Source organism: Coregonus lavaretus (assembly GCF_964263955.1).
Source record: "Coregonus lavaretus genome assembly, chromosome: 1".
In the NCBI taxonomy this organism is placed as follows: domain Eukaryota; kingdom Metazoa; phylum Chordata; class Actinopteri; order Salmoniformes; family Salmonidae; genus Coregonus; species Coregonus lavaretus.
In genome coordinates this window covers 95,296,575-95,368,663 of record NC_139988.1, presented here as the reverse complement: position 1 = coordinate 95,368,663, position 72,089 = coordinate 95,296,575, and the positions used below count along the sequence as shown (strand labels likewise).

General features: G+C 42.0%; 1 protein-coding gene across 1 annotated transcript; it reads right to left on the bottom strand.

Moving 5' to 3' along the window:
• Nucleotides 1-13,267: 13,267 nt before the first annotated feature.
• Nucleotides 13,268-52,839, bottom strand: LOC311134522 (myosin heavy chain, fast skeletal muscle-like; the record flags this gene model as incomplete). The annotated part of the gene is made up of 38 exons (XM_084168225.1): nucleotides 13,268-13,417; nucleotides 14,174-14,269; nucleotides 14,363-14,467; nucleotides 14,763-14,933; nucleotides 23,645-23,770; nucleotides 23,918-24,121; nucleotides 24,342-24,650; nucleotides 24,822-24,946; nucleotides 25,248-25,413; nucleotides 25,548-25,731; nucleotides 28,264-28,460; nucleotides 32,038-32,156; nucleotides 32,368-32,494; nucleotides 32,594-32,983; nucleotides 33,683-33,773; nucleotides 33,964-34,109; nucleotides 34,196-34,372; nucleotides 34,707-34,949; nucleotides 38,863-39,118; nucleotides 39,505-39,641; nucleotides 40,713-40,836; nucleotides 41,423-41,540; nucleotides 41,646-41,733; nucleotides 41,827-41,891; nucleotides 43,361-43,664; nucleotides 43,892-44,062; nucleotides 44,157-44,306; nucleotides 44,495-44,613; nucleotides 44,987-45,125; nucleotides 45,539-45,642; nucleotides 45,962-46,060; nucleotides 46,168-46,228; nucleotides 46,380-46,472; nucleotides 46,640-46,751; nucleotides 47,178-47,205; nucleotides 51,735-51,891; nucleotides 52,103-52,249; nucleotides 52,624-52,839. The coding sequence occupies 38 exons, from the start codon at nucleotides 52,837-52,839 to the stop codon at nucleotides 13,268-13,270; spliced, it is 5,814 nt and encodes a 1,937-aa protein (XP_084024351.1).
• Between the last annotated feature and the right edge of the window lie 19,250 nt (nucleotides 52,840-72,089).

Genomic DNA, 72,089 nt, shown 5'->3' with positions numbered 1-72,089 from the left:
CTCCCTGCCGACCTGGCATCTTTTCACTCCCTCCTCTCTACATTTTCTTCATCTGTTTCTGCTGCTAAGGCCACTTTCTACCACTCTAAATTCCAAGCATCTGCCTCTAACCCTAGGAAGCTCTTTGCCACATTCTCCTCCCTGCTGAATCCCCCCCCCCCCCCCCCCTCCTCTCTCTCTGTGGATGACTTCGTCAACCACTTTGAAAAGAAGGTTGACGACATCCAATCCTCGTTTGTTAAGTCTAATGACACTGCTGGTCCTGCTCACACTGCCCTACCCTATGCTTTGACTTCTTTCTCCCCTCTCTCTCCAGATAAAATCTTGCGACTTGTGACTGCAGGCCGCCCAACAACCTGCCCGCTTGACCCCATCCCCTCCTCTCTTCTCCAGACCATCTCTGGTGACCTTCTCCGCTACCTCACCTCGCTGATCAACTCATCCTTGACCGCTGGCTATGTCCCTTCCGTCTTCAAGAGAGCGAGAGTTGCACCCCTTCTCAAAAAACCAACACTCGATCCCACTGATGTCAACAACTACAGACCAGTATCCCTTCTTTCTTTTCTTTCCAAAACTATTGAGCGTGCCGTCTTTAGCCAACTCTCTTGCTATCTCTCTCAGAATGACCTTCTTGATCCAAACCAGTCAGGTTTCAGGACTGGTCATTCAACTGAGACTGCTCTTCTCTGTGTCACGGAGGCTCTCCGCACTGCTAAAGCTAACTCTCTCTCCTCTGCTCTTGTCCTTCTAGACATGTCTGCTGCCTTTGATACTGTGAACCATCAGAACCTCCTCTCCACCCTCTCCGAGCTGGGCATCTCCGGCGCGGCTCACTCCTGGATCGCGTCCTACCTGACCGGTCGCTCCTACCAAGTGGCGTTGCGAGAAGCTGTCTCCGTACCATGTGCTCTCACCACTGGTGTCCCCCAGGGCTCAGTTCTAGGCCCTCTCCTATTCTCCCTATACACCAAGTCACTTGGCTCTGTCATATCCTCACATGGCCTCTCCTATCATTGCTACGCTGACGATACACAACTAATCTTCTCCTTTCCCCCTTCTGATAACCAGGTGGCGAATCGCATCTCTGCATGTCTGGCAGACATATCAGTATGGATGACGGATCACCACCTCAAGCTGAACCTTGGCAAGACGGAGCTGCTCTTCCTCCCGGGGAAGGACTGCCCGTTCCATGATCTTGCCATCACGGTTGACAACTCCATTGTGTCCTCCTCCCAGAGTGCGAAGAGCCTTGGCGTGACCCTGGACAACACCCTGTCGTTCTCCGCTAACATCAAGGCGGTGACCCGATCCTGCAGGTTCATGCTCTACAACATTCAGAGATTTCGACCCTGCCTTACACAGGAAGCGGCACAGGTCCTAATCCAGGCACTTGTCATCTCCCGTCAGGATTACTGCAACTCGCTGTTGGCTGGGCTCCCTGCCTGTGCCATTAAACCCCTACAACTCATCCAGAATGCCGCAGCCCGTCTGGTGTTCAACCTTCCCAAGTTCTCTCACGTCACCCCGCTCCTCCGCACACTCCACTGGCTTCCAGTTGAAGCTTGCATCTGTTACAAGACCATGGTGCTTGCCTATGGAGCTGTGAGGGGATCGGCACCTCTGTACCTTCAGGCTCTGATCAGTCCCTACATCCAAACGAGGGCATTGCGTTCATCCACCTCTGGCCTGCTGGCTCCCCTTCCTCTGCGGAAGCATAGTTCCCGCTCAGCCCAGTCAAAACTGTTCGCTGCTCTGGCACCCCAATGGTGGAACAAGCTCCCTCACGACGCCAGGACAGCGGAGTCACTCACCACCTTCCGGAGACATTTGAAACCCCACCTCTTTAAGGAATACCTGGGATAGGATAAAGTAATCCTTCTACCCCCCCCCCCCCCCCCCCCTAAAAATAAATAAATAAGATATTGTAAAGTGGTTATCCCACTGGCTATAGGGTGAATGCACCTATTTGTAAGTCGCTCATGACGTAAATGTAAATGTAAATGTATTGTCTCCTCCCACAACATACACCAGCCACATCATGTGGATAAAAAATGAAAGGGTGGGAAATGGTTGCTGAGGTCTTCTCATGTCCTTTACTCTTTTGTCAATTTTTATGCCTTACACAATTTGTCCTCCCTATAGCCTCCCATCAGACAGTAGATTGTGCTGATAATAATAATAATAATAATATGCCATTTAGCAGATGCTTTTATCCAAAGCGACTTACAGTCATGCGTGCATACATTTTTTTTTTGTGTATGGGTGGTCCCGGGGATCGAACCCACTACCTTGGCGTTACAAGCGCCGTGCTCTACCAGCTGAGCTACAGAGGACCACATTCCAATCTGGATTACCCAGAACCCCAGATGTCCTGTCCTCTGCAATGACTTGTGTGCTGACTCTAATCTGGCCCTCTATAACATTGTACTCTGTCAGTGTGTGTGGTGTTTAGGTGGTAGACATGCTTACTCTTTGGCATTATGTAGGCAGCTCAAAGCCTAACAGTGAGAATAATACAGTTTGCTAAGTGTAGTAATGCCCCAATTGGTGAGGGCCAACCCTATTTGAACGGTGACAGGGTGAGGGCCAACCCTATTTGAACGGTGACAGGGCTTGAGGGCCAACCCTATTTGAACGGTGACAGGGTGAGGGCCAACCCTATTTGAACGGTGACAGGGTGAGGGCCAACCCTGTTTGAACGGTGACAGGGTGAGGGCCAACCCTGTTTGAACGGTGACAGGGTGAGGGCCAACCCTATTTGAACAGTGACAGGGTGAGGGCCAACCCTGTTTGAACGGTGACAGGGTGAGGGCCAACCCTATTTGAATGGTGACAGGGTGAGGGCCAACCCTATTTGAACGGTGACAGGGTGAGGATGGAGGCCAACTCAAAAATGTTGTCAGGAGGCCTATATTCCCAAAATGATGGTGCAATTACAGGTTCAATGTGTCCAGGACATGGTCCTTAAGCTTCTGGTGTCCAATTCAATTTAGGTTTTAAAACTGTTTTGCATCTGATCGAAGAAGTGGTCTAGTGTTGATTAAATGTAGCTTGCAGCTTGGCCTAAAAGTGTTAAACGTGGTGTTAATTGGTCATTGGTAATTATTCGATTAGTTGTGCGTAAAGTGTCACTGTAGATGTTTGTCTGTCTCAAAGAGAATGTGGCGTATGAAGCCCTGAATTAAGAGTAATGTTTTTGTTCAAGTGATATAACCTCTAAAGAGTTAACTGCATGTCATAAAAAAGCTGGTTGATTTGAAATTTTGGGCGGGCATCTGGAAGGATGTATTCTTTTAAACTGAAGCCCGCTCATCGGCCAAAGGCAACGTCTTCTCTGTGATCACTGTCACGCCCTGGCTCTGGGGACTCTAGTATGTTGAGCCAGGGTGTGAGTTTTCATTTGTTTTTCGTGTCTAGTTGTTGTATTTCTATGTTGGCCAGAATGGTTCTCAATCAGAGGCAACGAGTGTCAGCTGTGGCTGGTTGTCTCTGATTGGGAACCATATTTAGACAGCCTGTTTTCCCACAGTGGTTGTGGGATCTTGTTCCAGTGTGGTTTGTGTTTGACCGAGGACGGCACGTTATCGTTTGTTGTTTTTGTTCGTGTTTTCATTATTTAATAAATATGTTCACCTTTCATGCTGCGCCTTGGTCCTCTGTACCCGACGATCGTGACAGAAGATCCCACCAACACTGGACCAAGCAGCGTGTCCAGGAGCCAGCGCCAGAGGTATCACTAAAGGACATCAACCTCGGCTGGGCCTGGCCCACGGGGAGGAGAGACCCCCAGAAAATTTTTAGGGGGGGGCTCACGCCGTGGACGACGGGGCAGCAGGAGGCCGCGATGGAGCGGTCCAGCGGGGTTGCAGAGGAGGCCGCCAGGTTAAGGGGGCCACTGGTCACAGAGGAGAGGGAAAGTGTAGAGGCACGGCGAGAGGTACTGGGGTGTGTTACCAGTCCGGTCCGGCCCGTTCCTGATCCCTGCGTAGGGCCAGTGGTGTGTGTCCCCAGTACGGTCCGGCCTGTTCCTGTTCCTCACATCGAGCCTGTGGTGCGCGTCGTCAGCCCGGCCCGGCCTGTTCCTGCTCCACGCACCAAGCCTATGGTGCGCATCGTCAGCCCGGTCCGGCCCGCTCCTGCTCCCCGCACCAAGTCAGTGGTGCGCTTCGTCAGCCCGGTCCGGCCCGCTCCTGCTCCCCGCACCAAGTCAGTGGTGCGCTTCGTCAGCCCGGTCCGGCCCGCTCCTGCTCCCCGCACCAAGTCAGGGGTGCGTTTCGTCAGCCCGGCTCGGCCCGTTCCTGCTCCCCACACCAAGCCAGTGGTGTGCGTCGTCAGTCCGGCACAGCCCGTGCCTGTTCCACCGGTGCCTGGTTCGGCACGGGTCAGCTGCTTCACGCCGGAGCTAGAGCAATCCGCTCCACCAGTGTGCAGTCCAGCTCCGGTCAGCAGGGCCAGACCGGACCAGGGGTACTTTGGGGGGTTAGAGAGGGAGTGGGGATCATGCCCGGAGCCGGATCCGCCGCCAAGGCGGAGTGCCCACCCGGTCCCTCCCCTGTGGTCTTTGGTTGGCGCGGTCGGAGTCCGCGCCTTTGGGGGGGGGGGGTACTGTCACGCCCTGGCTCTGGGGACTCTAGTATGTTGAGCCAGGGTGTGAGTTTTCATTTGTTTTTCGTGTCTAGTTGTTGTATTTCTATGTTGGCCAGAATGGTTCTCAATCAGAGGCAACGAGTGTCAGCTGTGGCTGGTTGTCTCTGATTGGGAACCATATTTAGACAGCCTGTTTTCCCACAGTGGTTGTGGGATCTTGTTCCAGTGTGGTTTGTGTTTGACCGAGGACGTCACGTTATCGTTTGTTGTTTTTGTTCGTGTTTTCATTATTTAATAAATATGTTCACCTTTCATGCTGCGCCTTGGTCCTCTGTACCCGACGATCGTGACAATCACTTTCTCCAAGTGCATGTCCAGTAGTCTACCTCACACACAGGCAGCTGACTTCCCACCAAGGTTTGTACGATTAAGTATATATCATTTAAAGCTACATTGGGGAGCCAATTGTGAGCACGGCAATCTAATGTAGTCTCATTATTTAACTTAGGGAGGAAATATCCAGAGCCTGACGACATAGGTAACGTTAACATTAGATTAAGTCGGTTAACTTTTCAGCAGTTCATGTTAGCCAATTAATTTAAAGAGAAGTGCTGCTGGCTTTCATGACCTAGCTTAGCTATATACAGAATTACCCGAATGGTAAATAATTTTTTCGCATGAGAAAGAGACGGAGATATCGTGGACGTAGGTCTGGGTGCCTTGTAAGGATCCGACGGCGAGTGGGTAATCTGCCTCTACCATCAGTCCTATTAGCCAACGTACAATCATTGGAAAACAAAATAGACTAACTAAGATCACTGATATCCTACCAACGGGACATTAAAAACTGTAACATCTTATATTTCACCGAGTCGTGGCTGAACGATGACATACAGCTGCCGGGATATACGCTGCATCGGCAAGATAGAACAGCTGACTCCGGTAAGACAAGGGGTGGAGGTGTATATTTGTAAACAACAGCTGGTGCACGAAATCTAATATTAAGGAATTCTCAAGGTTTTCCTTGCCTGAGGTAGAGTATCTCATGATAAGCTGTAGACCACACTATCTACCAAGAGAGTTTTCATCTATATTTTTCGTAGCTGTCTATTTACCACCACAAACCGATGCTGACACTATGACTGCCCTCAATGACCTGTATAAGGCCATAAGTAAACTGGAAATTGCTCATCCAGAAGCAGCGCTCCTAGTGGCCGGGGACTTTAATGCAGGGAAACTTAAATCCGTTTTACCCAATTTCTACCAGCATTGTCCCACACCAGGGTTATGCTGCTGCTACTCTCTGTTTATTATCTATGCATAGTCACTTTAACTCTACCCACATGTACATATTACCTCAACTACCTCAACTAGCCGGTGCCCCCGCACATTGACTCTGCACCGGTACCCCCTGTATATAGCCTCTCTACTGTTATTTCCCATTGACTCTGTACCGGTACCCCCCTGTATATAGCCTCTCTACTGTTATTTCCCATTGACTCTGTACCGGTACCCCCCTGTATATAGCCTCCCTACTGTTATTTCCCATTGACTCTGTACCGGTACCCCCTGTATATAGCCTCCCTACTGTTATTACACATTGACTCTGTACCGGTACCCCCTGTATATAGCCTCCCTACTGTTATTACACATTGACTCTGTACCGGTACCCCCTGTATATAGCCTCCCTACTGTTATTTCCCATTGACTCTGTACCGGTACCCCCTGTATATAGCCTCCCTACTGTTATTTCCCATTGACTCTGTACCGGTACACCCTGTATATAGCCTCACTACGGTTATTTCCCATTGACTCTGTACCGGTACCCCCTGTATATAGCCTCACTAATGTTATTTCACATTGACTCTGCACCGGTACCCCCTGTATATAGCCTCCCTACTGTTATTTCACATTGACTCTGTACCGGTACCCCCTGTATATAGCCTCTCTACTGTTATTTCCCATTGACTCTGTACCGGTACCCCCCTGTATATAGCCTCCCTACTGTTATTACACATTGACTCTGTACCGGTACCCCCTGTATATAGCCTCCCTACTGTTATTTTATTTTACTGCTGCTATCTATTTTTGACTTAACACTTATTTTTCTTAACTGCATTGTTGGTTAAGGGCTTGTAAGTCAGCATTTCACTGTAAGGTCTACACCTGTTGTATTCGGCGCTTGTGGCAAATATTTATTTATTTGAATGTGCAACCAGAGGGAAAAAGCTCTAGACAACCTTTAATCCACACACAGAGACGCGTACAAAGCTCTCCCTCGCCCTCTATTTGGCAAATCTGACCATTACTCTATCCTCCTGATCCCTGCTTATAAGCAAAAACTAAAGCAGGAAGCACCAGTGACTTGGTTAATAAGGAAGTGGTCAGATGATGCAGATGCTAAGCTACAGGACTGTTTTGCTAGCACAGACTGGAATATGTTCCGGGATTCTTCCGATGGCATTGAGGAGTACACCACATCAGTCCCTGCCTTCATCAATAAGTGCATCGATGATGTCGTCCCCACAGTGACCGTACGTGCATACCCCAACCAGAAGCAATGGATTACAGACAACATCTGCACTGAGCTAAAGGGTAGAGCTGCCGCTTTCAAGGAGCGGGACTCTAACCCGGACGCTTATAAGAAATCCCGCTATGCCCTCAACCATCAAACAGGCAAAGCGTCAATACAGGACTAAGATTGAATCGTACTACACTGGCTCCGACACTCGTCGGATGTGGAAGGGCTTGCAAACTATTACAGACTACGAAGGGAAGCACAGCCGCAAGCTGCCCAATGACATGAGCCTACAAGATGAGTTAAATTACTTCTATGCTCACTTCGAGGCAAGCAACACTGAAGCATGCATGAGAGCATCAGCTGTTCCGGATGACTGTGTGATCATGCTCTCCTTAGCCAATGTGAGTAAGACCTTTTTTAATAAAAACATTTTTATTAAAACTGCGTTGTTGGTTAAGGGCTTGTCAGTAAGCATTTCCCTGTAAGGTCTACACCTGTTGTATTCGGCGCATGTGCACCAGTGACTTGGTTAATAAGGAAGTGGTCAGATGATGCAGATGCTAAGCTACAGGACTGTTTTGCTAGCACAGACTGGAATATGTTCCGGGATTCTTCCGATGGCATTGAGGAGTACACCACATCAGTCCCTGCCTTCATCAATAAGTGCATCGATGATGTCGTCCCCACAGTGACCGTACGTACATACCCCAACCAGAAGCAATGGATTACAGACAACATCTGCACTGAGCTAAAGGGTAGAGCTGCCGCTTTCAAGGAGCGGGACTCTAACCCGGACGCTTATAAGAAATCCCGCTATGCCCTCAACCATCAAACAGGCAAAGCGTCAATACAGGACTAAGATTGAATCGTACTACACTGGCTCCGACACTCGTCGGATGTGGAAGGGCTTGCAAACTATTACAGACTACGAAGGGAAGCACAGCCGCAAGCTGCCCAATGACATGAGCCTACAAGATGAGTTAAATTACTTCTATGCTCACTTCGAGGCAAGCAACACTGAAGCATGCATGAGAGCATCAGCTGTTCCGGATGACTGTGTGATCATGCTCTCCTTAGCCAATGTGAGTAAGACCTTTTTTAATAAAAACATTTTTATTAAAACTGCGTTGTTGGTTAAGGGCTTGTCAGTAAGCATTTCCCTGTAAGGTCTACACCTGTTGTATTCGGCGCATGTGACAAATACAATTTTAATTTATTTTATTTGGCGGTGACAGAGGTGGAACTGCCTTAGAGCTGTCCAATCCACAAGCAGCTCCTGGCATTATACCTAAAGCGGACATTGCCATTGGCTGCATGGAGTCGCATTAACAGAAATCTCATTCAGCCCTGTTTACAAGTTTGAACACTGGAATTTGAGATGTAATCTACACCTCGATTAGGCTGATAGAAATCCTCATTATTTCATTTATTGATTTTCAATTTCAGCGTCATTATTTCTATATAGCCTACACTTTCTCCAACTTGTAACGTGAGTAGGACGGGTGTAGTTTCGTGACAATAATCAAGAGGGCTCCTGAGTGGCGCAGTGGTCTAAGGCACTGCATCGCAGTGCTAACTGTGCCACTAGAGATCCTGGTTCGAATCCAGGCTCTGTCGCAGCCGGCCGCGACCGGGAGACTCATGGGCGGCGCACAATTGGCCCAGGGTAGGGGAGGGAATGGCCGGCAGGGATGTAGCTCAGTTGATAGAGCATGGCGTTTGCAACGCCAGGGTTGTGTGTTCGATTCCCACGGGGGGCCAGTATAAAAAAATATGTATTCACTAACTGTAAGTCGCTCTGGATAAGAGCGTCTGCTAAATGACTAAAATGTAAAAATGTAAATGTAAGAGCAGCTGCTTACCGATTTGACAGATCCAACGCAGGTACACCTCAGACACCAACAAAACATCAGCTATGTGGGTGTTGGCTATCGTCGGTTAATGCTTGATCTGATTGAATCTAGGCCTTACACTCATTCAGTCTGTTCAGTTGTATGATTGTTGTCAGTTAAGAAAATTGTGCCTCTCTCTTTTAGATCTGCCACCCCCAGCAGTTCAGCTGCAGTCACAGTAGTCCTCTGCTGTGGTATTTAATTTACCGGCTGCACCAGTTCCTACTACACTGGCCGTGAAGGGAGAAACTTTTGAGGATTCCCAGATGGATACAGGTCATTCAGAATTATATTACATACACATATGCTCACTCACACCAACAGATGTGCACACAAACATGTTGATGAGCTGTATACTTACTGTCACTTTGTGCATCTCTCTTTCAGATCTGCCATGCACGCCACCACTGCCCGACAGCCTCACCCAGAAGGGTTAGGGTTGGCCTCATACAGGGTTAGGGTTGGCACTGGGCCTATCAAGACTGACAAAGCCGAGATGGACAAATAAAACACAACATGTACACACACTCCTTCTCTCTGCCTCTGTCACACACACATTATCCCCAATGGAAATACATTGTAATTACTTGTTTATTTTATGTATGCTCCATTTTATTTTAGGTTTGGAGATATTTAGGCCTACAGATTGTGTTGTCCATTTCCCACAATGGACATGTGCAGTTGTGCTTACTCACAGTAGGTTGAGAGGGCATGGTTAGGAGATATGGTGGCTGACAAGGAAAAATAAAATACAACATGCACACACACTCTCTCCCACTCTCTCGCTCTCCCACACACACAACAGTATGTGAATATGTAAATAAATTGTCATGACTTGTTTATTTTATGTATACTCCATTTCATTTTATATATGTATACTTTGTGGGGAAATTCTGTGTGCTTTTGTTTGAGTTACAAAACATGACTCTCTCACACTCACTCACACACCCATATTAGACCCAATGTAAATACATTGGAATAACTTTTTTTATTTATGTATGCTCCATTTTATTTGAGGAAAATGTCTGCAATAAAGTACATTCACAGTTAAAGCAACAGTTTGGTTTATTGGATATTTCTCTGAATAAAATGGGTGCCCAAAAGGAAGTCGGCAGACATGCAACCCTCTGGGAGTGTGTTCAGGTGTTGTCATCTGGAGCTGAAACATGGAGAGATGAGGAGGGAGGGGAGGAAGAGTGCAGCTTAAAGGTTTATCATTAATAATTGACACAATTCTATAATTAATACATATTAGAATAATAATCCATAATAGAGTGACCAATAGTTACTGTATTGGGATTGTTTAGTGTTTTAATTACTCAACAAGTAGTGCCCCAAGGTGGGATCCAACCGGCAGTAGAAAAGGTCAAATAAGGTCACCAAAATGTCCGTTATGACGACCCACGTCTGGCTCCCGCATGAGACCGGGGTTCATTTCCCCAATGGAGAGGGTTGAACATGTTGAAATGATCCTCTCTACTGTGTTGGGTTTCCGGGGGTTTCTCAATTGGTCCTGATTATTAGAGATGTTGAAGATTGGCTGGTCTAGGTCCTATGTGCCCTGTTTGCCCCTCGTGGGTAACATAACTTAGTCCCCTTACCTACCCTCCAGTAACCTCTTCTAGCCTGGGTGTTATAGTGCCCTCTATTGCGGTCTGGGATCATTGTCCACCCAGCACATCAGTATAGGGGGGAAATGCTGGAGGCACCAGTTGAGCAGGAGGCTGGGCTGACCATCTGGATGGACCCCATCAAGGCCTTTTGAATGTCTTGGACTGTGCTCTCGTCTTCACAGCAGGTTTATAGTGTTGGCATATCTGCCAACATTTCCACACAGCTTCATTCTGGCACCAATGCCACTGTTATTAGACAGAAGATATGAAGTTGGTCTGTTTATGGGAACTCCATGCAGACTAAGAGTTTATGACATTCAAGTTACACTGAACAAAAATATAAATGCAACATGTAAAGTGTTACCAGAAATGTTTCATCCATACTCACAAAAAGCTTATTTCTCTCTAATTGTGTGCACAAATTAGTTTTTATCCCTGTTAGTGAGCATTTCTCCTATGCCAAGATGATCCATCCACCTGACAGGTGTGGCATATCAAGAAGCTGATTAAACAGCATGATCATCACACAGGTGCACCTTGTCCTGGGACAATAAAAGGCCAATCTAAAATGTGCAGTTTTGTCACACAATACAATGCCACAGATGTCTCAAGTTTTGAGGGAGCGTGCAATTGGCATGCTGGCTGGAAGAATGTCCACCAGAGCTGTAGCCAGATAATTGAATGTTCATTTCTCTACCATAAGCCACCTCCAAAGTTGTTTTAGAGAATTTGACAGTACGTCCAACCGGCCTCACAACCACATGAATGGCGTTGTGTGGGCGAGCGTTTTGCTGATGTCAACGTTGTGAACAGAGTGCCCCATGGTGGTGTTGGGGTTATGGTATGGGCATGAGGCAAATGGTGGTCACACCAGATACTGACTGGTTTTCTGATCCACGCCCCTACAATTTTTTAAAGGTATCTGTGACCAACAGATGCATATCTGTATTCCCAGTCATGTGAAATCTATAGATTAGGGCCTAATGCATTTATTTCAATTGACTGATTTCCTTATATGAACTTTAACTCAATGAAATCTTAGAAATTGTTGCATGTTGTGTTTATATTTTTGTTCAGTATATTTTAATGTGCAAAGATCTTGCATGATATACGATCTGCATTTTTGTATTTGAGGGACATGTTTCTCTAAGCTCCAAACTTACTCTGGGTGGGGATTGATATACTGATAATTGCCAGATGTTGTTAAGCAGTTGAGTAAACTATCATTATAAAACTTTCATTGCATATATTTGACATATTTTGGCAGGGCCTTGGGAGGATCGGACAGGAACATATAATCCAATACATCTTAAGGCTGCTTTAATGACACTGGCCTCGGTTCATCCAGATCTTATTTTCCAGGTCTCATATCTTGCTGTAGCTCTATTATGGGGCCAATGTCAGCAACGTGAGGACATCCTGGTCCACTAATAAGGTCAAAATGGGTGTCAGAAGAACCTGGGTTTCAGAAATACGTGGCGAAAATATAACTTGGTTCCATTTGAGACGCTTGGTTCCAGCATGTTCCATCTCTCCCATCTCCTCATTGGGTTTACATGAGCCTATAAACCCATGTGGTGCTTGAAAGATGAATGAGGAGAGATTAATCAAAGATGCATGTCAAGTAAAATAACAATCCAATGTTCATCTCCCAGGACAAATTGATTAGAAACAGCTACCAAGCTATATGTTCATGGGGTTGTTTTTGGTACTTGTTTGGTGTTGTTTGGTGTTGTTGGGGGTTGTTGGGGGTTGTTTGGTGTTGTTGGGGGTTGTTTGGTGTTGTTGGGGGTTGTTTGGTGTTGTTTGGTGTTGTTTGGTGTTGTTGGGGGTTGTTTGGTGTTGTTGGGGGTTGTTTGGTGTTGTTTGGTGTTGTTGGGGGTTGTTGGGGGTTGTTGGGGGTTGTTGGGGGTTGTTGGGGGTTGTTTGGTGTTGTTTGGTGTTGTTGGGGGTTGTTTGAAGTTGTTTGGTGTTGTTGGGGAATGTTGGGGGTTGTTGGGGGTTGTTGGGGGTTGTTGGGGGTTGTTGGGGGTTGTTTGGGGTTGTTGGGGGTTGTTGGGGGTTGTTGGGGGTTGTTTGGTGTTGTTGGGGGTTGTTGGGGGTTGTTGGGGGTTGTTGGGGGTGATTAGTAGGACCCTTCTGGCTGAATGCTCTGGCATTGACATGAACAAAGGGCTTGCTCCACTAACTCCAGCCTCATCCCTCAGCGGTTTACCCCAGAAACATGGTTGCTTTGTTGGGGTGAATGCTTTGTTTTTTTTTGGAATCCCAGATTGCTCCTTTAAATAAAGTGAAATATTTTTATGGTATGAAAAAGCTGTTTGCTGAGTAATAAGTCCACAGTCAAAAAATAAGTATATGTTGGCCAACATGTTTTTAATCAATGCTCAAAATGTCATCATAAAAGTCCTATTTTATGCAACACAGTAAGATGTTTCATCTTGTTTATTCAGAAGCTTCTTTGCCCTGTAGGAAGGAAGAAGGAAACGAATGGATCAGTAATAATGAACATGCAAAATATATGAACATCAAAATAATATAATGGATCAAGCAGTGCTCAGATTGGATTTTCTATTTAGAATTTCGAAGTACCAACCTAGTTTGAATTATAGTGAAGCATAGGTGGTGTTGATGTGGTCATATTTGAACATGAGTCAGGTGTAGCTCTGTACCTTTCCAGTGTCGCGGGTCTTGGCTCTGAGCTTGTTGACCTGAGTCTCAGCGATGTCCGCACGCTCCTCAGCCTCCTCCAGCTCATGCTGAACCTTCCTGAACTTAGACATGTGCTGATTGGCTGCTTCCTCCTGGGTGAGGAAAAGCGAGGGAGAGCATAACATCAGTTTCAAAGTTTGAAGATTCAGGTAGCAAATTCAGATATATATATATTTTGTAAGTATTTAAAGTTTTTTTTTATCGTCAGACAGCAATGTACGGTATATAGGGGGCTAGATGATACAGCAGAGAAAGTGTGTTGCTGCAGTGCTACCAGTAGACCAAACCCCAGAACAGCAGATTAATATGAATAATAACCCTATTCTTTAAGTAGGTAACACAGACATAGGAGGTCCTCAGAAATGTGCATAATGTCTTCAGCAATAACTTGCAATATCAACTGACTGTTGTGCAGAAGTACTTTAAAGTTGGAATCCGTTGCAGTGAAGCATCCGTTATTACAACAACAAAGACGCTACTTAAAACAACAAACACTTTTTTTTCTAAATTATATATTTTTTCCTCTTGTTTATTTCTCGTGTTAGGGTTATATATGTATTTATTAGTTATACTATTATTGACTACTGCACTGTTGGGTAGGGCTTGCAAGTTGAGCATTTCACTAACTTGCACACACAATAGATTATATTTTAGCACAAAACTTCATACTCATCTCCTTCGTTTGATAAACAAAACAAAAATGATAACAAATGTGCCTGGGGCAACCAGTGTTGCTGTTTCACCTTTGGCGGATCTCAGCTTTAACTAAACTGTATTGACATGAAGTTAACTAGGGAAAAATATGTTTTCGAAAGCTTTCAGAGTATTTGACTAAGTCTGTGACTCACCGCTTCCTCAGCCTGCCTCTTGTAGGCCTTCATTTTCATCTGCAGCTTATCTACCAGGTCCTGAAGTCTGCCAACGTTCTTCTTATCTTCCTCAGTCTGTGGGACAAAATCAAAGAATCAATGCCTCAGTTTTATACACAAACCTGTCTGTGTTAGTGTCAAGTGTGTGAAGAAGGCACTTCCTCTTACCTGGTAAGTGAGCTCCTTGACTCTGCGCTCATACTTGCGGACTCCCTTGACCGCGTCTACACCTCTTTTCTGCTCGGCCTCCAACTCAGTCTCAAGCTCACGCACCTTTGTAGAAGACATGAACATAGGCATGTGTTTGAGGTGGTGAAATCATGAGTAACAAATCTTTGTAAAACAGAGTCTTCTACTCGGTCAAGGAGGCACAATAGTTGTCTGTTCATATGTACTTTTACAATTTTAATGGAAGGGATCTGTAATGTTAACAACAGCTTTTCCTTATCTAGGTGGGTTATTGAGAGAAAAGTCATTACACAATGCCCCTGTGTATTTTTACATGATCAAATAAATATCCAGAAATCAGTCTTTCAATCCACTCTAATCCACCCTGCTGTTAACTCACCCTGGACTCCAGTTTCTGGAGCTGCTTCTTGCCTCCCTTCATGGCCAGATTCTCAGCCTCATCCAGGCGGTGCTGCAGGTCCTTGACTGTGACCTCCAGGTTCTTCTTCATCCTCTCCAGGTGAGAGCTAGTATCCTGCTCTTTCTTCAGCTCCTCAGCCATCATGGCCGCCTGGAATGGTAGTTTGTTTAATGTGTTTCTCTCTAGACCAGGGATCTCCAACGCTAGAGCAACGCTAGAGCAACGCTAGAGCAACGCTACAGCAACGCTAGAGCAACGCTAGAGCAACGCTACAGCAATGCTAGAGCAACGCTACAGCAACGCTACAGCAACGCTAGAGCAACGCTACAGCAACGCTAGAGCAACGCTACAGCAACGCTAGAGCAACGCTACAGCAACGCTACAGCAACGCTACAGCAACGCTAGAGCAACGCTGTTCCTGGAGAGCTACCCTTCTGTAGGTTTTTGCTCCAACCTTAGTTGTAATTAACTGGATGCAGATAATCAACCAGCTAATTATTAGAATTTTTACCATTTTAGGACCACTATTGTTTTCACTATATATTCTACCTCTTGGTGATGTCATTCGGAAACACAACTTAAACTCTCACTGCTATGCGGACGACACACTAACCCTAACCCTACATTTCAACAAAACATGGTGAAGCTCAAAGATTGCCTACCTTGGAAGCCTGTGTTTCAGACATAAGGCAGTGAATGGCTGCATTTTTAAAACTTTAAAACTCTGACATATATGCTTGTTTTAGGTCCCAAGAAACAAAGAGATCTGCATTTTGATCTGACAATTAATAGTGATGGTTGAATAGTCGTCTCAAATAAAACTGAAGGACCTCAGCGTTACTCTTGACCCTGATCTCTCTCTTGATGAACATATCAATAACTTGTCCCAGACCTGTTGTTTTCATCTCTCTCTCTCACCTGCTGTCTCATCCTCTGAATGCTCGGCTATGAAAAGCCAACTGACAACCACTGTGATTATTATTTGTCCCTGCTGGTCATCTATGAACGTTTGAACATCTTAAAGAATGATCTGGCCTTAAAGGCCATGTACTCTTATAATCTCCACCCGGCACAGCCAGAAGAGGACTGGCCACCCCTCAGAGCCTGGTTCCTCTCTAGGTTTCTTCCTAGGTTCCTGCCTTTCTAAGAGATTTTTCCTAGCCACTGTGCATCTACATCTGCATTGCTTTGGTCTGGAGTCCAAATTGGAGATTTTTGGTTCCAACCGCCGTGGCTTTGTGAGATGCGGTGTGGGTGAACGGATGATCTCTGCATGTGTATTTCCCACCGTAAAGCATGGAGGAGGAGGTGTTATGGTGTGCGGGTGCTTTGTTGGTGACACAGTCTGTGATTTATTTAGAATTCAAGGCACACTTAACCAGCATGGCTACCACAGCATTCTGCAGTGATACGCCATCCCATCTGGTTTGGGCTTAGTGGGACAATGACCCAACACACCTCCAGGCTGTGTAAGAGCTATTTTACTAAGAAGGAGAGTGATGGAGTGCTGCATCAGATGACCTGGCCTCCACAATCCCCCGACCTCAACCCAATTGAGATGGTTTGGGATGAGTCGGACGGCAGAGTGAAGGAAAAGCAGCCAACTCCTTCAAGACTGTTGGAAAAGCATTCCAGTTGAAGCTGGTTGAGAGAATGCCAAGAGTGTGCAAAGCTGTCATCAAGGCAAAGGGTGGCTATTTGAAGAATCTCAAATCTCAAATATATTTTGATTTGTTGAACACTTTTATGGTTACTTATGATTCCAAATGTGTTATTTCATAGTTTTGATATCTTCACTAGTATTCTACAATGTAGAAAATACTAAAAATAAAGAAAAACCCTGGAATGAGTAGGTGTGTCCAAACTTTTGACTGGTACTGTGTATCTGGGGAAGGGTATAAAACAAATGTTGAACGTTTCCAAGACCACAGTGGTCTCCATCATTGGGAAATTGAAAAAATATGGAACTACCAGACTCTGCCTCGAGCTGGCCGTCCGACCAAACTGAGCAACCGGACCACTCTGACAGAACTACAGAGTTCCTTGGCTGAGATGGGAAAACCTGCCACGAGGACGTCTCTACAGCACTTCGCCAATCTGGGCTTTATGGGAGAGTGGCTAGATGGAAGCCACTACTGAGAAAAAGGCACATGACAGCACGCCTGGAGTTTGCAAAAAGGCACATGAACGACTAAGAGCATAAGGCAAAAGATGATGTGGTCTGATGACACAAAAATTGAACTCTTTGGCCTGAATGCAAACTGCTATGTCTGGAGAAAACCAGGCAAAGCTCATCACCCTTCTTCCCTACCGTGAAGCATGGTGGTGGCAGCATCATGCTATGGGGATCCTTTCAGCGGCAGGGAGACTGGTAAGTATAGAGGGAACCATGAATGGAGCAAAATACAGGCACACCTGATTCAGAGTGCAAGCGACCTTAGACTGGGGCAAAAATGTGCGCTCCAACAGGACAGTGACCACAAGCATACAGTCAAAGCAACACTGGAATGGCTTCAGAACAAACATTTGAAAGTCCAGCCAAAGCCCAGACTTGAATCCCATTGAAAATCAATGGAAAAACTTTAAGTTTTCTGTTCACATCCACTCCCCATATAACTTAACAGAGCTTGAGAAAATCTGCAAGGACAATGGGAGAAAATCCCAAAATCCAGATGTGCAAAGCTGATAGAGACATACCTGTCATGAGCCTCTCACTCCACCGGGTTACCACCTTAATTTTCTTCCACTCTGCTCACCACTCTCTCTACTCAGCCTAACTAGCTCCACCTGTCCCTGCTCTGCTCTGCTCTAATTACTCTGCCAGCTGCGCTGCATTACCCTCTACCTCTCCCAGTATTTAAGGCCCTGTCTTTCAGCTCTCCGGTGTCAGATCGTCTGCAAAGCTCACACCCGGAACCTGTTTGCTCGCGCTTCTGGCTCACCCTGGTTTTGTGACCCCGGACCTGCCTGATTTTTGGATACTCTTCTGCCCCAGGAGATCCAGACCTGCTTCTGCCATAACGACTCCTGACTACTCTTCAATCCCGGTAACTCTGACCAGCCTTCTGCCTTGCTACTACGTTTTTTGGATTTCCCTTGAACTGTACTGCTGCCTTGTTTCATTCCGCCCTGTTGTGTCTGTGTCTCCCCCCCCCCAGGACTTCTGGACCACCCACCACCGGCTTCATAGGACGCATCGCTGCCACTGGGGGGGGCACAGACCCAGCACATTGGACGGGATCCCTGTTACCCCTGGAGCCTTCATTCACTCCCTACTTCCCTTTTCCCTTAAGTTTTAATAAACTTTCTGGTGTGACGCAATTGTGGTCCTCTGGTCGTCTGTCTGAACCGTGACAGTACGATCTGACCATTATGGACTCAGCGCACACTTTCCCCGACATGGAAACCGATGAGCATGAGCAGCAGTTCCAGCAGCAGCAACAACAACTCGCCATGATCATTCAACTCCTCACCAACCTTACCCCAGCCAGTCTGCCCACCAGCCCTGCCCCCGAGTTACCTGCCCCGGTCATTGCAGCCGCTGCTCCGGAACCCAAGATTGGAAACCCCGAGCGGTTCAACGGCGATTCAACCCAGGTCCGGCCATTCCTGACTAGCTGCCGACTTCAGTTCTCCTTGCAGCCAAGGACCTTCGCCACGGAGGGGGCTAAAGTTGGGTATGCCATCACTCACCTGACGGGCCGAGCTCGACTCTGGGGAACAGCAGAGTTCGAACGTCAAACCCCCGCATGTGCAACCTTCGACCTGTTTGCTGAGGAGATGCTGAAGGTGTTTGACCTGGATTCACCAACCGCAGAGGCGTCTCGTGAACTGTTCAGTATTCGACAAGGCAGACGTACAGTCGCAGACCATTCCATCGACTTCCGAACCCTGGCTAGACGAAGTTCTTGGAACACACCATCGTTGGTGGACGCGTTCTTCCATAGTTTGGCTGACTATATCAAGGACGAGTTGGTCTCCCATGAACTGCCTTCCACTCTTGATGAAGCCATCGCACTGACTGTCAGGATCGACAGAAGGATACAGACCCGTCGTCGTGAGAGGGGGCGCCAAGGTCCACCTACTACCGGCATTCGGAGAGATCCGACTGGGCTCCTGTCATCTACTGCCACTCACCCAGGTCAGCTTGATCAGTCTGAGCCTATGGAGATTGGGCGAGCCTCTCTCACTCCTGCAGAGCGCCAGCGCCGCTTCACCTCAAACCTCTGCCTCTATTGTGGAGGTGATGGACATCGTGTGGTAACCTGCCCTTTAAAGGGCCGAAGCTCACCGGGCATAGGGGGAGTCCGGTTGAGTTCAATGACCATCCAGTCCTCCGACCGCAAACCCCTGCTGCAAGTTCACCTCCGCCTCTCTGACTCAACTCACACCCTGGCTGCTCTGGTGGATTCTGGCGCCGAAGCCAACATAATGGACATCAAGCTGGCACGCCAACTGGGACTGGAGAACCTCCGTTTGACACCTCCTATTCCTGCCCGGGCACTGGACGGACACTTACTCGGATCGGTCACTCATGTCACGGCCCCGGTCTCGATGGGTCTGTCCGGAAACCATCAAGAAACTATCCAGTTTCACCTGCTCCCCTCTCCAGGCCAACCCCTCATCCTGGGTTACCCATGGCTCCGCCGGCACAACCCTCAGCTCGACTGGGTGACCGGGGTGATCAGGGAGTGGGGAGAGGACTGCCACCGAACCTGCCTGCTTGCTGCCGCACTACCCCCTCGGCCAGTACCTACTAACTCCGCTCCTGACCTCTCCAATGTCCCAGAATGCTACCATGGTCTCAGAGAGGTGTTTAACAAAGCAAGAGCCACATCTCTGCCCCCTCACCGACCGTACGACTGTGCCATCGACCTCCTCCCTGGAACAGCCCCTCCAAAGGGTCGTCTTTATTCGTTGTCTGCTCCTGAAAGAAAGTCCATGGAGGACTACATCAATGGCTCTCTGTCCGCAGGATTAATCCGTTCATCTTCATCTCCTGCTGGTGCTGGCTTCTTCTTTGTGGGGAAGAAGGACGGATCTCTTCGCCCCTGCATCGACTACAGGGGACTCAACGACATCACAGTGAAGAACCGTTACCCTCTGCCTCTGCTCACCTCTGCTTTTGAGTTGCTCCAGGGAGCCACTGTTTTTACCAAGTTGGATCTCAGAAACGCTTACCACCTAGTGCGGATCCGGGAGGGAGATGAATGGAAAACCGCATTCAATACACCAACAGGCCACTACGAGTATCTGGTTATGCCTTTTGGTCTCACCAATGCTCCTGCTGTGTTCCAGGCTCTAGTGAATGATGTACTGCGGGACATGTTAAACAAGTTTGTCTTCGTTTACCTGGATGACATCTTAATCTACTCCAGAAACCTGTCTGAACACACCCGCCATGTCCAGCAAGTCCTTCATCGTCTTCTGGAGAATTCCCTCTACGCCAAGGCAGAGAAATGTGAGTTTCACGTCAAGACAGTGGCCTTCCTGGGGTACATAGTGGCAGAGGGAAGTATCCAAATGGATCCTGCCAAAGTATCAGCAGTCACTTCATGGCCAGTTCCGGAGAACAGAAAGAAGCTGCAACAGTTTCTGGGGTTTGCTAACTTCTATAGAAAGTTTATCCGGAACTACAGTACCGTTGCTGCCCCTCTCACTGCTCTAACCAGCACCAAGCAACCCTTCACCTGGACCCCAGCAGCCGACAAGGCCTTCAGTACCCTCAAGGTGAGGTTCACCTCCGCTCCCATCCTCCAGATGCCTGATGTGGACCGGCAATTCATTGTGGAGGTGGACGCCTCGGATGTGGGAGTTGGTGCTGTGATTTCTCAGTGGGCTGCGGAGGATAGGAAGCTCCATCCCTGTGCCTTTTTCTCACGTCGGTTGTCCCCCTCTGAGTGCAATTACGACATAGGGAACCGTGAGCTGCTGGCTGTGAAGCTTGCCTTGGAGGAGTGGCGTCACTGGCTGGAGGGGTCCACCATTCCATTTCTCGTTTGGACCGATCATAAGAACTTGGAGTACATCCGCACGGCCAAACGGTTGAACTCCAGGCAGTCCCGCTGGGCCCTGTTCTTCACCAGGTTTAATTTCACTCTGTCATACCGGCCTGGATCACGCAACACCAAGCCAGACGCCCTCTCCCGTCAATTCCAGAAGGATGACACCCCCTCCAAGGACCCTGTGTCGATTCTGCCAAGTCCCTGCATCGTTGCAGCTCTGACCTGGGCTGTTGAGGAACAGGTGCTGGAGGCTCTCCGTAACCAGCCAGGTCCCAGCACTTGCCCAGCTGACCGCCTTTTTGTCCCCGAAGACCTGAGGTCCCAGGTCGTTCAGTGGGGACATGACTCCCGCCTAGCTTGTCACCCTGGCTCCACCCGCACTTACAACCTGCTCGCCCAGAGGTTCTGGTGGCCCTCTCTGAGAAAGGATGTACGGGAATTCGTCCAAGCCTGCCCCATCTGCAACCAACACAAGTCGTCCTGCCAGCCCCCAGCCGGATTGCTGCAGCCCCTGCCTGTGCCCAGACGTCCCTGGTCTCACATCGCCCTTGACTTTGTCACGGGGCTGCCCCCTTCAAGTGGCATGACCGTCATTCTTACCATAGTTGACCGTTTCAGCAAGATGGCACACTTCATTTCCCTCCCCAAGCTCCCAACCGCCAAGGAGACCGCCCAGGTGGTCCTGGAACACGTCTTCCGGATCCACGGACTGCCAAGGGATGTAGTTTCTGACCGTGGTCCACAATTCTCCTCCGCTTTTTGGAAGGAGTTCTGTCACCTGCTGGGAGCCACAGTCAGTCTGACTTCCGGATTCCATCCCCAATCCAATGGGCAGTCAGAGCGGGCTAATCAGGAGCTCGAGAAGGCACTGCGATGCATGACTTCACGCAACCCCCACTCCTGGTCGCAGCAATTGACATGGGTGGAGTACGCACACAATTCTCTGACCTGCTCTGCCATCGGTATGTCCCCTTTCCAATGTGTTTATGGATACCAGCCTCCTCTATTTGCCAGCCAGGAAGAGGAGGTTACTTGCCCATCTGCACTTGCTTTTGCCCGTCGATGTCGCCGCACCTGGTCACAAGCCCGAGCCACACTCCTCAGATCCGTTGCCAGCTACACTACCGGGGCCAACCGTCGGAGAATTCCTGCTCCCACCTACCATGTTGGTCAAAGGGTGTGGTTGTCATCAAAGAACCTGCCACTCAGGGTGGAGTCGCAGAAGCTGGCACCTCGGTTCATTGGCCCATTCCCTATTATAAGAGTGATTAGCCCAACTGCTGTCCGGCTCCAACTGCCTAATTCCCTGAGGGTGCACCCCACTTTCCATGTGTCTAAGATTAAGCCCATCCATGAGAGTCCGCTGGTCCCTGCTGCGCCTTGTCCTCCTCCTCCACGGCTCGTCGATGGTGGTCTGGTTTACACCGTCCGCCGCCTGCTTCGGTCCAGACGGAGGGGTAGGGGTCTCCAGTACCTCATTGACTGGGAGGGCTATGGACCTGAGGAAAGGACCTGGGTGCCAGCTAGTCGGATTGTGGATAGGACTCTCATCACCGCTTTCCACCAACGGCATCCTGATCAACCTGCAATCCGTAGGGGCCGCCCCAGAGGGGTCCCTAACCGTCCTGCCCGCTCGGCTTCCTGTCCTGTGCCTGATCCTGTCTCGGGACCTGTCCCATCTCCCGACCACGGCCCTCCGGCTTCCTCCGAGGATGAGGACGTTCACTCGGACCGTTCGGAGGAGTTCTAGCCCTCCTCCGGCTCCCCTCCTCCCGCCCGGCGTGGTGTTGCTCTTGGGACTTCTGGGGCCGTCCCTTGGGGGGGGGGTTCTGTCATGAGCCTCTCACTCCACCGGGTTACCACCTTAATTTTCTTCCACTCTGCTCACCACTCTCTCTACTCAGCCTAACTAGCTCCACCTGTCCCTGCTCTGCTCTGCTCTAATTACTCTGCCAGCTGCGCTGCATTACCCTCTACCTCTCCCAGTATTTAAGGCCCTGTCTTTCAGCTCTCCGGTGTCAGATCGTCTGCAAAGCTCACACCCGGAACCTGTTTGCTCGCGCTTCTGGCTCACCCTGGTTTTGTGACCCCGGACCTGCCTGATTTTTGGATACTCTTCTGCCCCAGGAGATCCAGACCTGCTTCTGCCATAACGACTCCTGACTACTCTTCAATCCCGGTAACTCTGACCAGCCTTCTGCCTTGCTACTACGTTTTTTGGATTTCCCTTGAACTGTACTGCTGCCTTGTTTCATTCCGCCCTGTTGTGTCTGTGTCTCCCCCCCCCCAGGACTTCTGGACCACCCACCACCGGCTTCATAGGACGCATCGCTGCCACTGGGGGGGGCACAGACCCAGCACATTGGACGGGATCCCTGTTACCCCTGGAGCCTTCATTCACTCCCTACTTCCCTTTTCCCTTAAGTTTTAATAAACTTTCTGGTGTGACGCAATTGTGGTCCTCTGGTCGTCTGTCTGAACCGTGACAATACCCAAGACTAATCAAAGCTGTAATCGCTGCCAAAGGTGCTTCTACAAAGTATTGACTGTATTTCATTTATCACATTTCCAAAATTTCCTAAAAACATGTTTTCACTTTGTCATTATGGAGTTTTGTTTGTAGATTGGTGAAAAAATATGTAATCCATTTTGAATTCAGGCTGGAACAACAACATGTGGAATAAGTCAAGGGGTATGAGTACTTTCTGAAGGCAATAAATGTATTTATTAGGCTGTTAGAATCTACATTGGCTCAAACTGGGATGCCTCGAGGCTCAGCCATTCTAGTGTTAACCAGCCCAATTACCATTGGGGACAAATCAAGTTGCTGTAATTGAATAGATCAGAAGGACTCACGTCAGTGATGGCCTTCTTGGCCTTCTCCTCTGCATTCCTGGCTTCCTGGACGATGTCTTCCACCTCTCCCTGCACCTGCAGCAGGTCAGTCTCCAGCTTCTTCTTGGTGTTCAGAAGGCTGGTGTTCTGTGGGAAACAAGACAATTTGTTTGACTCTCAAGAGAACTTACATGTTATAAGGCAGAAGTTATGACATTTAAAAGCAAGCACTGTCGAATATCATGTGTGTAAATGGTATGTTTGGTTTCATAAGAAATAGATTTTGACCTGTACCTGGGAGTGTAGCAGTCCAACACGCTCGCTGGCGTCTACCAGCTCAGTCTCAGCCACTTTGCGGCCTCTCTCTGTCACCTCCAGAGCAACTCTCAGCTCCTCGATTTCAGCCACCATCAGACCGTTCCTGCGCTCCACCATGGCTGCCTGCTCCTTCATGTCCTCTGAGGCGCGGACGGCGTCATCAAGGTGCAATTGGGCATCCTGGGGTTCATAATGACAGGTTCATTAGGACTTGTGGAAGTAGGGGTGATAGGATCGGTGATAGAAATGTTTATTGGTAAGAATTTCCTCAATATCCCTACATTTCTACAGCATATTAGTCCAATCCATTCAATTCCTCTGTTCTATCCTTTTTTAAAGATTCACAAACAAATCCCTCCCCATGTTCAGGTTTTTGAGCCTGATGTCCCATTCCCTTTACCTTGAGCTGTCCCTGGACGTTCCTCAGCTGTTTCTGGGCCTCAGCCGCCTGGCGGTTGGCGTGGCTCAGCTGGACCTCCATCTCGTTCAGGTCTCCCTCCATCTTCTTCTTCACCCTCAGGGCGTCATTCCTGCTCCTGATCTCAGAGTCCAGGGTGCTCTGCATGGAGTCAGTCAACCTCTGGCTGTTCCTCTTGATCTGCTCCATCTCCTCGTCCTTCTCAGCCAGCTTCCTGTCCACCTCACCCTTGACCTGGTTCAGCTCCAGTTGCACACGCAGAATCTTGGATTCCTCGTGCTCCAGTGTGCCCTGGACAAGGAGAAGCAGTCAGGCGAATTGTGTTCAATACATTTGGACGTGAATAACACAAGCAATTAAATATATATGACTACAATAAACACCAATACAGGGAGCATTAGACTGTAGTTGGTATTGGCTCGTGTAACACTGCTTTTCCCATCAAACAGCTGTAGTTTGTACCTCAGCCTCCTCCAGAGCTGTCTGGATCTCAGACTTCTCTGTCTCCACGGTCTTCTTGGCCTTCTCCAGCTCATGGATGCTCTTGCCAGTCTCTCCGATCTGCTCAGTCAGGTCAGAGATCTCCTCTGCACACACAAACACAGGAGCAGTTTAGACTTGGGAGATTTTTTTGTGGATATTACCAATGCACTGAAGTTGACACTGAATCATAATAACAGATAATTCATTAACAGCACTTCATATGGTCTTGCAAATCTAATTGCCCTCCACTTCATTGGGTTGTTCGAAGGAACACCGATTACGAGCCCCAATAATATAATTTTATACTGTACATGAAAATTCAGAGATGGTGTAATAGTAATCTGGATGTCATTTTCAAAACACTAGTCAAACATGAGCAAAATAGATCTGCTGTCAGATCCTCACGTTGCAGGTTCTTGTTCTCTCTCTTCAGAGTCTCCAGATGATCCAGAGCCTCCTCGTAGGAGTTCTTCATTTTGAATAGTTCAGTGCTCATTGAGCGAGCCTCCTTCTGAACTCCTTCCAGCTCAGCCTGGCCCTCCTCATACTTCTGCTTCCACTCTGACAGAACCTAGGGAAATCCATGGGATTTTCATTAGAACTCATTGATGGAGTTTTGAATCAGGAATATTGTACAATTACACTACAACTGATCATATAGCAGACAGAAAATATCCCCCTAGGGTGAGGTTTATTCATTTTCACCTTGTCAAAGTTCCTCTGCTTCTTGTCAAGGTTGGAGGCCATTGCGTTAGCTCGCTCAACATCAATCATGAGGTCCTCCACCTCTCCCTGCAGCCTCTGCTTGGTCTTCTCCAGGGAGGCGCACTTGGCGTTAACTGCCTCGATGGTCTCCTCAGCCTCCTGCAGACGCTGAGCTAGCTTCTTCCTATTGGACAACAGAGGGTGGTTTTATAGGGCTAGCTTCTTCCTATTGGACAACAGAGGGTGGTTTTATAGTGAATAATTTGTTCCAAACAAATGTTACAATACTTATTGACATTTTCTCAGAGCCCCCTACCACTAGTCTCTCTAGACATCCGGGTTGCCTCCAACAATGTTCCAATGTTCCAGGCTAACACCTCTGTACATAATAGAATGGAAGTTTAGAACTATGTCACTGCCTACATCACTACCCACTGGGCACAAACTGGTTAAATCAACATTGTTTCAACATCATTTGTCAATGTATTGTTACATGGAAAATACATTGGATTTGAAAAAAAGTTATTAACAAACAATTTTTTTGAGGGTGACAATTCAACTACAGGATTACATCAACATGGTTATATTTTCAACACTGACAAACCTTTTATAAAATATGTTGAATTTGTACCTTTGAAACAACATCAGATCTTCAACATAATATCCACTATAAGAAAAAAAAACTATAGGCTGGGCAGCACCTCCTACTGGAGAGTTGATCTATCTACAACTACCCTTTGGTCTCCCATCCAGGGTTTTAACCAAGCCCTGCTTGGCTTTCATATTTGTTACAGACTGTTACCAATGTGCTATCGTGAGAATGATTGTTGAGAAATCTCCACTTAATAGATTCACTGTTGCTATCAAAGTCATTCCAAAGGGTAGGTTTAACAGGGCAAATGAAATGTAACCATATTTTATCAGTCATATCATCAATGATGCAATTTAGGCCTTTGAGAAGTCATCAACAGCTATTGTTTAAATTTAACCCAGGATTCAACTAAAAATAGACATATAGGCCTAGGGTTTCAAGCTTTGGTTGCTTTCAAATGGAATCCGCAAGTTAGCAAAATAATATGTTGGATTCATGTCTCCATCTCAAGTCTCTCAACCAAAAATCTAAGTTAAAGAATGACTAAATCAAATCCTTTAAAGTTTGATTTAGACCTATTAATTAACATTGATTTTTGGTTGAAATGGAGACATGAATCCAACATTTCAATTATTAATTTGTAGACAAACTGGAATTCAAGCCAGACACACTTCAATATTACTTTTGTAAGACAGCCTAACATGAAGCTAGTAACTATCTTACAAACTAATGTAACAGTATTTATTCAACCTTACAATGAGTATCACATCCATGGCCACATTTTGAGGTTACTGTAACAATAAATGTCTTCTTATGTAATCACAGAAAGCGTTCAGGGTCGCAGGTCTGTGGAAATCTTCACAATTGCTATAATAATCTGCACAGAATCTCAAACGGCATTGATCACTTTACATTTACATATTAGACATTTAGCAGACGCACTTATCCAGAGCGACTTACAGGTAGTGAGTGCATAATTTAAAAAATATATACTGGCCCCCCGTGGGAATCGAACCCACAACCCTGGCGTTGCAAGCACCATGCTCTACCAACTGAACTACACAGGGATCACGTGCACTATGTACTTCAATGTCATCTCAACTAGCTGAAATCCAGGTAATTTGGTTGTGCAATTTGATCAAGCATATTGATAACGTTAAGGGCTCTATTCAATCAGATCCGACATCCAGATTTAAGCCGACATCCAGATAGCGGTTGTTTTGGCGGTGTCGGAGGTGGAACTGCCTTAGAGCTGTCCAATCCACAAGCATCTCCTGGCATTATACCTAAAGCGGACATTGCCATTGGCTGCATGGAGTCGCATTAATCTCATTCAGCCCTGTTTACAAGTTTGAACACTGGAAATTAGGCTGATAGAAATCCTCATTATTTAGTTTAATGATTTTCAATTTGAGCGTCATTATTTCTATATAGCCCACACTTTCTCGTTCTGAACTTGTATCGCAAGTGGGATGGGTGTGGCTTTGTGACAATGATCAAGAGCAGCTGCTCACCGATTTGACAATTCCAACGCAGTTACACTTTCGACACCGCCAAAAAATCAGCTATGTGGGTGTCGGCTATCACCGGTTAACGCTTGATCTGATTGATTTTATTTATATTTTTTATAAAGAAACAAAATATGACATTGGATTCCCATTTTAACTTTGGTGTACTTTTAAATGATTGAAAGCACAGTGATAACCCATTTAGGTGACAACTAAATAAAACAATCAGACATTGATTTTCAATTGTAATTTGGTTGTGATTTTAGATGGTTGAAAGCATCAAACTCTTAGCTGTCTTTTTGAGTGGGTGAAAATGTGCTGGAATCTCATTGATCAATGTATCTACCAAATATTACCCAAATTCTCCACATTGAAATGACGTGGTCTGCCCAGTGGGTACCTTATCGGTTTGAATAAAATACCAAATAGTAGCTAGCAAGATGGAGATCACAGGGGTTATTTTTAAGAGGACCCACCCCACTTTTATTTTTCTTATTGAAGTTGCCAAGAAACCAGACCACACCGCTGTTGCCTAGGGTGTGGGTTTACGAGACTACCCTACCGCCATCACCATCCACACCCTATATGTGAGTTGTTGCTGTTGCGTGCGACTCACTTGGCCTCCTCCAGCTCCTCTGTGCGCTGAATGGCATCAGTTTCATACTTAGTCCTCCACTGAGCCACCTCGCTGTTGGCCTTGGACATGCCGCGTTGCAGCTCTGCCTTGGCCTCCTGCTCCTCCTCAAACTGCTCCCTCAGGAGGTCACAGTCATGGCGGGCAGACTGGACACCATGGGCCAGTGCGTTTTTAGCCTGTGAGAGAGAAAGGGAAAAACAGAGAGATTAGAGAGATAGTAAAACAAATGAAAGTAGATGGCGCTGCAGTGGATAGTGGACATTTTGCGGGATTCTGACCAATTCTGCTGTTTTTTTTAATGCTGATCTTAACTTTTTTGTACGTAATGTCTCCGCCATCATTTCCTTCTGGACATCAGAACAGCGATCACTTGCCTCGATTTGGATGAAGATTTCTACTTCAACGAATCGGAAGCTCTGGGCCTTCTGCTTACTTCGGACCAGGGCCTAATCCCTGGGACTCGAAAGTGGCGGTGAAAAAGAGGCAGGTGAGGCGGCCTCCTAACGAGATTACGTCGGCGAACAAATAGACCGCCATTGCCCTCTGTTCTGGGTTAGGGTTAGGGTTAGGATAGACCGCCGTTGCCCTCTGTTCTGTTGGAGAATGTGCAGTCACTGGCAAACAAACTGGATCAACTCCGTCCTATCAATGGGACCTGAAGAACTGTAATATTCTATGTTTCTCAGAGTCTTGGCTGAACAAGGACATGGACACCCTGGACCCACTCCAATTCACATACCGCCCCAACAGATCCACAGATGATGCAATCTCTACTGCACTCCACACTGCCCTCTCCCACCTGGACAAAAAGAACACCTATGTGAGAATGCTGTTCATTGACTACAGCTAAGCATTCAACACCATAGTGCCCTCCAAGCTCATCACTAAGCTCAGGACCCTGAGACTTTCTGACGGGCCGCCCCCAGGTTTTGAGGGTAGGCAACAACACATCCGCCACACTGACCCTCAATACAGGGGCCCCTCGGGTGTGTGCTTAGTCCCCACCTGTACTCCCTGTTCTAAACATCAGCAAGACAAAGAAGCTGATCGTGGACTAGAGGAAACAGAGAGCAGAGCACGCTCCCATCCATATCAAACAGAAATTTGCATCCTGTAGCACTAACTCCAAAAAGTTTTGGGACACTGTAAAGTCCATGGAGAATAAGAGCACTTCCTCCCAGAGGCTAGGAAACACTATCACCACCGATTAATCTACAATAATCGAGAATTTCAACAAGCATTTTGCTACGGCTGGCCATGCGTTCCACCTGGCTACCACTACCCCGGCCACCAACTCTGCACCCTCCGCTGAAATTTGCCAATGCCCCCCCCTGCTTCTCCTTCACACAAATTCAGACAGCTGATGTTCTGAAAGAGCTGCAAAATCTGGACCCCTACAAATCAGCTGGGCTAGACAATCTGGACCCTTTCTTTCTAAAACTAGCCGCCGAAATTGTCGCAACCCCTATTACTAGCCTGTTCAACCACTCTTTCGTAACGTCTGAGATCCCCAGAGATTCGAAAGCTGCTGCGGTCATCCCCCTCTTCAAAGTACATGTCCAGGCCCATCTGAAGTTTGCTAGAGTGCATTTGGATGATCCAGAAGAGGATTGGGAGCAGAGCATATGAGCGGAGTGGAGCGGTGAGAATCTCAGCTCCTCGCTCACGGAGCTGTTCACCCCTCCGCTCCCCCCGCTCAAAGCCACATCAGGCCAGTCCGCTCATTATCGCTCAGCGCTCAACGCAGTTTGCATCGCGCTCCACTCAAATCGCCCCCCGCTCACTCCAAAAAAGGAACAAAATCTGCATGTATTTCACTTTTAGCTTAAACCACAGCCTTACTTTATCTCCCCGAATTTGTTGCATACAGACTCATCTCGGATTATCCATTCTGTCTTGAAACGGGGATCTAACACTGACGCTAAAATGAGATGTTAATCAGTATAGTATATTCCATAGCGAATTGACACGTTGTTTGCCAATGTTTCTGCAAAAGCAGCGATGCCCATTGGAAGTGCAGCGTGAGTGTAATCGGTGAGCAGGGATTTGATTTCTGTGACAGCAGGGAGGATCATCCCCAGGTTCCCCAGCTCCTTCTGCATTTTGTCTGTGAGGTCTGCTAGTGGTGTCAGCACACTGACAAGGTACGTCAGCTGCCGTACTTGATTCAGGGTGATGTTAGCAACGTTAGACTTGAGTTTGTTTTGCCATAACGGGTCTTTTTGGAACAACCGGATGAACGACTGAATCATCCGCAGCTGGCTGCTCCATCGAATGGCGCAGGCATTTGTGGGGCGGACACCTAATTGGTCGGTTTCCTCTGTGCTCTTGCGTACACTTTTCACCAGGTGCCCGACTTTCACTAACAGCCTATTAATGTTGTCGTGCTCGTTAACTGCGTTTTTGATCGCCAGCTGAAGCATGTGAATGGGGCATCTCAGATGTAAATTTGACAGTAAAGTACTGATTTATCATAGTTTCTTGGGGGGGTGTAGCCCGGTTGAGCTGCGCTGGCGAAGTGTTGCATCCCTTCGCATTCTCCTTTACTCAGCGGTTCATAGTCCATGAAAATCATTTTAAAAAATGCTACATCCAGCTCTCTTTTTCTCTCCCTTGTTATGGTTGGGCCTTTGCATGCAGTGAATACACTTTTGAATTCCTCAACCCTTTTCTCTTGTTGCTGCTGCTGCTCCTCTCGCTCTATAAAATACAAATTCATGGACGACACAAATTAAATTAAACAGATGGATTCTGGGTCAGGCTTGAGCATGCTTCAGACTCGTGGTGTGAGCGAGCGAAATTGGAGCGGGACATAGGGCGACACTCCGTCCTTTTAAAAATGTCGCTCTGCGCTCTGTTCAAAATCCGTCCGCTCACGCTCCACGCTCGCTCCCGCTCCACTCCGCTCATATGATCTGATTGGGAGAATGTCATATGGTCAGATGAAACCAAAATATAACTTTTTGGTAAAAACTCAACTCGTCGTGTTTGGAGGACAAAGAATGTTGAGTTGAATCCAAAGAACACCATACCTACTGCGCTTTGGGGCAGTTTTTCGGCAAAGGGACCAGGACGACTGATCCGTGTAAAGGAAAGAATGAATGGGGCCATGTATCGTGAGATTTTGAGTGAAAACCTCCTTCCATCAGCAAGGGCATTGAAGATGAAACGTGGCTGGGTCTTTCAGCATGACATTGATCCCAAACACACCGCCCGGGCAACGATGGAGTGGCTTCGTAAGAAGCATTTCAAGGTCCCGGAGTGGCCTAGCCAGTCTCCAGATCTCAACCCCATAGAAAATCTTTGGAGGGAGTTGAAAGTCCGTGTTGCCCAGCGACAGCCCCAAAACATCACTGCTCTAGAGGAGATCTGCATGGAGGAATGGGCCAAAATACCAGCAACAGTGTGTGAAAACCTTGTGAAGACTTACAGAAAACGTTTGAACTGTGTCATTGCCAACAAAGGGTATACAACAAAGTATTGAGAAACTTTTGTTATTGACCAAATACTTATTTTCCACCATAATTTGCAAATAAATGCATAAAAAATCCTACAATGTGATTTTCTGGATTTTTTTTTTCATTTTGTCTGTCATAGTTGACGTGTACCTATGATGAAAATTACAGGCCTCTCTCATCTTTTTAAGTGGGAGAACTTGCACAATTGGTGGCTGACTAAATACTTTTTTCCCCCACTGTATGTAGATATTTCTCTAAACTCTGTGGTTGGTGGAGTCCATATTGGGTCCCTTACCTTGACCTCCTCCTCAATCTGCCTCTTCAGCTCCTCCACCTGCTGGGTGAAGGCCTGTTTGCCTCTGGTTAGCTGAGACACCAGGGCTTCCTTCTCCTCCAGCTGGCGGCCAAACTCACCTGCAGAGATAGAGGGACATCTTGTTAATGGTTTCTCTGTTCTCTATGATTGAAAATGTTTTTTAGGTATTGTAGGGCAATGTTAGGTGGTGAATAGTACAATAGAAACTATGCGATAATATATTCAATTTATCAGATGCTTTTATCCAAATATTTTAATGTGGACTAGACTTAAGGAAAACATTGGTTTGTTGTTAATTGTTGATGGTACCATTTTCTGTCAGAAGTCTGGCCCTCTGTCCACTGATGTCGTTAACCTGGCGAAGATTCTCATCATTCTTAGTCTTGATCTCACTCAGCTGGTCCTCAAGAGTACGGCACATCTTCTCCAGATTGCCCTGTTAGTGAAACATGTACCATTATTACTTCAGTTCACGTGAATGGTAATGTAGTTGACCCTCCTCAACACTGCCTGACCAAAACACATCACTACTCACCTTAGCCTTGGCGATGGTGTCCATGTTGCTGGAGAGGTCATCAATCTCCATCTTGTACTCACTCTTCTCCTTCTCCAGCTTCTGCTTGACGCGCTGCAGATTGTCAATCTGCTCCCCAAGCTCAGCCACACTGTCGGCCTGCTTCTTGCGCAGAGCGGCGGCTGTGGCCTCATGCTGCAGGGTGGACTCTTCAAGATCACGACGCAGCTTCTGGAACTCAGCCTCGCGCTTCTTGTTCATCTCAATCTGAGCAGCAGTGGCACCTCCGGCCTCCTCTAGCCTTTCGCTGATCTCCTCAAGTTCCCTGGAGAGATCAGCCCTCTGCTTCTCAACTTTGGCCCTGGCAGCACGCTCAGCCTCAATTTCTTCTTCCAGCTCCTCAATACGGGCCTAAAGCAGGGGGCAGGAGCAGCGGGGAATGAACACTACAATAAAGTTGAAACATTGGAACCTCACAAAATAATAATAGGATGTATATTTTGCATAAATATGTTGAAACAAAGTCAGTTACACTAATATATTCAATAGACAGTGTCCCATGCAGGAACCAAACCCACAGCAGTAGAATCTACCCATAGAGTTAGATAGAGGACTCTGGATGGATGGAACCCATTTTAGGACATTGCCATTGAGGGCTTCCACCATTTTAAAGTAGTTAACTGGGCCAATGATTAGAGGGTTGTCTTTTTCAAACTGTGTTGCCTATGTTTAGAAAATGTCTTTAAGCTATAACACCACCATCTTGTGGCAGCAATAAATTAATGACAAGATTTTGCTCAGGACTCCAGCACTGCAGGTGGCGGTAAATCACAAATATTAGGTTTACACTTTTTTCAAGCACAAAAGAAGAAGACAATCGACTACGTTAAAATTGAGCTGTCCATGCTGTCACAGGGGCCATAATGTCACAGATAAAGTATTAGTTCTCTATCTAACTCTACGGAAGCACCATCATAACATCAGTAAGAAGCAGCAGCAAGAAACACCATCTTCCAGCCTACTGAGCCATCAGAAGCCACCAGTAGAAAGGTGTGCTACCAGGAGATGATTCAGGTGCTTTCCTGTACTGGAGCTTATATCCTGTTGTACCTGGAGTTCCTTGATCTTCTTCTGCAGCTGAGCTCCCAGAGACTGCTCATCCTCAATCTTGCTGAGGAGCTGGGTGGTCTCAAAGTCCTTCCTAAGAAACACAAACACGTAGATTGCAGAGTTGGTTTTGGTTTCGATAGTTTAAAGACAGAGAATCATACCATTCACTTTGCTTTTAAAAATCACATGCAAATGCTAATTCATAATTACAAGAATTAGTCAAGAACCCCCATTATGTTGATCAATGTAGTAGGTAATAATGCAGCCATTTGTTTGTTTACTTCTTGATTTTCTCATCAGACTGCTGCTTGTCATTCTCCAGGTCCATTATGGACTCCTGGGTCAGTTTCAGATCTCCCTCCAGCTTTCTCTTGGCTCTCTCAAGGTCCATACGGAGCTTCTTCTCTTGCTCCAGAGAACCCTCAAGCTACAACATAAAAACACACATATATTGTTCAAATCCAAACAACTGAAGATAATGCCATCATGGCCAAAATGTCAAACTCCACTCACGTCATCCACTTGCTGTTCCATCTTGGTCTTGGCTTTGGTCAGAGTGTTGACTTTGTCTTCTTCTGCCTGCAGGTCGTCCAGTGTCTGCTGGTGGGCCTCTTGGAGGGCTTTCTTCTCCTTGGTCAGCTTGGCAACACTCTCATCCATAGATGCCATCTCCTCTGTCAGGTTTTTAACCTGAAAACGGTCACAACAAAATGTGTCTTTGGTCACTTCACCATAAAGGGGAGATTTAGTTTGAAATCTATTGCATTCATTTCATTCAGATTAGAAATGTATCAACAAGTGCTGTACTATTGATTCAACACTAGATGGCAGTGTGCTGAATGGAAGTCATAAACAAGGGGGAGCCGAATATGCAATGAATGTGGGGAGTACCCCGCAACTGAAATTCAACAATTTTTCCTGCACCCAGAATACGACTTGAATTCCATTTCTGTTAAGCTATGTCTTGAGTTGATTACTATTTTGATTCTTGTTTGGTTAGACTGTCTATGGTAAGACACGAGACCTTGTTTTCAGTGGCGTGCTTCTCCTTCTCCACTTTGGCCAGGGTGAGCTCCAGGTCATCAATGTCCTTCTTCAGCTCAGAGCACTCATCCTCCAGCTTCCTCTTCTTGGCTGTCAACTCAGCGTTCATTTCCTCCTCATCCTCCAGCCTCTCGGTCGTCTCTTTGAGTTTGGCCTCCAGCTGGATCTTGCTCTTGATGAGCCCCTCGCACCTTTCCTCAGCATCGTTCAGATTCTCTGATTCCTGTTTTCAGAACAGGAAGAAAAATCTGTGTCCTCACTTTCTGTATGAAAATATAGACTAACATTTGTCAAAGAGGGCAAAGCAAATCAACATAAATTCATGAAATGTGTATATATATATAAACATGAGCAATAAAAATTAGTGAGTTAGCCACATACAGGTAACAGCCAAAATAAAGGAAACATATTGAAAGCAGGTGCTTCCACACAGGTGTGGTTCCTGAATTAAATAAGAAATACATTTCCCATGATGCTTAGGGTCATGTATAGAAATGGGTTAGGGTTACCATGGCTAGAAGACGAGATCTCAGTGACTCAAAGGAGCATAGGGGGTTTAAAGTGTGTGTGTGTGTGTGTGTGTGTGTGTGTGTGTGTGTGTGTGTGTGTGTGTGTGTGTGTGTGTGTGTGTGTGTGTGTGTGTGTGTGTGTGTGTGTGTGTGTGTGTGTGTGTGTGTGTGTGTGTGTGTGTGTGTGTGTGTGTGATTGGAGTGGTGCCTGAGACAGTTTTTTCCACCACCATCAACAGAACACCAAATGGAATTTATTGTGGAAGAATGGTGTCGCATCCCTGCAATAGAGTTCTAGACACTTGTAGAATCAGTCACACTTTATTTGGATAGTCCGAACTATGATTATTCAACACTGGAACTCTTCCAAGTCAAGGTAAGGTTTTATTCATTTATTGCCACCAGGGACCACTGATGTAACTGCTAAACTGCTTGCTGCTAACTGTACACTGTACTGCATGATTGTAGCAGGTTTACTAACGTGTTAGTTCTAGTAGCTATGTTGACTATGATGTGACGACGATGTAGTCTGTTTGTGGCGGTTAGCAGTCATGATATGAAGGTTTGGTTTGGAAAGTTTTTTTTGCCTGGTCACAGACAGCCGATGTGAGCAAAGTGATCATGCTGATTTTATATGGCTGCTATAAAAATGAACTGTGTTTGTTATAATGTTCAAGTGTTTAAAATGTTGAACGTTTAGGATGTAATGGGAGCAAAAAGTTAGGTTGGAGTGAGATTAAAATTGATTGGAGTAAGAAAGGTTAATGTTTAAAAATTAATGTTTTAAAAGGTAATGTTAATAAAGCATATTAAGGGTGCCCTGGATATCCCCAGGTCAGAGCAGCCAGGAGGAGGCAGGGAGGGGGGCATCCTGTGAAGGTGCACGTCTTAACTAGGTGAGGAAAAAAGGTGGGGGCTAGTTGGTGCTGATAAAGCACCTTTTGAGAAATGGCCACATTAGGTGTCAACCACTGAATGCGCCATCGGGGCAGGTGTTAGCCACGATGAGTTAGCAGAATATGAGGAGTAGGGTATAAAAGAGGCAGGAGTTTTGGGAGATTTTTGGGACTCTCTTTGAGCTTGTTAGAAGAACATGTTGCCTGCTGGAAGAAGATATTTGCTGTAGCTTTTTAGCTTAAGATAGGTTTTTATTTTTATTATACCTATATCTTTTATTTATTCTTAAAATATTAAAGTAAATTCTAGGAGGAATCCTTAAGGTTACCTCATTGATAGAAGGGTTAAAGTAGCTGCTAGAATTGTTTTAGACACCAACTGAGGGACTGATCATCCTGAGGGGGAGACAAAAAGCTGTTTATAAGTTGTAGAAGGTAAGAATCTGTTTTTCTTGTTATTAAATATTGTGCTTCTCATAAAATTGTAATAGACAAAAAATATTTTATTGGCACACACCAATGAGGGTTTAGTTAAGGGCGCTAGAGGTGTCTATCAATTTAATCCACTGTTGATTTTAGCTTATCATTGATTGGTGATATTGATTTGTGATTTTTAGCTTTTACAAAAGGTATTGGGAAGTTCTGAAGATCATCAGGCACCCCCACATGGAGTTGACCAAGTGACAGCCTTATTCTAACCGGCACATCAAAACAATGTACAAGACGTTGGGCTATTGTATTAGTAGCTAGCTATATTGCTATAAAAATATTGGTCCACATTCTAGCTACTGTCCATCACTGATACAGGCAAGATTTGCTTTCCTTGGCTCCCTACAAAAAGCTTTAGGGCCAAATGTTATATTGGTTGTCTAGTAGCCAGCTAGTGGGGATTCTTGTAAACATTACAGCTAGGTTACTCCAGCTGTTGTTTAGTTAGCTAGATAGCTAGCCAGGTAGCTAACAAGCTAGCTACATTTTGAGTGCAGTCGCTAGCTAGCTAGCTAGTTACTAACTACCTAATCTCTACTCTTCAGATGAGGTTTTCAGAAAAATAGCTGAATAGTGGCTAGCTAACATAGTTACAGGTAACATTACTCTTATACTTGAACCAATTATCCCAAGTTGCTAATAGTTACCAGTAGCTACCTGGCTTGCTAGCATTATTGGTCTAGGGAGTAGGTTAACTAGCCTCTAACTTCACCAGTAAAACTCCAGTATTACAGCTACAACTCTGTATTCATCCTTGATAATTCAGTTCCGTTGCAGAAGACGGAGGAGGAGAGTGGATGGTCCTCCGCCTTGTCATAGCTAGCTGTGCTGTGCTCCGTAGCAATTAGCAAAGCTACCCTGACCCTGGCTTTTTTGGTTTGTTTAAACGGAGTGTGGGCTGTGCCAGAAACCGTATGGGCTGTGCACTCGGAGGAAGGTGGAGATGTGCTATGTGAATTAATCAATATTTATAAGGAGTCATATGTCGGAGTTTGGAGTGTGAAACTAAACGAGCATTTCCGCACTAGGATCGGAATTACATCCAAGTCGTGGCGGCAACTTCCTCTGGAGGGGTCCTTTAAGAAACGTTATGTTTGGGTTTCCTTTATTTTAGCAGTTATCACTACTTCACACTGTACGCCTGTGTTCATCAAATCAAATGTTTTTTGTCATATACGCCGAATGCAACAGGTGTAGACTTTACCGTGATATGCTAACTTATGAGCCCTTAACCAACAATGCAGAGTTAAGAAGAAAATTAGCAAAGACAAATAGAAAATAGTAACACAATAAATAACAATAACGAGGCTATATACAAGGAGTACCAGTACAGAGTCAATGTGCAGGGGTACCAGGTAGTTGAGGTAATACAGAATGTAAATGTGGGTAGGGGTAAAAGTGACTAGGCAATCAGGATAGATAATAAACAGAGTAGCAGCAGTGTTGGTAGTTGAGGTAATATGTACATGTAGGTAGGGGTAAAAGTAACTAGTCAATCAGGATAGATAATAAACAGAGTAGCAGCAGTGTTGGTAGTTGAGGGAATATGTACATGTAGGTAGGGGTAAAAGTGACTAGTCAATCAGGATAGATAATAAACAGAGTAGCAGCAGTGTTGGTAGTTGAGGTAATATGTACATGTAGGTAGGGGTAAAAGTGACTAGTCAATCAGGATAGATAATAAACAGAGTAGCAGCAGTGTTGGTAGTTGAGGGAATATGTACATGTAGGTAGGGGTAAAAGTAACTAGTCAATCAGGATAGATAATAAACAGAGTAGCAGCAGTGTTGGTAGTTGAGGTAATATGTACATGTAGGTAGGGGTAAAAGTGACTAGTCAATCAGGATAGATAATAAACAGAGTAGCAGCAGTGTTGGTAGTTGAGGGAATATGTACATGTAGGTAGGGGTAAAAGTGACTAGTCAATCAGGATAGATAATAAACAGAGTAGCAGCAGTGTTGGTAGTTGAGGTAATATGTACATGTAGGTAGGGGTAAAAGTGACTAGTCAATCAGGATAGATAATAAACAGAGTAGCAGCAGTGTTGGTAGTTGAGGTAATATGTACATGTAGGTAGGGGTAAAAGTGACTAGTCAATCAGGATAGATAATAAACAGAGTAGCAGCAGTGTATGTGGAGAGTGTGAAAGTGTGTGTGTGTGTGTCTGTCTGCTTGCATGTGTCTCTGTGTGTGTATCATGTGTGTGTAAATGTACTCTTATGAAGGTTGTTGCTCACTCACAGATGCGTTTTGGAGTGCCAGGTCATTCTTCTCCTGCAGCAGGGTCACCATCTTCTCCTCCAACTCCTTCTTCTTGGCCAGAGCCTTGGCCAGGTCTGTCTGCATCTTCTCATAGTTCTCCTTCATGTTGGCCATCTCCTTCTCAGTCTCAGCACTCTTCAGTAGGGGCTTGATCTTGAAGTACACCTTCATCCATGGCCAGGTTTTTACATTCATGAATGAGCGGATGTTGTACTGGATGGAGTAGACGGCATCTCTGGTCAACAGAAAGGATAAAGTGGTATGGTGACTGACAAGCTACATTCTGCGAGAGGAAGAACAACAAAACTGTATACAGCTGAGGAAGGCGGCAAGGGAAAGGTAACCTCTCTTAAATTCATAGACAGCGCTCTATATTCAAGGACTTACAGGTCATGCTAAGCTCATGAGGCATTTCATATTCTTCAAGAATCAATGGGTAAATATGACACATTTAAATGACAATTGAACAGCTTGCCAAATCCTAAACTGCAGCTTTAATAGAACATTATAAGACGTACTTTCTCATTGTGAACAACTCACAGCATATACAGTATGGAATCATAATTCATTACATACAGGTGGTTGACAGGAAGCTTTGCCAAGATGTCTGCTATTCCTCACCTCCTCTCCATCATCTTGGTGAACTCTCTCCTCATGAGGAATCCACGGCTGAGAGCCTGGACCATGCCGACCAGAGAGGCCAGCTTCTCATCTCTCATCTCCTCCAGGACACCCAGCAGACCGGCTTTGAAGAACACCTGAGCCACATGTAAACATGGTCAATTAGGGCGCCAGTCAGATGGTGGCAGATAGAAAGTTTCAATCAAAAGAGAGGAACAACACCACAAACAGACCATGGGATAGTGTGTTCATAAGTTGTAAGGTATATCTCAAGGCCATCAGACTGTTAAATAGCCATCACTAGCCGGCTACCACCTGGTTACATCTCAAGGCCATCAGACTGTTAAATAGCCATCACTAGCCGGCTACCACCTGGTTACATCTCAAGGCCATCAGACTGTTAAATAGCCATCACTAGCCGGCTACCACCTGGTTACATCTCAAGGCCATCAGACTGTTAAATAGCCATCACTAGCCGGCTACCACCCGGTTACTCTACCCTGCACCTTAGAGGCTGCTGCCCTATGTACATAGACATGGAATCACTGGCCACTTTAATAATGGAACACTAGTCACTTTAATAATGTTTACATACTGCTTTACTCATCTCATATATATATATATATATATATATATATATACTGTATTATATTCTACTGTATTTTAGTCAATGCCACTCCAAAATTGCTCAATCTAATATTTATAAATGTCTTAATTCCATTCTTTTACTTTTAGATTTGTGTGTATTGTTGTGTATTGTTAGATACTACTGCACTGTTGGAGCTAGGAACACAAGCATTTCGCTACACCCGCAATAACATCTGCTAAATATGTGTATATGACCAATAACATTTGATTTGATTTGTATTGTACAGTTGTAGATGAATAATGTAAACCGATACAGATAACTGCAGCCATACCACTGTAACACAATGCACAGGTTAATTCATCTCTTCTTTACTTGAAGAAAACAACAGTACAATGTTTCTCCACCTTCTTATATTAGCTTCATGAAGAAGAAAGACTAACAGGGTGGAGAGATCAACTGGAGAGATCAACTGGAGAGATCAACTGGAGAGATCAACTGGAGAGATCAACTGGAGAGATCAACTGGATAGATCAACTGGAGAGATTTTGAGTGGTAAGGGTTTACATGATAATTGAAGTTGTGTTTTGTTGTCAGCTTTTGCTGGGGGTATTTGACTGACCTTGGTGTGTCCAAACTTGTAATCCTCGTGATTCACATCAATGGACCCAAGCAGCTTCTCAGAAGCCTTCTTGTTGTCCATGAACTGGCCTTCGGGGATGACACTGGCATTCAGTACTTTATACCTGAATGAGGAGACATGTTTAACATATGTCAAGTTGCAATAGGTTGGTTATATTACGTTAAAGGAAAGCATATTCTGATGCAGGGAAAACCTTTAGAGTAGATATATTCCGTGGTTTTGTGTGTGCGTGCGGGGGACCAGTACGAAAAGGATATATTTTTTACCAGGTGAGTTGACTGAGAACACATTCTCATTTCCAGCAACAACCTGGGGAATAGTTACAGGGGAGAGGAATGAACCAATTGGAAACAGGATGATTAGGTGGTCAGATTGGAGATGAAGCCAGGAGACCGGGGGTTAATAACACCCGCGCTGTTACGTTACATGCCATGGGATTTTGAATGTCCACAGAGAGTCAGGACACCCGTTTAACTGCCCTGGCGCATTGGGATCTCCTCAGAGCAGAGGGAAGAGCGCCCTCTACTGGCCTTCCAACACCACTTCCAGCAGCATCTGGTCTCCCATCCAGGACCAATCCCTGCTTAGCTTCAGAGGCAAGCCAGCAGTGGGAAGCAGGGTGTTATGCTGCTGGACAACAGCATCTGCTAAATGACTCAAATGTAAATGTAATGTGAATGTGTGTGTACCTCTGCTTGAAGTCAGCATAGATGATTCTGCTGGGGAAGCCCTTCCTGCAGATCCTGATACCCTCCAGTACACCGTTACACCTGAGCTGGTGGATAACCAGGAAGTTCTCCATCAGACCTGGAAAAACAAACCAAGTCTCTTTTAATACTCAGAAACTCGTTCAAGATTGTGCTCGTTAAGATTACTGATAACATATAATATTTAACTCAATATTTCTTGTACCTGGAGTCTTTGACTCGTTGGGGATCAGGCAGCGCACAAAGTGAGGATGAGTGCTCCTCAAGTTGGTCATCAGCTTGCCCAAGTTCTCCTGTAAGAGGGTTACAAACCTTGTTTTCATTAGTAATTTATGATAATCAATGCACTATTTGAAGGACTGAAAATACACATGTCAAAAGCTCACCCTGAACTGGGAGGATACAGTCTGCATGGAACCACCCTTCTTCTTGCCCCCTTTCTTGCTTGTATCTGTTAAAATGGGGAAAAGTAAGAGATCATTATAAACTAAACAATCTCGGGTTAACTTCACATTTATCTTAATGCAAATGTTGCCAATGAGGTTATGTAAAATAACACCCTGGGTATGAGTAAATGAACCCAGGGAATAACACTGAGAAATGTGATACATTCAAAGACTTTAAAGAAAATGTGGGTCTGAGTTGTAACTACCCACTGGGCACAAACGGGTTAAAGCGATGTTGTTTCAACGTAATTTTTCAATGTATTGTGACGTGGAATCTACGTGGAAAATACACTGGATTTGAAAAAGTAATCAACTATTGTTTTGAAGGTGAAATTTCATACACAGGACTATGTCATCATTGTAACCAATTTCAACATAGAAAAACCTTGTATAAAATATGTTGAATTTGTACCTTTGAAACAACGTTATATCCTCTATCAGAAAAAAACAGTAGGCTGGGCAGCACCTCCTACTGGAGAGTTGATCTATCTACAGCTACCCTTTGGTCTCCCATCCAGGGTTTTATCCAAGCCCTACTTAGCTTTGATATTTGTCACTGACTATTACCAATGTGCTATCAGGAGAATGATGATTGAGCTTTCTCTTAATAACTAAATATATGAACTGTTGCTATCAAAAACAATTCGAAAGGGTAGGTTTAAAAGAGAAAATTAAATGTAACAATACTTTATAAGTCATATATCATCAATGATGCTACTTAGGCCTATATAACATTAGGGAAGTCATCTACCCAGGGTTCAAATTCTACCCAGGGTTCAAATTCTACCCAGGGTTCTACCCAGGGTTCAACTGAAAATAGATAATAAATATAGGCCTAGGGTTTCAAGCTTTGGTGGATTTCAAATGTAATCTTCAAGTTAATCATTAAGATGTTCAATTCACGTCTCCATCTCAACCAAAAATGGAAGTTAAGTAATATGACTAAACCAAATATTTGTACTTATCCATGTTTTACTTAACTCTTATTTTTCTTTAAACTGCATTGTTGGTTAAGGGCTTGTAAGGAAGCATTTCACTGTAAGGTCTACACCTGTTGTATTCGGCGCATGTGACAAATACAATTGGATTTGATTTGATTTGAATATGAATAATTAATATGTTGGATTGACATCTCAATCTCAACCAAGAATCAAGTTAAAGAATAGGACTAAATCAAATCAAACTTTATTTAAAGTGCATTTTAAGTTTGATTGGATTTTTGGTTTGGATGGAGACGTGAATCCACCATATCAATGATTAATTTGAAGACAAACTGGAGGTAAAGGCAGATGAAATCAGTGGCACAGAGGGAACTATCCAAGCAGAAGATACTCTGTTGATATTTGTTTGCGTTGACAACCAAGAACAATTCAATATGCAGTTTGTCTACAAATGAACACCACGTCATTTCAACTTCCAAGTGTGCCCAGTGGGTATTGCTCAATTCAATATTTTGATGTGATGCTAGTCTTACCCTCAGGTGGGGCAGCAACATACAGGGTAGCCAACAGTTTCACTGAGGACTTCCCGTACAGCTGAAGAACTGAGTCGTTCAGGGGGTCCTTGTTCTTGTCCAGCCAGCCAGTGATGTTGTAGTCCACCGTGCCGGCGTAGTGCACCAGGGAGAAGTGGGCCTCTGCCTTGCCTTTGGCAGGCTTGGGCTTCTCAAATGCCTGGTTTTTGCCAAGATGCTGGTCGTAAAGCTTGTTCTTGAATGTAGTGTCTGAAGACTTGGGGAACATGCACTCCTCTTCAAGGATGGAGAAGATGCCCATTGGCTTCACGAAAACAGATGTATATCAAATTAGTGACATTTACATTTAGAATCACATGTATTCCTTTACCAAACATACTATTATAGGATTATATTCATTTAGGGGCATATCATAGGAAACATACCGAGTTCGCAACAGACAGATGTATTGTACCACTGTGATAATATCTCACAAAGCGCTCCCTATGAGCTATGGTGATGCGGTCCATTTTAATTTCACAGACAGCTTACCTTCTCAATAAGCTCAATGCAGGCAGCCAAGTCCATGCCGAAGTCAATGAAGGCCCAGACTATTCCCTCCTTCTTGTACTCCTCTTGCTCCAGGACGAACATGGTGTGGTTGAAAAACTGTTGCAGTTTCTCATTGGTGAAGTTGATGCACAGCTGCTCCATGCTGTTGTACTGTTGATGGAATTTCAAAAGGGATCATTTCATCATACAAGGCTGTAATCCCTCTCAATCATAACTAATTGTCTTGTTATTGTCTCATACTCACATCAAAAATCTCAAACCCAGCAATGTCGAGCACACCGATATAGTACTTCCTTGGATTCTTGGTGTCCAACATCTGGTTGATACGGATAACCATCCACAAGAACATCCTCTCATAGATGGACTTGGCCAGGGCCGAGACTGAGTTATTAACCTGCAATAATAATAGCTCAAATGAATGCATGAGATATTGACCATGTCTAGTAATAAGGTGATAAAAGCTTGGGGAGAAACACATTACTATTCGTGTCTCCCGAGCCCGTTGGGGAGTTGCAGCGATGAGACAAGATCGTAATTAAGATAATTCCTGTGCTCAGATGATGCTGTTATTTACCACCTTACCTGAGGCACAGTCTGTCCCTTGGTCACATACTCGTTGCCGACCTTCACTCTGGGGTAGCAGAGAGCCTTCAACATCTCAGCTGAGTTCAGGCCCAGCAGGTAGCCGATTTTATCAGCCACTGGAGGGAGAACCAACAACAACAGACTCATGCTTGTTTCTGATGTCACTCTTTTGTGGGTTAGGTTTTGATTTTCACCCACATCCATCATTTCAAATCATTTCTGGAGGTTGGAATTTGGTCTCCTGCCTGACTTTCATGTGGTACTGTCTGTTTTACGTGTTCTATTTCAATGTTTGGGACTGGGAATGGGAGTAATGTTTACATGTTGTATATCAATGAGTGTGACTAATGTTTTACATATTGTATATCAATGAGTGGGACTAATGCTTTACATATTGTATATCAATGAATGGGACTAATGCTTTACATATTGTATATCAATGAGTGGGACTAATGCTTTACATATTGTATATCAATGAATGGGACTCACCCTCTGTGCCGTCTGGCTCGGCCTGCTCCTCACGCTGCTTCTGCTTGAAGTGTAAGTTTCCATGGTGCAATACAGCTCCTGTCAGCTTGTAGATGCCCATCTTCTCCTCATTAGTGAAGCCCAGGATTCCAATGGCATCCTGGCATTAGAGAGGACGTATAAAAGTGATTAACTCAATGGTAATTTGCTCAGTTACATCACGATACAGTTCTGTGCTCACTCCAGAACAAATGGGATGAATGGAATTGACTGGCTTCTCTGTTCCACATGATTACTCTTGGCCAACACACTAGTAGATGGCAGCACAAAATGGGTTTTACACAGTTCCACAGGGCACATAGTGGCACTCTCTTGTGGATGTCTTCCATGTATGTGGCCCAAGGTGAAGTGGGAAGGCACATGCCTAACTAACACAAGGCATTTGGAATCAAGCTAAAACATACATGAAAACTCCCAACTGCCACCAAGTCGAAATTGCTCACTGCGTTCAGTGTGTATGGTGGTTCTACCCATTCCATATCTAGAGTTTGATTAACCCTTTGTATGACTCACGTCTGTGGCATCCAGCTCTTCCTTGTCATTGATGCTGGCCACAGTGATCTGACCCTGGCTGCACATGGGGAAGTCGTAGGGGTTGGTGGTGATGAGCGCCATTTCTGTGGACAGCGGAGAACGGCCTGTCAGTTAAATCTCTTAGAATTGTGCTGTCCTACCTTTACAGTATCTCTCCCTCCTTTACTCAATAGATGGACTCAAGGATACATGTGGTATATAATAAATAGCATCAAAAGAGGGGACTGAGGCTCCTGGACTAGTGCTTCACAGTGCATTACTTGATAGATCTTTGTCTAGATGCCTTGGTACCATGAATGTACTACTTTTAATAGTATTAATAGTGTGGACCATTAACTATTTTTTATAAGTTCCACAGGTAGGGGTGGGAATAATCTTCTCTGAACCTCTACTTTTCCATACCAACTATCTCAGGTTTGTGGCCTGTCATCATTTGGAAAAATATGTGGTAGCCTCTCTCATCGGGCAGCTGGAAGGACACTCTGGACTTCTCCAGCAGGTCTGAGAGAGAGAGAGAGAGAGAGAGAGATTACATTTGATGATATGGTCTCAAGAAAATGATCTGTGTGAATTTAGGAAAGCATTGAGAAACAATCAAACCAACTCACAGGTCTCAATGTCAGCTTTAGCCAGTTTGCCTCCTTGGAAATGAATCCTGATGAATTTACCCTTTAGTAGAGCATGGGGGTTAGAAATAGGTCAACTATTTTGATACACCCCTTTAAATGTTACAGTTTGTTGGACATATATTGATTTAACAACTACTAAAATAAATGTTTCCAATATAAGGTAACTTCCACAGTATGCCCTTCATACTTACAAAGCGAGACGAGTTGTCGTTCCTCACTGTCTTGGCATTACCGTAAGCCTCCAGCAGAGGGTTAGCTGCAATGATCTGATCCTCAAGAGAGCCCTGATTGAGATAAACAGAAGTAGCTCGGAAACTGGTAAAGAGGTAAAGTTTGTTTTTTCTTAATAGCTTGAACACTTTCTTGAGACAGGATTCACCGCTGGAAAAAAAAAGTTTACACAGCCCATCAGACTGAAATGTGTTAAAATGGAAACACAAGCACAACCTACCTGCATTTTGCCAGGCTCATCCTTTTTCTTTTCACCACCAGACACGGCAATGGTGGCGAAGTACTGGATGACACGCTTGGTGTTGACAGTCTTTCCTGCACCGGATTCTCCACTGGTTTATATGACACAGACATAGGGGTTTTAGTCACATGTTTTAGTGTCAGATTGGGTTTCATTGATAATACACTGTTGATCTGTTTTCTTCCAGAAGTAAATTATTAACAAATATTCCCACTAATGGACTTCGCATTACGAGTAGCCTAATCCATTCATAATGTCATAACACCCAATTAATCAGGACGCACTGGTCCTAATCCATTCATAATGTCATAACACCCAAGTAATCAGGACGCACTGGTCCTAATCCATTCATAATGTCATAACACCCAAGTAATCAGGACGCACTGGTCCTAATCCATTCATAATGTCATAACACCCAAGTAATCAGGACGCACTGGTCCTAATCCATTCATAATGTCATAACACCCAAGTTCTGATAGAAATACTTTCTCAAGTGAAATTCTAGTAAACAACTTACGTAATCAGGACGGACTGGTTCTCATTATCTGTAACCAAAAACATATTGATTATTTTACTCAAGCAACATTATGGGTACATTATTGAATACATAGCAACAGGTACTGCATTTACCCACATGCCAGATGATTGGCTTAGAGAAATGTATAGTAAAACGATTTTGGGGGCTGTTTTGTTAGACTTCAGTGCAGCTTTTGACATTATAATATAATATATATATATATATATATATATAATATGCCATTTAGCAGACGCTTTTATCCAAAGCGACTTACAGTCATGCGTGCATACATTTTTTTTTTTTTGTGTATGGGTGGTCCCGGGGATCGAACCCACTACCTTGGCGTTACAAGCGCCGTGCTCTACCAGCTGAGCTACAGAGGACCACACATGCTGCTGGAAAAACATATTGCTTTACGTTCTCTGCTATATTGTGGATTGAGAGTTACCTGTCTAACAGAACACAGAGGGTGTTATTTAATGGAAGTCTCTCAAACATAATCCAGGTAGAGCCAGGCATTCCCCAGGGCAGCTGTCAAGGCCCCTTACTTTTTCAATCTTTACTAATGACCTGCTACTGGCTCTGAGTAAAGCCTGTGTGTTTATGTATTCTGATGACGCAACACTATACACATCAGCTACTACAGCAAGTGAAATGACTGCAACACTTAACAAAGAGCTGCAGTTAGTTTCAGAATGGGTGGCAAGAAATATGTTAGTCCTAAATATTTTCTAAAACTAAAAGCATTGTATTTGGGACAAGTCATTTGCTAAACCCTAAAACTCAACTAAATCTTGTAATGAATAATGTAGAAATTGAGCAAGTTGAAGAGACTAAACTGCTTGGAGTAACATTGGATTGTAAACTGTCATGGTCAAAACATATTGATGCAACAGTAGCTAAAATGGGGAGAAGTCTGTCCATAGTAAAGCATTGCTCTGCCCTCTTAACAATGCTATCAACAAGGCAGGTCCTACAGGCCCTAGTTTTGTTGCATCTGGACTACTTGGCAGCAGCTAATGCGGATCCATAATAAATACAAATTAAAATACTGTCCGGTCATGTGGTCAAGTGTCACAAAGAGAGACTTTACAATTGGCCCAGAAGAGGGCAGCATGGCTGGCCCTTAAATGTACATGGAGAGCTAACATCAATCTCCCCTGGCTCAACGTAGAGTAGAGATTGAATTCATCACTACTTGTATTTGTGAGAAGTATTGACAGCTTGTAAATGCACCAAGCCATCTGTTTAAACTACCACCAAGACAGTTGTGAAGAAGGCACGACAACGCCTATTCCCCCTCAGGAGACTGAAATGATTTGGCATGGGTCCTTAGCTCCTCCCAAATTTTGACAGCTGCACCACCAAGAGCATCCTAACTGGTTGCATTACACCTGGTATGGCAACTGCTCGGCCTCCGATCGCAAGGCACTACAGAGGGTAGTGTGTAAGGCCTGTACATCACTGGGGCCAATATTCCTGCCATCCAGGACCTCTATACCAGGCAGTGTCAGATGAAGGCCCTAAAAATTGCCAAAGACTACAACCACTCTAGTCATAGACTGTTCTCTCTGCTACCGCACGGCAAGCGGTACCGGAGCACCAAGTCTAGGTCCAAAAGGCTCCTTAACAGCTTCTACCCCCAAGCCATGAGACTGCATTGACCCCACCACACTCTTTTACGCTGCTGCTACTCTCTGTTAATTATTTACATTTAGTCATTTAGCAGACACTCTTATCCAGAGCGACTTACAGTTAGTGAGTGCATACATTATTTTTATTTATTTTTCATACTGGCCCCCCGTGGGAATCGAACCCACAACCCTGGCGATGCAAACGCCATCCTCTACCAACTGAGCTACATCCCTGCCAGCCATTCCCTCCCCTACCCTGGACAATGCTGGGCCAATTGCGTGCCGCCCCATGGGTCTCCCGGTCGCGGCCGGCTACAACAGAGCTTGGATTCGAACCAGGATCTCTAGTGGCACAGCTAGCACTGCGATGCAGTGCCTTAGACCACTGTGCCACACGGGAGTGGCTTCCATCAATGTAATTGTCTGCATCATTTCCAATCCCCCATATTTTTTGGGGGTAAATATATTTATATATATATATACACACATATCTTTTAAAAATATTTGTTCCTTTATTATTTTCCACTAACCCTACTACCCCTCCCCTAATTGGGGTAAACTAATGAACAACAACACTTAGGCTTCTACTTCCATCTTATACATACTATATACATTTTACGGACACAATCTAATTTTCAATAATTCTATTTTGTTTGTTTTTAGTTCTACCCTCTACCCTCTCCCATCTATCTCTGATGTCCATCCAGTTTGATTTCGATTTGCCATATATTTTTTAACTGTGCTGTTTCACAAAAGTTCTGAACCTATATACATTTTACAGACACAGTATATTTTACATTTGTTATCTTGTTGTTATTAGTCCCACCCTTCAGCTCTACTCAACCCCTCCCATCTATCTCGTAACACCATCCATACTGGATTTTTATTTGCCATATTTTTCAACTGTGCTGTGATGCTTCACAAAAGTTCTAAACCTTTCTATTCTCATAGTTTCTACATATTGTAAATTAAAGGTAAACATTTTTGCTAAAATTGTTATTTTATTATTGATCGAGTGACTATGACTTTTCAAATCACCTAGTATTGCTATCTGCAGTGTTAGCTCCCGGTAAATGTTGCAATTCTTCAGTCATTCCTGGACCTGTGACCAAAAACAAGCTAATATGGACAGTACCAAAATAAATGATCTAATGACTCTGTCTCTTTGCAGCAAAATCTGCAGAGCTAGGAAGGTTGTATCCCCCATATATATACAATTCTATTGGTTGCAAGAATTTTGTATAATAATTTACATCGAAAAATTATAAGTTTTGAATCCGGCGTAATTTTGCGTATCAGTTCATAAACCATGTGCAATGGAATCGGTATATCGGAAATCTCTTCCCAACTATTTTGCAATCTATATGGTACAGCGGCCAATTATTTGGTCCTGAAATGAAATTGCCATATATTTTTATTTATCACAATTTTCTTTAACCAATTTTGGTCTTTAATGCAGGGCCAACAGACAAGTTCCTTACTTTTTCCTCCTTCCACTTGCCTCTTCCATTTTTGCGGTAATGCTGCAATTATTTGGTTGTAATTTTGGGTGGAGCAGACATTTCCATATATTTTTGCTGCATGTGTGACATAACTCCACCAGTCCTATTTATGATATCATTTACAAAGATTATACTATTTTTTATTTTATTTTTTATAATGTTTGTTTTGATCAATTAGTATGTTTGACTTTAACCACAATATTTGTTGTATTATTTGTTCTGTCTTTTCTGGTGGATTAAACAGAAATTGCAACCAACTTTCTATGGCTTGTTTTAAATATATATATATTTTGGAGATGATTTCGTATTTAAATAACCGAAAGTGAGAGTTTGTAATCTGAATAAAGGGAAAAGGCCATTCTTGAACATGGGGTCAGACATTCTTACTAATTTGCTAGAGAACCAGTTCGAATTTAAGTATAACTTTTGTATGACTGACGCCTTCAGTGAGAGGTCTAATGCTTTAATATTTAATCATTTCTGCCCTCCGAATTCATATTCATTATATAAATAGGACCTTTTAATTTTGTCTGGCTTGCCATTCCAAATTAAATGGAATATTTTTTGCTCATATAATTTAAATAACAGGTTGCTGGTGTAGGCAAGACCATAAGCAAATAGGTAAACTGGGATACGACTAAGGAGTTAATCAGGGGGATTTTTCCACAAATAGACAGGTATTTTCCTTTCCATGGTAGCAAGATCTTATCTATTTTTGCTAACTTTCTATTAAAGTTTATTGGAGTGAGATAATTTATTTCGGGATATGTATACCGAGTATGTCCACATCCCCATCAGACCATTTTATTGGTCAACTACACGGTAATGTAAAAGTTGTATTTGTTAGTGATCCAATACGTAATATAGTACACTTAATGTGTTGTGAAAAGTGTTATGAAATATAATGTAATTTTTGTAATTGTATATAACTGCCTTAATGTTACTGGACCCCAGGAAGAGTAGCTGCTGCCTTGGCAGGAACTAATGGGGATCCATAATAAACCCCAGGAAGAGTAGCTGCTGCCTTGGCAGGAACTAATGGGGATCCATAATAAACCCCAGGAAGAGTAGCTGCTGCCTTGGCAGGAACTAATGGGGATCCATAATAAACCCCAGGAAGAGTAGCTGCTGCCTTGGCAGGAACTAATGGGGATCCATAATAAACCCCAGGAAGAGTAGCTGCTGCCTTGGCAGGAACTAATGGGGATCCATAATAAATACAAATACAAATAGCATCATCATGAATTTCATTTTGGAATATGTTCCATTCAAGGCTAGTGAAATCAGATATTCCCAGCAAACTGTTCTAACCTAGACTAAAAAACAGTAGATACCTCTCTAAAGCATATTTTAACTTTCATCCATCCATCCATCCATCCATCCATCCATCCATCCATTCATCCATCCGTGAGAGCTCGTACCAATCTGCATGAACTGAAAGGCGTTGTCAGAGACGGAGAAGATATGGGGTGGAGCCTCCATCCTCTTCTTCCCTCTGTAGGCGTTGACAACCTCCATGTCGTACACGGGGAGCCACTTGTAGGGGTTCACCGTGGCACAGAAGAGCCCAGAGTAGGTCTGGATGAAAGAGATTCAATTAAATTAGGGGATTAGCAAAATCTGACTGACATTTACTTGGATTCCTGTGAGGACGTGGGTGTACTCTGGTATGCTGATGTAGACCTGCTGTATTGGTATGTTTTGGTTTCTACCATGTATTGATGTGTAGTAGTGTATGTGTGGGTTTGTTATGTTCATGTATGTGTGTATGTTTATGCAGGCTTCTTACATAGATCATCCATGCTGCATAACGCTCTTTGAGGTTATACAACACAGAGGCTTCATTCAGGTAGGTCATCATGGCCATGTCCTCAATCTTATCGTACTTAGGGGGGTTCATCTGGAAGATGTCTGCGTCTTTGAACTCTTTTCCTTCCTGAAACAGTCAGAAATCTATATTACACGCAGATCAAACTGGACATGACTGAAAGCTTTTTACTCATTAAATACAAGTACAATATTTTTAAAAATGCATAGCCCTGTTCAATCCAACTACTTTGTTTTCACCCACTGATATATACATGGTGATTTTTGACTAGTCAATATAAAAAATTACCATGCCGTTTTTAAATAGTAGATATGTTTAAAGGTTATATTCTGTTTACAAAAAAACAAAGAAATGCTTCTTAATCTGTCTTTTGTTACTAATTTAAGTTTGCCTTATGGCATATTTTCTTTATCATTTTGAAGGTTTTATTGAAGAAATAGAGTAATTGCACAAACTTCAACACTTTTCAAAATCAGGCTTACCTCCTTAGTGCCGTCAGGATTTGTGACTGTCACAGTACACTTTCCATCGGCCCTGGCAGTAATTAAACCCTTAAGGTAAAGCTCCTTGGCATCTGACACATAGCAGGAATTCTTTGAATCAAAGGGTGCTGTTTGAGCCTCAATCCTTTCCCTTTCAGGCTTACGGAGGTATATGGCAGCCTTGCCATAGATGGCCATCTCCGCGTCCGTACTCATGGTGACGGATCACTAGGAAAGAGATTAAATAAGAAAAAGGAACATGATTGACTCTGTGGTTCTTCGTCACCAGTCAACAGATAGGTGAGTGATATTTCTCACAGAACATTTTTGTCACTTTTTATGTGAAGACTAAAACCATGTCTCACCTTCTTTTCCCCCTCCTACAGATGAATTTGTACTTCTTGGAGGACGCTGTTAAAGAGTAGGGTGTTGTGAATATTCACAAGTCTAAAGCCTTATAATTTATCCCCCGAAGGGCTAGAAAACATTTTGAATGGCATCATTCAACACAATCATTACGCCCATTTCCAATTCAACTATAGGTGCAACTGGTAACTTTAATTTTCCTAGTGGCAACTCACTTTACTACACATTATGTCAAGAATTCAAATATATACCCCTGAAAACTCAGTTACATTCTAGACCACCCCCTCAATTTAGGAGGACCACTTTTGAAAGTAAATGAAAGTTACAGATTTTAAGTAAAACACATTTAAAGTTATACACATGTTTTTAAGCAACATTTTAAATCAAAGCCACTTGATTGCGTATTGTAACATCTTACAATAGACACGTAAAAAAAATGCAGAACTCAATTTAAACAGTGCAGTTAGTTACTGTCGCAGATGCTGAGCACAAATATGAGACAAATGTAAAAATGTGAGGAGATGGAGACAGTCTTACCACAGAGGAAGAAGGTATCTGACTTGTGGATGCTGATGCCTCAGCCTCCTTATATCTGGTTGAAAGTGCCAACCAAACACAAGTTAATTATGGACCGCTCTGGTTAAGGAAATGGATTGGAGGAGAGACCTCTGTGTCTATCTGTCTCACCAGCGTCACCAACTTCCAGGAACACCACACTCCATTACATGACTTTGGAATGGAATATTAATATAAATATAATTTAACTGAATTTATGTAAATGATAGTTGCTATTACTAAGAATTATGACATTATCAAATACCACTGGGACTCAAATACTGTAATGGAGTGAGTCCATCCTGGTGAAACCATATTAAATCAATGTTTAAAATCTTTAACAAATGTTTAGATATTTAAGTAGACAGAAGATATTTACGTGTTTGTGGGTGGAGAGAACATTCACACCCTGCAGACTAAGAGTTTATGACCAGTTATTTTAAAGATCTTGCATGATATGTGACCTTCGTTGTTGTATTTGAGGGACATGTTTCTCTAAGCTCCAAACTTGATCTGGGCAGGGAGTGGGTAGAGGGGGACACTGATATACTGTTAACAAAGTTAATGGGGGGTTGGGGGGTGGTTGGACTATTCACTAGAGTTGGGTTGAAGCATTAGGTTGCAAAGAGAAGGACAAGCTGAATTGCATTCAAGGAGGACTGGCTTGAATTGTGAGAATGACCACACAATTTATTTTCATCATAAGGAAAAGCTATTGGTTTTCTTCCCAAAGTTGCAAAGAAAATGTTGTGATCCATTTAATAAACACAAGAGACGCGCAAAATCTCTAAAAGGGTGTGGTGGCAGTAGTAGGAACAGAACCAGGTACTTTCACACTTATTTATGGTTAACATCAATGGTTAATTTATCTGAACAGGAAAAAAAAAAACATCACCAGATTCAGAGGGAATACATTACAAAGGATGAAGAAGCAATACTCCAAGCAGCAGCTCCATACTACTTGTCAGACATAGAGAACTGATACCGAATACTGGTTGTTGGAGTGGGATTGGGGTGGTGTGTGAGCTTATTTTCTCAGAGATCACATTTTATTTAAACAAATAATGTTTCAGGAGTGCTAATCACATCTGTTTCTAACTGCATAAATGATCTCAATCTGAGACGAAGGGTGTCAATCCAAATTATCTCAATCTGAGACGAAGGGTGTCAATCCAAATGATCTCAATCTGAGACGAAGGGTGTCAATCCTCTTTCTTCTGCTTTTAAAGGTGGAAAGACCCATCAAACTTTACTTATTGGAAGACTGATTTAGAACATGGGGTAAATTATTCATAAATAATTACTGCCAGCCAGCACAGGGGAAGCCCTTGCTGAGTACTGCAGTGATCCCCTTTTCCTAAAACAATAACACACGTTGGCTATAAATAGGCTTGCCAACAAACTGTCAGGGGAAGCCCTCACTACATGCCTACTCAAAGACAGTCAGGTGGAGACATTAACTGTGGTTATTTAACTAGGTTAACTAAGGTCATTTATTATGGAGTGGCTGTAGTTATTTAACTAGGTTAAGTGTCATTATTTATTATGGAGTGGTGTCACGCCCTGGCTCTGGGGACTCTGAAATGTTGAGCCAGGGTGTGTAGCTTCTATGTTATATTTTCTATGTTGTGCATTCTAGATCGTTTAGATCTATGTTGGCCAGGGTGGTTCCCAATCAGAGGCAGCTGTAGCTCGTTGTCTCTGATTGGGAACCATACTTAGGCAGCCTGTTTTGCACTGTTTATTGTGGGATCTTGTTCTGTATAGGTTTGTGTTGGTGAACCGTTTGACTTCACGTATCGTTTTGGTATTTAAGTACTCATTAAAAGATGTACGCTGTCACGTACTTATTTTCCACCATAATTTGCAAATCAATTCATTAAAAGTCCTACAATGTGATTTTCTGGATTTTTTTTCTCAATTTGTCTGTCATAGTTGACGTGTACCTATGATGAAAATTACAGGCCTCTCTCATCTTTTTAAGTGGGAGAACTTGCACAATTGGTGACTAACTAAATACTTTTTTCCCCACTGTATCTTTTGAAACATACTGTATGTAATCCAAGAACATTGACCCCCCTGTCTGTCCATGTGATTGCTACACACTAATACAAAGTTTGAGTTCTTTAGTGATCCCAGTTTGAGTAGTGACCACTTATCATAATTTGGTTTCAGACCGGATAGATTGTCAAATTAATCTAAATCTATGTTGAGGGCACTTATGGAGGCAGCTTGAGGATGGAGATGAAAGGTGGTATCGTCTGCATAGGTTGATATCTTGGTCACGAAACCATAAATGTCTAATCCTTCGATCTCTATATTATTTCTCACATTTATAGCTTAAATGTGGAAGCCACATTTCAGTTGAATGCATTCAGTTGACTAGGTATCCCCCTTTCCTATTATTTCAATGAAAGTAGACACAGCGACAGGGAGCCTAACCCTAACCCTGTCTCATTTCAAACTATCTGTTGTGTCCATTGTTTATGGTTTGGCTTGCAGAGTCCTGGTATAATAAAGTACCTTTCACGATTTTATGAGGGACAACCCAAAGTTAAAGTACTGTATTTCAGTCATTCATATAAGATGTCCCATCTGATCTTATTAAATGATCCTGTGAGGATCTTTCATAGAGGCATGGACATTATAGTTCATCTGATTTCCAATAAGAATATGAAACCCTCTTTTGTGCTTCAGCCATGATTAAAAAAATACAACCTCCCCAATTACTAACCCTTTCTTCCATTAAGAAAAATACAACCTCCCCAATTACTAACCCTTTCTTCCATATTGAAAAAATACAACCTCCCCAATCACTAAAGCCCTTTCTTCCATTTAGAAAAAAATACAACCTCCCCAATCACTAACCCTTTCTTCCATTTAAAAAAAATACAACCTCCCAAATTACTAACCTTTCTTCCATTTAGAAAAAATACAACCTCCCCAATCAAGCCCTTTCTTCCATTCAGAAAAAAATACAACCTCCCCGATTACTAAACTTTCTTCCATTTAGAAAAAATACAACCTCCCCAATTACTAAACCTTTGTTCCATTTAGAAAATATACAACCTCCCCAATTACTAACCCTTTCTTCCATTTACAAAAAAATACAACCTCCCAAATCACTAATCCTTTCTTCCATTTTGAAAAAATACAACCTCCCCAATTACTAAACCTTCCTTCCGTTTAGAAAAAATACAACCTCCCAAATCACTAACCCTTTCTTCCATTTTGAAAAAATACAACCTCCCAAATTACTAAAGCCCTTTCTTCCATATTGAAAAAAATACAACCTCCCCAATTACTAACCCTTTCTTCCATTTAGAAAAAATACAACCTCCCAAATCACTATCCCTTTCTTCCATTTTGAAAAAATACAACCTCCCAAATCACTAATCATTTCTTCCATTTTGAAAAAATACAACCTCCCCAATTACTAACCCTTTCTTCCCTTTAGAAAAAATACAACCTCCCCAATTACTAAACCTTCGTTCCGTTTAGAAAAAATACAACCTCCCAAATCACTAACCCTTTCTTCCATTTAGAAAAAATACAACCTCCCCGATTACTAACCCTTTCTTCAATTTAAAAAAAATATAACCTCCACGATTACTAAAGCCCTTTCTTCCATTTTGAAAAAATACAACCTCCCCAATCACTAACACTTTCTTCCATTTAGAAAAAATATAAACTCTCCAATTTCTAAACCTTTCTTCCATTTAGAAAAAATACAACCTCCCTGATTACTAACCCTTTCTTCCATTTAGAAAAAATACAACCTCACCAATCACTAACCCTTTCTTCCATTTTGAAAAATTATAACCTCCCCGATTACTAAAGCCCTTTCTTCCATTTAGAAAAAATACAACCTCCCTGTTTACTAACCCTTTCTTCCATTTAGAAAAAATACAACCTCCCCAATCACTAACCCTTTCCTCCATTTTGAAAAAATACAACCTCCCCAATTACTAAAGCCCTTTCTTCCATATTGAAAAAAATACAACCTCCCCAATTACTAACCCTTTCTTCCATTTAGAAAAAATACAACCTCCCCAATATCTAACCCTTTCTTCCATTTTGAAAAAATACAACCTCCCAAATAACTAACCCTTTCTTACATTTTGAAAAAATACAACCTCCCCAATTACTAACACTCTCTTCCATTTAGAAAAAATACAACCTCCCCAATTACTAAACCTTTCTTCCATTTACAAAAAAATACAACCTCCCAAATCACTAACCCTTTCTACCATTTAGAAAAAATACAACCTCCCAAATCATTTATTTCTTCCATTTATAAAAAATACAACCTCCCAAATCACTAACCCTTTCTTCCATTTTGAAAAAATACAACCTCCCAAATCACTAACCCTTTCTTCCATTTTGAAAAAATACAACCTCCCAAATCACTAATCCTTTCTTCCATTTTGAAAAAATACAAACTCCCAAATCACTAATCCTTTCTTCCATTTTGAAAAAATACAACCTCCCCAATTACTAAAGCCCTTTCTTCCATATTGAAAAAAATACAACCTCCCCAATTACTAACCCTTTCTTCCATTTAGAAAAAATACAACCTCCCCAATTACTAAACCTTCCTTCCGTTTAGAAAAAATACAACCTCCCAAATCACTCATCCTTTCTTCCATTTTGAAAAAATACAACCTCCCCAATTACTAACACTTTCTTCCATTTAGAAAAAATACTACCTCCCCAATTACTAACCCTTCCTTCCGTTTAGAAAAAATACAACTCCCAAATCACTAACCCTTTCTTCCATTTTGAAAAAATAAAACCTCCCTGATTACTAACCCTTTCTTCCATTTTGAAAAAATATAACCTCCCCGATTTCTAAAGCCCTTTCTTCCATTTTGAAAAAATATAAACTCTCTAATTTCTAACCCTTTCTTCCATTTAGAAAAAATACAACCTCCCTGATTACTAACCCTTTCTTCCATTTAGAAAAAATACAACCTCCCCAATCACTAACCCTTTCTTCCATTTTGAAAAAATACAACCTCCCCAATTACTAAAGCCCTTTCTTCCATATTGAAAAAAATACAACCTCCCCAATTACTAACCCTTTCTTCCATTTAGAAAAAATACAACCTCCCAAATCACTAACCCTTTCTTCCATTTTGAAAAAATACAACCTCCCCAATTACTAAACCTTCCTTCCGTTTAGAAAAAATACTACCTCCCAAATCACTAACCCTTTCTTCCATTTTGAAAAAATACAACCTCCCAAATAACTAACCCTTTCTTACATTTTGAAAAAATACAACCTCCCCAATTACTAACACTCTCTTCCATTTAGAAAAAATACAACCTCCCCAATTACTAAACCTTTCTTCCATTTACAAAAAAATATAACCTCCCAAATCACTAACCCTTTCTACCATTTAGAAAAAATACAACCTCCCAAATCATTAATTTCTTCCATTTATAAAAAATACAACCTCCCAAATCACTAACCCTTTCTTCCATTTTGAAAAAATACAACCTCCCAAATCACTAACCCTTTCTTCCATTTTGAAAAAATACAACCTCCCAAATCACTAATCCTTTCTTCCATTTTGAAAAAATACAACCTCCCAAATCACTAACCCTTTCGTCCATTTTGAAAAAATACAACCTCCCCAATTACTAAAGCCCTTTCTTCCATATTGAAAAAAATACAACCTCCCCAATTACTAAAGCCCTTTCTTCCATATTGAAAAAAATACAACCTCCCCAATTACTAACCCTTTCTTCCATTAAGAAAAAATACAACCTCCCAAATCACTAAACCTTTCTTCCATTTTGAAAAAATACAACCTCCCCAATTACTAACCCTTTCTTCCATTTTGAAAAAATACAACCTCTCAAATCACTAACCCTTTCTTCCATTTAAAAAAATATAACCTCCACGATTACTAAAGCCCTTTCTTCCATTTTGAAAAAATACAACCTCCCCAATCACTAACACTTTCTTCCATTTAGAAAAAATATAAACTCTCCAATTTCTAACCCTTTCTTCCATTTTGAAAAAATTCAACCTCCCCAATTACTAAAGCCCTTTCTTCCATATTGTAAAAAATACAACCTCCCCAATTACTAACCCTTTCTTCTATTTAGAAAAAATAAAACCTCCCAAATCACTAACCCTTTCATCCATTTTGAAAAAATAAAACCTCCCCAGTCACTAACCCTTTCTTCCATTATAAAAAAATACAACGTCCCCAATTACTAAACCTTCCTTCCGTTTAGAAAAAATACAACCTCCCAAATCACTAACCCTTTCTTCCATTTTGAAAAAATACAACCTCCCCAATTACTAAAGCCCTTTCTTCCACATTGAAAAAAATACAACCTCCCCAATTACTAACCCTTTCTTCCATTTCGAAAAAATACAACCTCACAAATCACTAAACCTTTCATCCATTTTGAAAAAATACAACCTCCCACATTACTAAACCTTCCTTCCGTTTAGAAAAAATACAACCTCCCAAATCACTAACCCTTTCTTCCATTTTGAAAAAATACAAACTCCCAAATCACTCATCCTTTCTTCCATTTTGAAAAAATACAACCTCCCCAATTACTAACACTTTCTTCCATTTAGAAAAAATACTACCTCCCCAATTACTAACCCTTCCTTCCGTTTAGAAAAAATACAACTCCCAAATCACTAACCCTTTCTTCCATTTTGAAAAAATACAACCTCCCTGATTACTAACCCTTTCTTCCATTTTGAAAAAATATAACCTCCCCGATTTCTAAAGCCCTTTCTTCCATTTTGAAAAAATACAACCTCCCCAATCACTAACACTTTCTTCCATTTTGAAAAAATATAAACTCTCTAATTTCTAACCCTTTCTTCCATTTAGAAAAAATACAACCTCCCTGATTACTAACCCTTTCTTCCATTTAGAAAAAATACAACCTCCCCAATCACTAACCCTTTCTTCCATTTTGAAAAAATACAACCTCCCCAATTACTAAAGCCCTTTCTTCCATATTGAAAAAAATACAACCTCCCCAATTACTAACCCTTTCTTCCATTTAGAAAAAATACAACCTCCCAAATCACTAACCCTTTCTTCCATTTTGAAAAAATACAACCTCCCCAATTACTAAACCTTCCTTCCGTTTAGAAAAAATACTACCTCCCAAATCACTAACCCTTTCTTCCATTTTGAAAAAATACAACCTCCCCAATCACTAACCCTTTCTGCCTTTTTGAAAAAATACAACCTCCCCAATTACTAAAGCCCTTTCTTCCATATTGAAAAAAATACAACCTCCCCAATTACTAACCCATTCTTCCATTTAGAAAAAATACAACCTCCCCAATCACTAACCCTTTCTTCCATATTGAAAAAAATACAACCTCCCCAATTACTAAACCTTTCTTCTATTTTGAAAAAATACAACCTCCCCAATTACTAACCCTTTCTTCCATTTTGAAAAAATACAACCTCTCAAATCACTAACCCTTTCTTCCATTTAAAAAAATATAACCTCCACGATTACTAAAGCCCTTTCTTCCATTTTGAAAAAATACAACCTCCCCAATCACTAACACTTTCTTCCATTTAGAAAAAATATAAACTCTCCAATTTCTAACCCTTTCTTCCATTTTGAAAAAATACAACCTCCCCAATTACTAAAGCCCTTTCTTCCATATTGAAAAAAATACAACCTCCCCAATTACTAACCCATTCTTCTATTTAGAAAAAATACAACCTCCCAAATCACTAACGCTTTCTTCCATTATAAAAAAAATAAAACCTCCCCAATTAAAATATGCCCTTTCTTCCATATTGAAAAAAATACAACCTCCCCAATTACTAACCCTTTCTTCCATTTAGAAAAAATACAACCTCCCCAATCACTAACCCTTTCTTCCATTTTGAAAAAATACAACCTCCCAAATCACTAAACATTCCTTCCGTTTTGAATAAATACAACCTCCCCAGTCACTAACCCTTTCTTCCATTATAAAAAAAATACAACGTCCCCAATTACTAAACCTTCCTTCCATTTAAAAAAAATACAACCTCCCAAATTACTAACCTTTCTTCCATTTAGAAAAAATACAACCTCCCAAATCACTAACCCTTTCTTCCATTTAAAAAAAATACAACCTCCCAAATTACTAACCTTTCTTCCATTTAGAAAAAATACAACCTCCCCAATCAAGCCCTTTCTTCCATTCAGAAAAAAATACAACCTCCCCGATTACTAAACTTTTTTCCATTTAGAAAAAATACAACCTCCCCAATTACTAAACCTTTGTTCCATTTAGAAAATATACAACCTCCCAAATAACTAACCCTTTCTTCCATTTAGAAAAAATACAACCTCCCAAATCACTAACCCTTTATTCCATTTAGAAAAAATACAACCTCCCAAATCACTTTTCTTCCATTTAGAAAAAATACAACCTCCCAAATCACTAACCCTTTCTTCCATTTAGAAAAAATACAACCTCCCAAATCACAAACCCTTTATTCCATTTAGAAAAAATACAACCTCCCAAATCACTAACGCTTTCTTCCATTATAAAAAAAATAAAACCTCCCCAATTAAAATATGCCCTTTCTTCCATATTGAAAAAAATACAACCTCCCAAATCACTAAACCTTTCTTCCATTTTGAAAAAATACAACCTCCCCAATTACTAACCCTTTCTTCCATTTTGAAAAAATACAACCTCTCAAATCACTAACCCTTTCTTCCATTTAAAAAAATATAACCTCCACGATTACTAAAGCCCTTTCTTCCATTTTGAAAAAATACAACCTCCCCAATCACTAACACTTTCTTCCATTTAGAAAAAATATAAACTCTCCAATTTCTAACCCTTTCTTCCATTTTGAAAAAATACAACCTCCCCAATTACTAAAGCCCTTTCTTCCATATTGAAAAAAATACAACCTTCCCAATTACTAACCCTTTCTTCTATTTAGAAAAAATAAAACCTCCCAAATCACTAACCCTTTCATCCATTTTGAAAAAATACAACCTCCCCAGTCACTAACCCTTTCTTCCATTATAAAAAAATACAACGTCCCCAATTACTAAACCTTCCTTCCGTTTAGAAAAAATACAACCTCCCAAATCACTAATCCTTTCTTCCATTTTGAAAAAATACAACCTCCCAAATCACTAACCCTTTCTTCCATTTTGAAAAAATACAACCTCCCAAATCACTAATCCTTTCTTCCATTTTGAAAAAATACAACCTCCCAAATCACTAACCCTTTCGTCCATTTTGAAAAAATACAACCTCCCCAATTACTAAAGCCCTTTCTTCCATATTGAAAAAAATACAACCTCCCCAATTACTAAAGCCCTTTCTTCCATATTGAAAAAAATACAACCTCCCCAATTACTAACCCTTTCTTCCATTAAGAAAAAATACAACCTCCCAAATCACTAAACCTTTCTTCCATTTTGAAAAAATACAACCTCCCCAATTACTAACCCTTTCTTCCATTTTGAAAAAATACAACCTCTCAAATCACTAACCCTTTCTTCCATTTAAAAAAATATAACCTCCACGATTACTAAAGCCCTTTCTTCCATTTTGAAAAAATACAACCTCCCCAATCACTAACACTTTCTTCCATTTAGAAAAAATATAAACTCTCCAATTTCTAACCCTTTCTTCCATTTTGAAAAAATACAACCTCCCCAATTACTAAAGCCCTTTCTTCCATATTGAAAAAAATACAACCTCCCCAATTACTAACCCTTTCTTCTATTTAGAAAAAATAAAACCTCCCAAATCACTAACCCTTTCATCCATTTTGAAAAAATACAACCTCCCCAGTCACTAACCCTTTCTTCCATTATAAAAAAATACAACGTCCCCAATTACTAAACCTTCCTTCCGTTTAGAAAAAATACAACCTCCCAAATCACTAACCCTTTCTTCCATTTTGAAAAAATACAACCTCCCCAATTACTAAAGCCCTTTCTTCCACATTGAAAAAAATACAACCTCCCCAATTACTAACCCTTTCTTCCATTTAGAAAAAATACAACCTCCCAAATCACTAACCCTTTCTTCCGTTTTGAAAAAATACAACCTCCCTGATTACTAACCCTTTCTTCCATTTTGAAAAAATATAACCTCCCCGATTTCTAAAGCCCTTTCTTCCATTTTGAAAAAATACAACCTCCCCAATCACTAACACTTTCTTCCATTTTGAAAAAATATAAACTCTCTAATTTCTAACCCTTTCTTCCATTTAGAAAAAATACAACCTCCCTGATTACTAACCCTTTCTTCCATTTAGAAAAAATACAACCCCCCAATCACTAACCCTTTCTTCCATTTTGAAAAAATACAACCTCCCCAATTACTAAAGCCCTTTCTTCCATATTGAAAAAAATACAACCTCCCCAATTACTAACCCTTTCTTCCATTTAGAAAAAATACAACCTCCCAAATCACTAACCCTTTCTTCCATTTTGAAAAAATACAACCTCCCCAATTACTAAACCTTCCTTCCGTTTAGAAAAAATACTACCTCCCAAATCACTAACCCTTTCTTCCATTTTGAAAAAATACAACCTCCCCAATCACTAACCCTTTCTGCCTTTTTGAAAAAATACAACCTCCCCAATTACTAAAGCCCTTTCTTCCATATTGAAAAAAATACAACCTCCCCAATTACTAAAGCCCTTTCTTCCATATTGAAAAAAATACAACCTCCCCAATTACTAAACCTTTCTTCTATTTTGAAAAAATACAACCTCCCCAATCACTAACCCTTTCTTCCATTTTGAAAAAATACAACCTCTCAAATCACTAACCCTTTCTTCCATTTAAAAAAATATAACCTCCACGATTACTAAAGCCCTTTCTTCCATTTTGAAAAAATACAACCTCCCCAATCACTAACACTTTCTTCCATTTAGAAAAAATATAAACTCTCCAATTTCTAACCCTTTCTTCCATTTTGAAAAAATACAACCTCCCCAATTACTAAAGCCCTTTCTTCCATATTGAAAAAAATACAACCTCCCCAATTACTAACCCATTCTTCTATTTAGAAAAAATACAACCTCCCAAATCACTAATGCTTTCTTCCATTATAAAAAAAATAAAACCTCCCCAATTAAAATATGCCCTTTCTTCCATATTGAAAAAAATACAACCTCCCCAATTACTAACCCTTTCTTCCATTTAGAAAAAATACAACCTCCCCAATCACTAACCCTTTCTTCCATTTAGAAAAAATACAACCTCCCCAATCACTAACCCTTTCTTCCATTTTGAAAAAATACAACTTTCCCAGTCACTAACCCTTTCTTCCATTAAAAAAATACAACCTCCCCAATTACTAAACCTTTCTTCCATTTACAAAAAAATACAACCTCCCAAATCACTAATCCTTTCATCCATTTTGAAAAAATACAACCTCCCCAATTACTAAACCTTCCTTCCGTTTAGAAAAAATACAACCTCCCCAATCACTAACCCTTTCCTCCATTTTGAAAAAATACAACCTCCCCAATTACTAAAGCCCTTTCTTCCATATTGAAAAAAATACAACCTCCCCAATTACTAACCCTTTCTTCCATTTAGAAAAAATACAACCTCCCCAATATCTAACCCTTTCTTCCATTTTGAAAAAATACAACCTCCCAAATAACTAACCCATTCTTACATTTTGAAAAAATACAACCTCCCCAATTACTAACACTCTCTTCCATTTAGAAAAAATACAACCTCCCCAATTACTAAACCTTTCTTTCATTTACAAAAAAATACAACCTCCCCAATCACTAACCCTTTCTTCCATTTAGAAAAAATACAACCTCCCCAATCACTAACCCTTTCTTCCATTTTGAAAAAATACAACTTTCCCAGTCACTAACCCTTTCTTCCATTAAAAAAATACAACCTCCCCAATTACTAAACCTTTCTTCCATTTACAAAAAAATACAACCTCCCAAATCACTAATCCTTTCATCCATTTTGAAAAAATACAACGTCCCCAATTACTAAACCTTCCTTCCGTTTAGAAAAAATACAACCTCCCAAATCACTAACCCTTTCTTCCATTTTGAAAAAATACAACCTCCCAAATCACTAATCCTTTCTTCCATTTTGAAAAAATACAACCTCCCCAATTACTAAACCTTCCTTCCGTTTAGAAAAAATACAACCTCCCAAATCACTAACCCTTTCTTCCATTTTGAAAAAATACAACCTCCCAAATCATTAATCCTTTCTTCCATTTTGAAAAAATACAACCTCCCCAATTACTAAACCTTCCTTCCGTTTAGAAAAAATACAACCTCCCAAATCACTAACCCTTTCTTCCATTTTGAAAAAATACAACCTCCCAAATTACTAAAGCCCTTTCTTCCATATTGAAAAAAATACAACCTCCCCAATTAACAACCCTTTCTTCCATTTAGAAAAAATACAACCTCCCAAATCACTATCCCTTTCTTCCATTTTGAAAAATACAACCTCCCAAATCACTAATCATTTCTTCCATTTTGAAAAAATACAACCTCCCCAATTACTAACCCTTTCTTCCCTTTAGAAAAAATACAACCTCCCCAATTACTAAACCTTCCTTCCGTTTAGAAAAAATACAACCTCCCAAATCACTAACCTTTTCTTCCATTTAGAAAAAATACAACCTCCCCGATTACTAACCCTTTCTTCAATTTTTAAAAAATATAACCTCCACGATTACTAAAGCCCTTTCTTCCATTTTGAAAAAATACAACCTCCCCAATCACTAACACTTTCTTCCATTTAAAAAAAATATAAACTCTCCAATTTCTAACCCTTTCTTCCATTTAGAAAAAATACAACCTCCCTGATTACTAACCCTTTCTTCCATTTAGAAAAAATACACCCTCACCAATCACTAACCCTTTCTTCCATTTTGAAAAATTATAACCTCCCCGATTACTAAAACCCTTTCTTCCATTTAGAAAAAATACAACCTCCCTGATTACTAACCCTTTCTTCCATTTAGAAAAAATACAACCTCCCCAATCACTAACCCTTTCCTCCATTTTGAAAAAATACAACCTCCCCAATTACTAAAGCCCTTTCTTCCATATTGAAAAAAATACAACCTCCCCAATTACTAACCCTTTCTTCCATTTAGAAAAAATACAACCTCCCCAATATCTAACCCTTTCTTCCATTTTGAAAAAATACAACCTCCCAAATAACTAACCCATTCTTACATTTTGAAAAAATACAACCTCCCCAATTACTAACACTCTCTTCCATTTAGAAAAAATACAACCTCCCCAATTACTAAACCTTTCTTCCATTTACAAAAAAATACAACCTCCCAAATCACTAACCCTTTCTACCATTTAGAAAAAATACAACCTCCCAAATCATTAATTTCTTCCATTTAGAAAAAATACAACCTCCCAAATCACTAACCCTTTCTTCCATTTTGAAAAAATACAAACTCCCAAATCACTAATCCTTTCTTCCATTTTGAAAAAATACAGCCTCCCAAATCACTAACCTTTTCGTCCATTTTGAAAAAATACAACCTCCCCAATTACTAAAGCCCTTTGTTCCATATTGAAAAAAATACAACCTCCCCAATTACTAACCCTTTCTTCCATTTAGAAAAAATACAACCTCCCCAATATCTAACCCTTTCTTCCATTTTGAAAAAATACAACCTCCCAAATAACTAACCCATTCTTACATTTTGAAAAAATACAACCTCCCCAATTACTAACACTCTCTTCCATTTAGAAAAAATACAACCTCCCCAATTACTAAACCTTTCTTCCATTTACAAAAAAATACAACCTCCCCAATCACTAACCCTTTCTTCCATTTAGAAAAAATACAACCTCCCCAATCACTAACCCTTTCTTCCATTTTGAAAAAATACAACTTTCCCAGTCACTAACCCTTTCTTCCATTAAAAAAATACAACCTCCCCAATTACTAAACCTTTCTTCCATTTACAAAAAAATACAACCTCCCAAATCACTAATCCTTTCATCCATTTTGAAAAAATACAACGTCCCCAATTACTAAACCTTCCTTCCGTTTAGAAAAAATACAACCTCCCAAATCACTAACCCTTTCTTCCATTTTGAAAAAATACAACCTCCCAAATCACTAATCCTTTCTTCCATTTTGAAAAAATACAACCTCCCCAATTACTAAACCTTCCTTCCGTTTAGAAAAAATACAACCTCCCAAATCACTAACCCTTTCTTCCATTTTGAAAAAATACAACCTCCCAAATCATTAATCCTTTCTTCCATTTTGAAAAAATACAACCTCCCCAATTACTAAACCTTCCTTCCGTTTAGAAAAAATACAACCTCCCAAATCACTAACCCTTTCTTCCATTTTGAAAAAATACAACCTCCCAAATTACTAAAGCCCTTTCTTCCATATTGAAAAAAATACAACCTCCCCAATTAACAACCCTTTCTTCCATTTAGAAAAAATACAACCTCCCAAATCACTATCCCTTTCTTCCATTTTGAAAAATACAACCTCCCAAATCACTAATCATTTCTTCCATTTTGAAAAAATACAACCTCCCCAATTACTAACCCTTTCTTCCCTTTAGAAAAAATACAACCTCCCCAATTACTAAACCTTCCTTCCGTTTAGAAAAAATACAACCTCCCAAATCACTAACCTTTTCTTCCATTTAGAAAAAATACAACCTCCCCGATTACTAACCCTTTCTTCAATTTTTAAAAAATATAACCTCCACGATTACTAAAGCCCTTTCTTCCATTTTGAAAAAATACAACCTCCCCAATCACTAACACTTTCTTCCATTTAAAAAAAATATAAACTCTCCAATTTCTAACCCTTTCTTCCATTTAGAAAAAATACAACCTCCCTGATTACTAACCCTTTCTTCCATTTAGAAAAAATACACCCTCACCAATCACTAACCCTTTCTTCCATTTTGAAAAATTATAACCTCCCCGATTACTAAAACCCTTTCTTCCATTTAGAAAAAATACAACCTCCCTGATTACTAACCCTTTCTTCCATTTAGAAAAAATACAACCTCCCCAATCACTAACCCTTTCCTCCATTTTGAAAAAATACAACCTCCCCAATTACTAAAGCCCTTTCTTCCATATTGAAAAAAATACAACCTCCCCAATTACTAACCCTTTCTTCCATTTAGAAAAAATACAACCTCCCCAATATCTAACCCTTTCTTCCATTTTGAAAAAATACAACCTCCCAAATAACTAACCCATTCTTACATTTTGAAAAAATACAACCTCCCCAATTACTAACACTCTCTTCCATTTAGAAAAAATACAACCTCCCCAATTACTAAACCTTTCTTCCATTTACAAAAAAATACAACCTCCCAAATCACTAACCCTTTCTACCATTTAGAAAAAATACAACCTCCCAAATCATTAATTTCTTCCATTTAGAAAAAATACAACCTCCCAAATCACTAACCCTTTCTTCCATTTTGAAAAAATACAAACTCCCAAATCACTAATCCTTTCTTCCATTTTGAAAAAATACAGCCTCCCAAATCACTAACCTTTTCGTCCATTTTGAAAAAATACAACCTCCCCAATTACTAAAGCCCTTTGTTCCATATTGAAAAAAATACAACCTCCCCAATTACTAACCCTTTCTTCCATTTAGAAAAAATACAACCTCCCCAATATCTAACCCTTTCTTCCATTTTGAAAAAATACAACCTCCCAAATAACTAACCCATTCTTACATTTTGAAAAAATACAACCTCCCCAATTACTAACACTCTCTTCCATTTAGAAAAAATACAACCTCCCCAATTACTAAACCTTTCTTCCATTTACAAAAAAATACAACCTCCCCAATCACTAACCCTTTCTTCCATTTAGAAAAAATACAACCTCCCCAATCACTAACCCTTTCTTCCATTTTGAAAAAATACAACTTTCCCAGTCACTAACCCTTTCTTCCATTAAAAAAATACAACCTCCCCAATTACTAAACCTTTCTTCCATTTACAAAAAAATACAACCTCCCAAATCACTAATCCTTTCATCCATTTTGAAAAAATACAACGTCCCCAATTACTAAACCTTCCTTCCGTTTAGAAAAAATACAACCTCCCAAATCACTAACCCTTTCTTCCATTTTGAAAAAATACAACCTCCCAAATCACTAATCCTTTCTTCCATTTTGAAAAAATACAACCTCCCCAATTACTAAACCTTCCTTCCGTTTAGAAAAAATACAACCTCCCAAATCACTAACCCTTTCTTCCATTTTGAAAAAATACAACCTCCCAAATCATTAATCCTTTCTTCCATTTTGAAAAAATACAACCTCCCCAATTACTAAACCTTCCTTCCGTTTAGAAAAAATACAACCTCCCAAATCACTAACCCTTTCTTCCATTTTGAAAAAATACAACCTCCCAAATTACTAAAGCCCTTTCTTCCATATTGAAAAAAATACAACCTCCCCAATTAACAACCCTTTCTTCCATTTAGAAAAAATACAACCTCCCAAATCACTATCCCTTTCTTCCATTTTGAAAAAATACAACCTCCCAAATCACTAATCATTTCTTCCATTTTGAAAAAATACAACCTCCCCAATTACTAACCCTTTCTTCCCTTTAGAAAAAATACAACCTCCCCAATTACTAAACCTTCCTTCCGTTTAGAAAAAATACAACCTCCCAAATCACTAACCTTTTCTTCCATTTAGAAAAAATACAACCTCCCCGATTACTAACCCTTTCTTCAATTTTTAAAAAATATAACCTCCACGATTACTAAAGCCCTTTCTTCCATTTTGAAAAAATACAACCTCCCCAATCACTAACACTTTCTTCCATTTAAAAAAAATATAAACTCTCCAATTTCTAACCCTTTCTTCCATTTAGAAAAAATACAACCTCCCTGATTACTAACCCTTTCTTCCATTTAGAAAAAATACACCCTCACCAATCACTAACCCTTTCTTCCATTTTGAAAAATTATAACCTCCCCGATTACTAAAACCCTTTCTTCCATTTAGAAAAAATACAACCTCCCTGATTACTAACCCTTTCTTCCATTTAGAAAAAATACAACCTCCCCAATCACTAACCCTTTCCTCCATTTTGAAAAAATACAACCTCCCCAATTACTAAAGCCCTTTCTTCCATATTGAAAAAAATACAACCTCCCCAATTACTAACCCTTTCTTCCATTTAGAAAAAATACAACCTCCCCAATATCTAACCCTTTCTTCCATTTTGAAAAAATACAACCTCCCAAATAACTAACCCATTCTTACATTTTGAAAAAATACAACCTCCCCAATTACTAACACTCTCTTCCATTTAGAAAAAATACAACCTCCCCAATTACTAAACCTTTCTTCCATTTACAAAAAAATACAACCTCCCAAATCACTAACCCTTTCTACCATTTAGAAAAAATACAACCTCCCAAATCATTAATTTCTTCCATTTAGAAAAAATACAACCTCCCAAATCACTAACCCTTTCTTCCATTTTGAAAAAATACAAACTCCCAAATCACTAATCCTTTCTTCCATTTTGAAAAAATACAGCCTCCCAAATCACTAACCTTTTCGTCCATTTTGAAAAAATACAACCTCCCCAATTACTAAAGCCCTTTGTTCCATATTGAAAAAAATACAACCTCCCCAATTACTAACCCTTTCTTCCATTTAGAAAAAATACAACCTCCCCAATATCTAACCCTTTCTTCCATTTTGAAAAAATACAACCTCCCAAATAACTAACCCATTCTTACATTTTGAAAAAATACAACCTCCCCAATTACTAACACTCTCTTCCATTTAGAAAAAATACAACCTCCCCAATTACTAAACCTTTCTTCCATTTACAAAAAAATACAACCTCCCCAATCACTAACCCTTTCTTCCATTTAGAAAAAATACAACCTCCCCAATCACTAACCCTTTCTTCCATTTTGAAAAAATACAACTTTCCCAGTCACTAACCCTTTCTTCCATTAAAAAAATACAACCTCCCCAATTACTAAACCTTTCTTCCATTTACAAAAAAATACAACCTCCCAAATCACTAATCCTTTCATCCATTTTGAAAAAATACAACGTCCCCAATTACTAAACCTTCCTTCCGTTTAGAAAAAATACAACCTCCCAAATCACTAACCCTTTCTTCCATTTTGAAAAAATACAACCTCCCAAATCACTAATCCTTTCTTCCATTTTGAAAAAATACAACCTCCCCAATTACTAAACCTTCCTTCCGTTTAGAAAAAATACAACCTCCCAAATCACTAACCCTTTCTTCCATTTTGAAAAAATACAACCTCCCAAATCATTAATCCTTTCTTCCATTTTGAAAAAATACAACCTCCCCAATTACTAAACCTTCCTTCCGTTTAGAAAAAATACAACCTCCCAAATCACTAACCCTTTCTTCCATTTTGAAAAAATACAACCTCCCAAATTACTAAAGCCCTTTCTTCCATATTGAAAAAAATACAACCTCCCCAATTAACAACCCTTTCTTCCATTTAGAAAAAATACAACCTCCCAA